Source organism: Arachis hypogaea, chromosome 8 (assembly GCF_003086295.3).
Source record: "Arachis hypogaea cultivar Tifrunner chromosome 8, arahy.Tifrunner.gnm2.J5K5, whole genome shotgun sequence".
Taxonomy (NCBI): domain Eukaryota; kingdom Viridiplantae; phylum Streptophyta; class Magnoliopsida; order Fabales; family Fabaceae; genus Arachis; species Arachis hypogaea.
Genome location: NC_092043.1, coordinates 32,308,169 through 32,380,257, shown reverse-complemented (window position 1 = coordinate 32,380,257; position 72,089 = coordinate 32,308,169). Strand labels below are relative to the sequence as shown.

The window sequence follows — 72,089 nt, the reverse complement described above, 5'->3', positions numbered from 1 at the left end:
GATGCTGATAACTTGATACAGGCCATTGAGCGAGTATTACAGGCTCAGCAGGTTCCGGATGAACAGTGGATTGAGTTTGGAACCTACTAGTTGCATGGTAAAGCTCAGCACTGGTTGCAGGGCATGAGGCGCATTCTGCAGCCTGACGGGGTTGTGATCTCTTGGGAGTTATTCTGAGAGGAATTATATAAGAAATATTTCCCCACCTCAGTTAGAAATGCTAGAGAACTCGAACTGCTTCAGCTTAAACAGGGACAGATGACCATTACTGAGTACACCAGTAAATTTGAGGAATTATGCCGCTTCTTACGTATTTGTCAGGGAGCTCCTGAGGACTTTACTGAGTGGAAGTGTATAAAGTATGAAGGAGGCCTTAAGAGTGACATTCAGAGCTTTGTGGTGTCTATACAAATTCAGGTGTTTTCTGAGCTGGTGAATAGGAGCAGGGTGGCGGAGGATTGTGTCAGAAGGGCTGCAGCAGAAAAAGGGAGTCTGAGGATGCCATTCCAGAGGACCACAGGGAGAAACTTTGCACCCAGAGGCAGACAGTTCAAGCGTGGTAGCTTTGTCCCTCAAAACAATCAGGGGCAAGGCAACTCCAGGAGGCCTAATACCAATGCTAATCAGGGAAGGAGACAGGAAAAGCAGCCACAGCAGGATATGAGTTGCCACAGATGTGGGAAGTATCATTCTGGGCAATGCAGGTTTGGGACCAGAGTCTATTACTCCTGTGGGCAGCCGGGACACTTGGCTAACAATTGCCCAGAGAAGAAGAGGTATGAGACAGGTAGAGTGCAGCAACCAAGCAGAGTATACACTACTTCTTCAGCAGGTGCTGAGGGGTCAGAGACATTGATCAGAGGTAACTGTTAGATGACAGGTAAAACTTTGAATGCTTTGTTTGATTAGGGAGCTTCACATACTTTTATTGCATTTGAGAAGTCTGCTGAGTTAGAATTGAAAATAGTAGTACTGGGGTATGATTTAAAGGTATATAATGCCACCCACGAGGCTATGGTGACTAGGTTAGGGTGCCCCTAAGTTCCTTTTCGAATACAAGGGCGTGATTTCATGCATAACTTAATTTGTTTGTCGATTACTGGTCTTGATCTCATTTTGGGATTGTGCTTTAACATTAAATTTTTTAAAAAAATTTGGTAAGTCAATAAAATCAAATCATATTTCTATAACATATATAAGAATGTATATTACACATAAATAAAAATGTTAGGTGTAATAAGAACAAATACATAAATTAAAGTAAAATTTAGAAAAATAAGAACCAATAAAATATTGAAGGAAAGAAATATAAATAAAAGAGAAACAAAATTATTAGACGGAAGAAAAATAATTTAATAAATTTTATGTATATATAAAAGAGGAATAAAAAAAATATTCATTACCTTGTTTAATTTAGGAAAATTTATGAGAATAAACACATAGACTAAAAGAATAAAAAATAATAATAATAAAAAGAAATTAAATATCTGAATTAATATAAAAACTAAAAAATAATAAAATAATAATAATCCATCATAATCTTAATATTTTAATATAATTAATTAACAACAATATAATTAGTCTACCATAATCTTAATCTAATCTTTTAATATAATTAATTCTAATTAAGTAATTAAATAAATTGAATATAAATATGTCTAATCTAATCGTATAAAGAAATAATAGATTTTCTATAATTAGATATTATATATATATATATATATATATATATATATATATAGATAAAACATCACTTTAAAATGAGATTATTATTGTTAATGACATATAAATATTAAAATTGTAAGAATTAAAATAACTGAATTTGATTAACTTTAATTAGTTAAATTAGCATAAAATAAAAAATGATTAATCAGATTAAATAAATTAAAAAATATTATTGAGTAAAGCAAATGTCACAATAATTATATTACTAATTGAAAAAAAATCAATTCAATTAATTCAAATTTTTATTTAAAATAGACAATTAAAGATCACTAATGAATAAAAATGAATGAGATATAATAAAGAATAATTTTGGTAGTATAAATAATTAAATTAAATTATTATGTATAATTTTTAATTTTTATCTTATTATAGTTTAACTGAACATTAATGATAAAAAAATTTTAAATAGCCCCAATTTATATTTTACAACATAATTAAAACACACTTTATAATTTTTTATTTTGTGATTAATCAATATTTTTTAATTTTTTGGTTAAGTCTTCTATATTTTATGATTGATAAATTTTCTCTACAAAATACAAATTTGTGTTAAATTATTACAATCATAATTAATTAAGAAAATCAAGAAAAATTATAAAAAATCAAATAAAAGGTAAAAAAATAGAGTAAAAATTTATTTTGAAACAAAAAATTCGTTAATTGTGCTAGAAATTATAAAAATTTGTATCTTATTATATAATCAATTTTGTTACTCACTTCAACTTCATTATCCTTTTGTATCTAAAAAAGTATATAATGTCACACTTATTTCAAAAAAGATGAAACTCTTCAAATACACAATATAATGTATAATTTAAGAACAATAAAATAAAAAAAATATCTAAAGTTTTATAATAGTATATGAAATTTTCAATGATGATAATACAAAGAGTTTAAATCTACCAAATGAATTCAATATATAGTTACCCTTTGCACATCTTATTTAAATTTGAATTTTAAAATCTAATTTATATCTTCTTTTTTTCTCCTAATATAAATTATTTTTGACAAAAAATAAGAAAAAAATCTATTAGACAAAAAAATACTCTATCAAAGAATTATTATAAGAAAATTTATAATTAGAAAAGAAAATAATAAAAGCATTAATAATAATAAAAAAAATGAAGCTCATATTAAAGAATGTTAGAAAAGAAATAATAAAGTTCATATTAATAATAATAATGCTGAAAAATGATATGGTTTTTTATTTTAATAAATAAAATAAATGTAATATTTACAAAAATAAATATTTTTTTAGAGAATTTATCGTTTTAAATTTCCTTGTCATATCTCGTTTACAGTGTAAACAAGATGACAATGCGTATATCTCGTTTACATTGTAAACGAGATATGACACATCAGCGTGACACGTGTATATCTCATTTACAGTGTAAAGAAAATATACGCATTGTCATCTCATTTACACTGTAAACGAGATATGGCCCGTAAGCGCCTATATATAGAAGTCGTTTACAGCTGACTTCCGGGCCCGAGTTTGACTTTGTCAATATCTTTCTCCCCTCTTTTAACCCTTTCTGACTATACGTTTGACCCAAGGCGGTGATAGCGCGCCAAGTGGAGAATGACGGGGACATAAACAGGCTGAACGAGACGACACATTACGTCGGGGCGGCCGACTTCGAGGTTAGTTTCGTTATGGTTGTTAAATTTAATGATGTTACCATTGTTAGGGTAGTGATGAAGTTCTGGAACGTTGCTATATAAGTTAGGAGTTAGGTCTGTAGGCTTAATTTAGAACTCTATCCGCTTGTGCTAGATTGGTATGACATAAATATAATTAGTTTGGAACCATGTTATTCCTATGCTATGTTGTTAGTATTTATAAGTTTGATGCCATTATAGTATAACACTATTTATATTAATAAATTTTGATATTTTTATTTTATTAGAAATTTAAAACTTTATTTTGTTATATTATATTATTTAATTTGTAATAAAAGTAATAATAAAAATAATTAATCATGAGACTTTTGAGAGATAAATATTATCGAAAGTAAAATTATTTTTTTAAAATGTTAAAAATAATTTATAAGTTATATTTGATTTTATATAATTAAGATATTATTTTTGTTTGTCATTATTCAGAGGCCTCGCCTCCTGCTGCCCCATCGAGTGAGCCATACTTTACCTCCACCAGACGCCATCGTCCAGTATCTGGCTGAGGCCAGATTCGGCGACATCGTGCCCCTCAGGAACTTTACTTTTGATAATTCCCTGATTTCGGCACTGGTGGAGCAATGGTGTCAAGAGACACACACGTTTCATCTCTCGTGGGGTGAGGTCACTATCACCCTGCAGGACGTGGCATACCCCCTGGGCCTATGCACATACTGTAACCTTGTTGGGGGCTGTCTCCGTGACTTTGGTAGGTGGTACCATACGGAGATGTGGGCGTTGGTGGAGCAGCTCCTCAATGTCAGGCCTCTCGTGGTAGCACAGCAGGCGGCACATAGGAAGGAGTCGTTCACACTGAAGCTTGTGTGGCTATGGGATCGTGTCCGCCAGATGCCCCAAACAGCCAATCCCGAGACCCTCCGATAGTACGCTAGGTGTTATATCATATTACTGGTCGGACGGTATCTGATGACCAACAAGTCTAACAATCTGGTGCACCTTCATTGGCTACCGTTGCTCCAGGACTTTGCGGAGTGTAGAGCATTTTCCTGGGGCCCGGATGTGCTAGCCTGGACGTATCAGTCCTTTTCTTTGGCGGCTCAGCGGGGCATCAAGGATATCGCTGGCTGCACTCCGTTGTTGATGTCTTAGATCTATAAGAGATTTCCCTTGTTGTATGACTCTTCCCAATCACCGTAAATCCATGCAATTGCCATCTGTTTTGCCATCTACACCTTTTTGTATGACAGCTTGATGTGATAGCTGGCCTGGACCGCACCTTGCAAGACCGGGATACTCACAGATGGGTTGGACTAAATCAAAGGCAATATGACTCTGCAGATGAGACTGCTATCTAACTGACGATGGTCTTGAGACATGGTGGGTGCTAAATAGCTTTGTGGTCCACCAAACCTCTGAACCTCCCTAATCATAACAAAAAATTTATTCTTACACAACATCTATAACCAAAATAAAATATCATACAAAAGTACTCAAATTCACAATTAAACTTGAATTTACCAGTATTCGAGATCCTGACGAAGGGCCACATGAAGGCTCCATTGACACCCACCGTCAGCTTGATGGCACTACACATGGTACTTTAACCGGTCGGACTCGATCACCCGGTACTCAGCACTCCGGTGGATACGGTAGTTCTTCACACCTTGAAGCACCACCTCTCGGCTTTTGAACCTGTGTCCGACCCGAAACTCCACTCCATCGTCTAGGTTGTAATCCACTCCACAGGTGTCAGAAATCGGGATCCTCTCATGCATGGCATCCAGATCTAGACTGTGATAGTGACTTGGCACAGCCGATAGCGCTGGAATTGGGTGAGGTGGAGGCAGTACATGGTGCGGCAAAGCCCCTACAGGTCTCTCCGGCACAAACTCATCCTAATCACCACCATCAGAAGTCTCACTATCTCCAATATCCGCCACGTAATTCTCGTTCGACTCCTCCTCACCCTCCTCTGCCTCACACATGATCCTCCCATGAATGTCAAATATCAGTTGCACATGCTCGTCCCCGTGAAGTCGGAATAGTCAAAACCGGAAGACTCCATTTCCCATGGTGCCAGTAACCTATACGCCACCCTTCCGATTTCTCTCGCTTGTGTCCCACCAAGCTTACTCAATATCAAACTCTTCAAATCCGACAACGTCTCCACACGTTGAGTGCGAAATAATATTGGATATTGACAGTCAAATGTCACCCCATTGTCGCCATTTCTCATACGACAATTCGGATAAAGAAGCACAACTATGAATGGATTGTTACTGGCCATTCAGCTTTATTTTTTGAGAAAAAGAGAAGACAGAGAAAGGATATGAAATGTGTGTGAAGAATACCAAGGGTTACACATCCTTTTATAGATACTGAAAATGTCCTATATATACATCATCTCGTTTACAGTGTAAATGAGATATGTATATCTCGTTTATGGTGTAAACAAGTTATACACGTGTCAGCCTGACTTGCCATATCTCGTTTACACTATAAACGAGATACATAAAAAATTATCTCTTTTACAGTGTAAAAAAGATATGGCAAGGGAATTTAAAACGGTAAATTCTCTGAAAAATATTTATTTTCGTAAATATTATATTTATTTTATTTATTAAATAAAAAATCCGAAATGATGTTGCTATTTTAGGCTTCTAGCCTCCACCTTTGGTTATTGTTTTTTTTTTTCTTTCTTTATTTTTTTATTTAAATTATCAAGTCATAATAAAATAAAGAACAATTCAAGAAAATAAAAACAGCAAAATCAATAGTAACTATACAAATCAAAATATATAAGAGAAAAGTAAACTATTATATAATAAAATAACATGAGTATATTTCATCATTAAATAAACAATGTTAACGTAGAACAAAATTACACGTAAAGAGAAAAAAAAGAAAAAAGAGTTAAAATATACAAAGTGATAAAAAGATTATTTTTACAATTTTATTTTGTCATGTTTATATATATATAGAAGACTATAAAATAATGAACTTCTAACTAAATTAAATTGTATTTATTATTATTAAAAAGGGTAAGAGAGAGCAGTAGAAAAAAAGTTTGTGTATATTCAAGTTGTGTAGAATGATACAATATAGAAGGGTATTTATAGGTACTAAGAGAATCGAAATAATAAAGACGTAACATCCTATAATAAATATTCATATATGTTAAATAATGCTAATTGATCCTAATTATACTATAACATCCTCCCTCAAACTCAAGGGACAACTTGAGTTTGAAACTTACTTGAAATAACTAAATAAAAAAAGTACATAAACTGATATAATGGGTGCAGACGGAACTGCCTGAAGAAAGCGCAGACGGAACTGTCAGAAAGAAGCGCAGACGAAATTGCCGGAAGGAAGCACAAACGGAACTGCCGGAAGGAAGCGCAGACGAAACTGTCGGAAGAGAAGGCAGACGGAACGTCTGGAGCAGAACGTAGACGAAACTGCCATAGGAGTGGCTAACTGCCAAAAAACTGTTGAAAAGATGGCGAACTGCTGAAAAGTGACAAAGTACGAAGAGATGACAAACTATTGAAAGGTGATGAAAAGCATATGGTTTCTCTATGAGAATAAGTAAGTAGTGGATGAGCTAATCGGTGATGTCAGAAAAACATCAAAGCATTGACCAAAGAGAAGGAAAAGAATGACACGAAAAAAAAGTATGAAAAGTACAATAATTTCACTAGAAGAAAATTAACTTATCTTTCTCAAGGAAAATACCATGGCTTTGATACCATGTTAGAAACAGGGGAGGGAGCAATCGAAAAAAAGTTTGTGAGTATTGAAGTTGTATAGAATAATACAATATAGAAGGGTATTTATAGGTGATAAGAGAATCGAAATAATATAGACGTAATATCCTATAATAAATATTCAGATATGTTGAATAATACTAATTGATCTAATTGATCCTAATTATATTCTAATATTTATATTCAATTAATTGATATACATAATATTAAATTGTGTGATACTTAAATATATAATCAAATCAATTAGTTGATATAATTAATCTACGTAATAAATTGTATTTAATAAATTAAAAAAATAAATTAAAAAATATTCTAAAAAATATATCATGTCAATTTTATTATTAAATACAAAATTTAATTTTTATATAATAGAATAGATAACATATAACATAGTTTTTTCTTCATAACTAATTAACTAAGGCCATGGCCCAAGGCCCCAACCTGACACTTGAGTGGGGGAGGCATACATTTTAAAATTGGCGGGCCACTCATATATATAGAATTTTTTTTATTGGGGGCATTGCCTCCCCTCTGCATTACTAAACTTTGCCCCTGCTGATATTAAAGTTGTGTATGGAGGAGAGATTAAAATTAAAAAATTGAGATTGAAAGATCAAAATTAAAAGATAAAAATTAAAATAATTTAAATAAATTTTAGTATTATATTTAATATAAAAGTAAATAAGATTATTGAATTATGTTTCAATATTTTATTTAGTTTGATATAAAAATTGAAACTAAAAATGTAAAATTATAAAATTATTCCTAATTTAAAAATTAAATCTTAAATCCTAAACCCCTAATTTGATAAGAGCACCAATTGAGAAGGATTCTTAATTAGTAAGTAGACTTGAACAGAGAGTAAAAATTGAAATTATAAATTTAGAGTGAGGGTATTTTCGCAAAAAATTATTAGTTAAATTTTAATTTCGTCTTTAAAAATTTCAGTTCTCTGTGTCTTCATTTTTTGGAAATACTAAAATACTGAAATTTTAGAGACGGAGATTGAAATTTTAATATCAGTTTCTGGACCAACAAACATGATACTAACTCTTAGTTTTTCCATCTCTGTCTCAATACCTCAAAATAAACGATACCTAAGAGACTGAGATGGTAAGACAGAGACTCGAAAATAGAGATTGAAATAAATTCCAATATTGTATTTGGTGTAAAGTGTACAGATTAAATTTATATCTCAGTATTCTATTTGATTTGAGATTAAACTAGAGACTAAAATTTTAAAATTACTAAAATACCCCAAAATTTAAAATTATATTCTAACCCCCTCTTATTTCAATTTTAAATTTCAGTTTCCCCTTTCTCTTTTATCCTTAACTTGAGTAGTGAAGAATCCTCCGGTCAACCCCACCACCAACAACACGACCAAGGATCATCCTATCGAGCAAGGCACGCCATAGTGTTTCCAACGCTTCTCAATTGTGCCACCAGCTACTTCCGAAAAGGTCATGTTGTTGGTGTCGTTTGCCGCCTTTGTGTTTGCTTTGCCACTGCTGCCGCAGTTCCTTATATTGATGTTTTTGGAACCTGGCACATCATCAAGATAATATAAAACAAGAACTCAACTTAAAAACAAGATAACAAAATAAAAAATATTGTACAAGATGACATAGCCAGCTACCTTCCTATGATTTGCTTTTTCAGGGAATTAATAAAATTGTTGGTTTGTTTTGGAGAAGAAAAGTTTGAGTATGATTTGGATAAAGAATCAACTTGGAATTAAAGATTTGAAATGCGGGTAGTTTAGACAGAAATTGTTATTTAAATTTTAGTTTTTGTTTTAAAAAATTTTAGTCTTTTGTGTCTCTATTTTTTGAAGGTATTAGAAGGATTAAATTTTTTTTTCCACGAAATAGAAATTCTTATTTCAATCTCAGACTAATAAAATATGATATTACATCTCAGTCACACAATCTTAATATTTCAAAACAAACATTATTTAGATAACTAAAATTTTTCTATCCGATTGCCAATAGAATAAGATTCAAAGTCCATAATGATGGAACCTTGATTCCTTGATAGGGACGAGGAATCTATATAGCATTTTGGATTTCGCAATTTCTATTAAGGAAATATTTGGTAACTTAAAAATATTAATAAAAAATTATTAAATTTTATTATTTTTTATTTTATTAAATATATTTTATAATAAATAAATATTAAATAAGATAAATTTAAACAAATTGTTTTTTTCTTTTTAGTATTACCGTTTCTATTATTAGCCACAAATTAAAATTGAAGTCGTAAATATTTTCAATAAATTGCAAAGGCTAGAGTCATTATAACATTTTTTTGTCGGAGACAATATTTAAAAAGTATTGCTTAAAGATTAAAAAAAATTGTCTTTAATCTAAAACAATACTGTTGGACTTGAAGCAACGCTTTGGGAGGATTTTGTAGATGCAGCTGTTGTATTAGAATAAAGTAACGTTTTTTTGTTTCAAAAGTAACGCTTTTAAAAACAACTCTTTAAAAGCGTTGTCTGTTCTTAAACAAAAATAACATTTTTAGTCAAACTCTAATGTAACACTTGCTAAGTGTTCTCTTTTTTATTAATTTTTCAACTAGTGAAAAAACGTTGCCTATTCTATTAGTATAACAACTCTTGACTGCGTTGCATATTGCACGAACTATGGCATCACTTCAGAAGCATTGCCATTTCTATTATTACTAAGGCATCAATTCAGAGGCATTGCCTCCTCTATTATTATTATTATTATAGAAAATATTTTTAAAACAATTGCTTTTTCTTGTGATAGTACTAGGTACACTTCGCCACTATTCTTGTATTAGAGTGAAATACTAGGATACATCATAGGCCAAAACAACAATAAAAGAAAGCACTTAATATTACAATAACTTTTAGACAGAGCATAGTTATAGAATAATGAAGATTCTTAATTAACTACCTATTTTTTCTTACATTTGCAAAAAAAAATTGATCAAATAACTAGAAAATCAGTTATAAAGCAAAATTTCTTTGTTAATGAAGCACTCAATATACCAAAAATTATCAAGTGAAAATCTTCAAAGCTAGCTAAATATATGCCACCAAATCCCGATAAACTATTATCACATATAAGCAACTATGAACAAATTAAAGGTAATCAACCAACATAATTTTTAATTACCACAATGGCATCAGCCCAGCGAACTCAATATAACTCTAGTTTTGCCTCGTCAGCCATTTATTTAACACTGTTGATCTTTTCCCTCTCTATCAAAATATTTTCAACCTGAGCTACTAAAGCACTATGTGCAGCAACAGCATTATTTTTAGCCATAGATTATACTTCAATGCGTGCAAGCTCTTCATTGAATACGTCAGAAGCATCTTCGATAGCAAGGGCAATAGCCGCCTGGGCATTGGTTACTGATTTCTCTGGCTGGAACAATCGTGTATAACTTTGAGTACCCCCACCCCGCCCTAAAAAATGAAAAAACAAATGAAAATTAGAAACCAAAAGTAATTAAGAAACAACTAGGGGGAGGAATAACAAGTAGGCAAAATCAAATTTAGTTTGAAATATGACATACCAAATGCAAGAGCTATTATACCCTGTTCACCAGCAGAGAAGTCAGCTACTAGTGCAGGACAAGCATTAGAGTGTATATTTTCAGTGTCGATAAACCCAAAAATTTTGTACAGTGTCAGTTCAATGTAACTTGAATCAAGAGTATAGTTGAGCATATCAAATTAACAAGTTAAGAAACCTTTTTATCAGCTTCAGGAAGCTGTCTCTTCTCCATGGCTATTTTTTAACTAACAAGATCTTGGCGTGATAAAGGGCTGTATAAATGAATGTATGAGAAAAGGAAGATCATCATTATATCCAATGCTATAGAAAATTTCAGACAGAGGGCAATAAATAAGATGAATATTGTAAGTCTTAAAAGAAAAAAAATATATTTTAGGGTATTGTAATAACTCTGATTTTGGAATGGTAATGCATTACCAAAGACAGATAGGAAGTCACAAATGCATACCTTTCAGGAAAGAAGTAAAATGGGTCACTGTTTTCATCTGTAAATAACTGTATATCACGTCTTGAAAGCTTGCTTTCAATAAGCCCAGCTTCTGCAAAACTTGTGACATCAATATTGTTTAGACATGACACTCTTATACAATAGGTGAGTTGTTAAATATACGTATTAAAATGTCCTATTTTAACCTTGAATAGAAGAAAAATCAGGGTCTTCTGGGTTGATATCATCAAAAGAATAATATACATACAAAAAAAGTGCAAAAGAATTAACGTACACATATAAAAGCAAATAAGTATGAGATAGAAATATCTTACGAGGTCATGACGCAATAATTTGTTATATATGACAAAGATTTATAAATATTGTTTATCAATATTCTTCAAGAGAAAAATAAATACCAAACACCAATATTAACAATTAACCATTTAAAATCAAATAAAAACTATTCAAGAGCACAAACCAAAGCATTAGAAAGAAAATGAAGGATTTTTTAATTAGTATGAGATAGTTACTTCAAATACAAGCACGGATCCAAGTGACAATTAACTCTTTTCTAAAAATAAAAGAGTTTTTAGAATTGTTGTGAGAAAGACAGAATTTGATTGTAGTATTAATTATTATATTAGATATATGACATATGTATATACTTACATCATTCCTTAGTTCTGAGCACATGAAACTTGCTACAGATATATATTTATTTATTGGAAAATATAACAAGAAAGAATAGGCTAATTAATTAATAAGAATAATATATAATTAATTTTAAAGCGATCAAAATTCATCATGCATGTAGCATCATATTAACAATAAATTCCCAATAAAAATTCATGGTACTTAAAAGATGTACTCTGTTTTATACATTTTTAAAACATCATCTCCCTTAATAGTCAAACATGATCTCTATTAAAGATCTATCTTATCTACAAGTTTAGCAGCATCGTATATATGATATATATTGTGTGTTAAAATTTCACTTAATCCTCGTTTCAGTATAGATCCTCAGCTATTCATTTCACAGTAGCTTAAGTAGCAAATGGATTATTATATATGAATTGTTAACTCTCTAATACAATTTTTTCAGAGACATTCAGAGAAATTCAAAACTTTCATCTTCTATTTTTTCCTTTGCCTGGATTTAGTCACGACCACTATGCTTCAAAGTTAAAACATTTCAAAATAATAAATAAATAGCATTAATGACAATTATGATAACTAATAAATAATAGTAATTACTAAAACAAGAAGCACATTGTTAGTGACAGAACAAAGTAAAATAGATTTCATTAGTAGTAAAGACCGCATAGAAGCACACACCTTGTTAAAGAAACACATCTCTTCTGCTACCATTTTTGTTCTTCTACAAACAGACCAGCATGAATTTCATAACTTCCGTTGTCTATAAATTTTATGTATTGCAAAATAAAGAAGGTCAGAGAGCTGAAGGTAGGAGAAAGGCTTGTACGAAGAGTAAAGACTTGTGAAAGAAAATACAAAAATACAAGATCAGTAAGAAAATTGGAAGTGGTCCTTCCATTATTTTTCTCAAATAAGTTAAACTCATTATAACAAGTCATCAAAATCTTCTACTCCATTATATAATCACAATCATCAGTAAGTGCAAAAACACAAAGAAAGCATCACGAGCTTTAAAAATGAGACAGTCATCATTGCAAATAGTAACAGCAATAGTATCACCAGTAGTAGAATTAGGGATCAAATCACCAAAAACATTAAAACAAAAAAGGAAAAGGAAAGAGGCCGCATCATACCAATTGTGATGGCGGTATAGATGAACACAAAAAGAGAGGAACACGATTTTTGCCGTCTCCATACCACTTTTTCAGCCGCTTATCCGACGTCTCCCATTCCAATAGCCAAGGTTTCCATAATTCCGTGGCCTTAGAAATGATGCCGATTGTGAAGCTGGTGTTGCCTTCGAGCTATACAACGATGACGGTGACGGAAGCGATTTACAGCCTCTGCTGTCAGCTATTGTGGAGTTTCTGTTAGCTTCATGATTTGATCGGCTTTTGGAGTAGTGAGAATAGAGCAGAACAAGTTTAAAATTAATGCACACATCAACAAGTTTAACCAAAAATTAGGATTCAAAACACAAAAAGGTGCTAAAATAGAATAGAGAAAGAACGGTAGAATCATCAGTACCTGCAGAAGAATGCCAAAAACGAGAATCTTACAAAAAAATGCGAGCAGTGATAATCGAACAGTGACTGGCAGTGATGAACACAAGCAGAGAGGATCGAAGCTCAACGAGAAGAGGAGTAGAGGATCGAAGCTCAACAAGTAGAGAATCGAAGCTCAACAAGAAGAGGAGGAGAGGATCGAAGCTCAACGAGCAGTGAATCAAAGCTCATTCGCGAGCAGAGAAGATTGAAGCTCAACGATCGAAACTCATTCGCGATCAAAGATTGAGATCGAAGCTCAATAAAGGAACGCGCGTTATCATCGAATGGATTGAAGAACCAGAGAGGAATGAATCATTTGGAATCGATTGGGGTTAGGGATTTCGTTAGGGTTGGGGTTTCGCTAGGAACGAGAGACTCTTTTTTCTTTTTTTTTTTCTCCCCTTTTTTTCCGCACAATAGTTAGCCTTGCCGTTTGTGTTATTTTTATTTGTTTAAAAAACATTAAAAATTTTAGGAAACACTTGAGAAGTGAAGTTTAAAATAAATTCAAAGACAACTCTTAAAAAGAGTAATGTATTATTTTTATAATAGTTGTTTTTGTATATTTAATAGAGTAACGCTTGATAAGTGTCTTCTAATTTATCAACACTCATTGTGTGTTGATTAAAAATTCGTTGTTATAATTCTATTTTATTGTTACTAATATAAAAAGTTGCCTATATATACGTTAGGCAACCTTTGTTAAGTGTCATCTTAAACATTTGTTGCAATAGCCAATAAATATTGTAGTGAGTTATGAGATAATGATGCAATCCGAATGTTTGGTGAAAAAATTGTGCAATACATGCAATATGCATAAATAATATACCTTACCTTATTAAGATAGGTAGTTTGATGAAGCCATGTTAAATGGTTGCTCATCAATGGCAAATAACACCCACAAAATTCTTCTGAGGACCACATATGAAATAAATCTTCTTGTCGGTTGGATATGTTGTTTTTTTCTATTTCCATCCCATTTGATTTTTTGATGGTAAATTGTGGCATGCCACCTCAACTTGTTGCCTTCCTTTGCTGCTCTAACTAAACCTTAAAATTTAGGGTTTTGTTATTAATTTTTAATATTTAAAAATCTAATTTTCTATGTCTCTTTATTTACTTCAATACATAATTAATAAATCGCAATAATTAATTTGTAAAGTTCTAACATGATCTTTATATATATGTTAATGCTACTTGATCTTTTGATAATTAAGTTTAAACAAGTTGATCATTCAATAGTTTAAAGATCGATAACCACAAATTTCAGTTGAAAAAAAAAAAAGAAAAAAAAAGAAAAGTCATAAGAAAAAGAAAGACTAAAATTAATTGAACTTAATTATAAAAATAATTTATTCACCTAATATTATATATAATGTGCGCACTTTTGTAAATATTATTTATTCTCATTTCTAGAAAACAATTAGTTTGAATGTATTTAATATATTGAAATATAAAATATAAAAATATATAAAACTAATTTTTAAGTAGCCAATATTAGTTAATTTTTTATTATAAGATTATATTTTAAATTTTTATTTTTTGGAGTACTTAAAATTTAAGTTTATTTCAGATTTAGAGTTATTAGAATTTAAGATTAAAAAAGTTGACTTCTAGTTAAACTTATAAAATATATATTGAAATAATTAAAAAAAATAAAACGAAGAAGGTAATTTGAAGCTAATGTTGTTGGAGAATATATCATCATTGTTTTTAATTAAGCCAAATTAAAGAAGATGAAAATTAAAAGAAATTAAACTAAAGGACAAATTAACGTTTGGTATCTCACAATTGATTTTGAAGAGGCAAAATAGAAATTTGAGCACTTAATATAAAGGTATTTGTTATATATATATATATGGTGTCTAAAAGTTGGGTGTTTAATTACTAAAAAAAGAAATTCATTTAAAAATATAAACATTAATAGATTTTATTCCCGAAAGATCGAAAGACCTTGTTGTTTTCGATCTAACTTTTTTCTTGAGTTGATGGATGAATGAGGCCTATAAATAATGGAGTAGGCTCACCTCACAAATTACAAACATATATAAAACGTTTTATTAACTTATATAATATTAGAGTGTCAGAGAGAACGTGATATGTAGCAGTTGATAACTCGATAACAATGGCAAGTGAGTTGATATCTGTGCCCTACGCCCTATCAACCACACAAAGAGTAGTAGTAGCAAAACATAGGAACCACTTTGGACGCAAAACAGTTACTCATGCCACTGCAAAAATTCATGTCATCTGTGGTTATTCCACCAAAGAGGAGGATGCCCAGTTAATTGGGAGGCGTTCAGCTAATTACCAGCCCAATCTATGGACTTATGAATTTCTTCATCAGTCTCACCACAATCATCACGTGGTAGGTAACTAACTAACTAGCGAATTCTGAAATGGAGGAATAAATCACCTTGAAGTTAGGGCTCCCTTGTATCTTCGTATTCAATTCATACTCCTGCTTTCTTTCTTTCTTTTGAATAGTTAAGGAAAAGTCTCATCATCAATACCATAATCATATTTTTGCTTCATGTGATCATGTCACTCTTATTTATATATATATGCTCCATTCTATTCCTTATTAGTAGGGATATACATGGTTCGGTCCAGTTTGAAAATTCGATCCGGACGCGAATATTTTAGGAGATAATTTTGTGTTATTTTATCGGGTCTAAATCTGAATAAGAGTCTTAAAAATAGATTCAGTCATTAGTTAGGGTTGGGTCCAAATCAAAACGAATCCGATTTCACCCGATTCATATGCACCCTAAGAAAACTATAAAAAATATATATGTTTTAAATTAATGATATGTTGTATTGATTATAAGTTTATTAGTTGATTTTTAATCACATTTGTTGAATTAAAAAATAAATTAAAGAAGCATGAAATTAGAATTTATGAACAAATTCACATTTAAATATGAATATCAATTTCTCAATAATAAGTATTTTTTTATAAATAAGTGTATCATAATTTTTTGACATAAAATTTATCAAGACCAAATTTTATCGATTTAAACTTAATTTTAATGTGATTCAAAAATAGTAAGATTTTACTGAATCTAAAATCGAATAATGATCTCAAAAATAAACCCAATCATTATTTAAAATAATGTGGGACTCAAAACAAACCCAATTTTATTCAATCTTATACACCACTACTTATTAGGAGCTCTAATAAATGTTATTCCAGACACCCCAGGCCAGTTGTATGAGACATCAATTTGTTTGTGAAAATTATTATTCAATTAAAAAATCTTGATGAAATTTTTTTTAATAACCAAGTTTTATATTCGTGTTTTTTTTAGCAGAAATTACGATATTTTTCCTTTTTTTTGTGTCTTTTTCGTTTTTTTTATTATGTTTCTATTTCCAATGTAAATATACAGAAATTTTTTTATATAAATATATAAATATTTAAAAAGAAACATACAAAATTACATAATTTTTTTTATTAAAACACATAAATCTTTTGACAATAAATAAATTTTTTTAAAAAAAGAAAGAAAACATTTTTTACCTAAACATATAAATTATTTAAATACAAAAAAATGTTTGAAAAAAGAATATATGAATAAATTATAAACTCTTTGACATAAACATAACATTTTTCACTTAAATACATAAATTTTTTTTATCCAAAATAAAAATTTTTGAAAAAAAAATATAAGAAGAGATCAGTTTTTATTTTATACCAAAAGTCCAAAACACACATAAATAACAAATACGTGAAATTTTTTTTCTAATATTAGATTATTAAAAATAATTTTTTAAAAATGACCCAAAATTATGTAATATTGACTTTTTGTCTTTTTATAATTAAAAAATATTTTTACTAGAAAATGTCACGTTTTGTCTTTTATAATTAAAAAAATTATTACAAAATATTTGTTGTGCTGCTATTATAACAATATAAAACACTAAAATATTCTCATAATTCACGTTATAAGTGTCATAAATATACATATGTAAAAAAAGAGGAATGTTAGGGGCGGCAATTTTGGTGTTTTGTAACCATCAATTGGCCATTAATAATATTTTTAATGGTGTGAGATTACATGATGAGAGATTATTTACTTTTGTTTTAATGATTAAGTGCTGGCTAAAATATACAAAAGTTGCTGGCCCTAAATTTTTCCGTAAAAAAATTAGCCGAAATAAGTTGACATAAAAAATAAGGTGATTTTGACACTTTGCAGGTTGATAAAGTTGAAGAGAGAGCAAGAAAGTTAGAAGAGAAGGTGCGATACAGGATGATGAATAGTTCAGACATGGAGCCACTGAACTTGCTTGAACTCATTGACGATCTTCACCGGTTGGGCCTCTCTTACAAGTTCCAAAACCACATCAACTCTGCTCTTTCCCGCATTCATTCTTCACAATATATGCACCTTCACACGCACAAAACTCTACATGCTACTGCTATCCTCTTCAGAATTCTTAGACAACATGCTTTTCACGTCTCTCAAGGTCTATAAAACTAAACACATCATTATCACAACTCTTTAGAAATAATTAAGTAACCTCCATCATCTCAGGTTATTTAAGTAATTTCACTGATTTTGTGAGGTGCAGATGTATTTGAGAGTTTTACGGATGATGAGAAAAACTTTAAGCCTGAAATTGGCAATGATGTGCAAGGAATGCTAAGTTTGTACGAGGCATCACACCTTAGCTTTGAGAAAGAAAATTTATGTGAGAAGGCAAAGACAATTTCAGCAACAAATTTGATGAACATAATATCAAAAGATGAGACAGAGAATAAAGTAAAAGAAAGCACTAGGAGTGTGTTGGAGGGTCTTCCGTACCACCATAGTCCTTACAGAGTAGAGGCACGACGCTATATTGACACATACCATAAAAAGGAACCACATAATCAGTTGCTATTAGAGCTTGCCAAGCTTGATTTCAACATGGTTCAGTCATTATATCAACAAGAGCTTCAACAAATGAAAAGGTCAGATTTGTTAACTTTAGCATGTAAGTTAAATATTTAAAAAAAAAGAATTTATTAGAATAATGTTACATGGCTGGACCAACTCAATTTTACACATTTATAGGTGGTGGAGGGACATGGGGCTGGCTATCAAGCTGAGCTTTGCCCGGGATAGGTTAATGGAATCTTTCTTTTGGTCACTGGGAATAGTCTCACATCCAAATTTGTCTTATTGTCGTAAAGAACTTACTAAGGTGGCAACTTTAGTTACCGTTCTTGATGATGTCTACGATGTCTATGGTACTTTGGATGAACTGGAGCTCTTCACGGATGCTGTTGAGAGGTTACTTCATTATATTATTTAGTAAATATTTCTAACCATAACTTAATGCAGCAAAAATTAATTATAATTATATGCATGCTTTCATATCAGATGGGATGTAAATGCTATTAATAATCTTCCAGACTACATGATATTGTGCTTCCTAGCGCTTTACAACACTATCAATGAAATGGCTTTTGATATCTTCAAAGATTATGCAGTCAAGTGTCTTCCCTATCTCAAAAAAGCTGTATGTACTATAAGTTTAATCAAGCCTTATTAACTCAATTAGATGCCTAAATTAATGATTGATATGTCTATACTATGATATCAGTGGTGTGATTTGTGCAAATCGTTTCTGCAAGAAGCAAAATGGTCCAACAACAAAGTTGTACCAAGATTGAAGGAGTACTTAGAAAATGGTTCAGTCTCATGCTCAGGCGGGGTTTTTCTTACTCACTCCTTCTTCTTACTCAATCAAGAAATAACAGAGCCAGCACTTCATTCGTTAATTAACTACCACGATCTCTTGCGCTCTTCATCCACCGTTTTCAGGATTAGCAACGATTTGGCCACCTCAACGGTAACAATTATATGAATTCATATTTATTTCTTGCACATTTTCTATACTAAAAAAAAAATCCTTACATTATTATCAAAATGCAGGATGAGATGGAGTGCGGCGAAACCGCGAATTCAATAACGTGCTATATGAATGAAACGGGTGGCTCCGAAGAGGATGCACGAAGGAACTTGAGAAGTCTTATTGACGAAGCATGGAAGAATATGAACAGATGCCTTGTGATGGATTCTACATTCGACAAATCCTTCATAGAAGTAGCCATGAACCTTGCCCGTATTGCCCAATTCACATACCAACATGGAGATGGACATGGACGACCAGACAACAGATCAAAGACCAGAATAAAGTCCTTGCTTGTTGATCCAATTCCTGTGAATGTGCCAACATGAAATAGAAGATTGCTAGGATCGGATTAGCAGATTTTTTTATTTGTATCATCAACTACTCATTATTAATATTTTTAATAGTATAAAATTATTTAATTTTTTTTTGTTGGTTAAGTGTTGTTTCTAGACTTTTTCTTTAATAAAAATTACAAATTTATTTAAGAGTAATACTACATATACACCAAAATCAGTCATCAATATAAAATACATATTAAAATATATTTACACATTGAAAATAAATTAAACTATATATGTATTTACACACAAGGAAGCTACTCAGAAAAAGACACCTAAAACGTCTTTTTTAAAAGATGTTTCTATGTTATGTTTTAATTAGTTTCTATATAATTTATTCGTGTTCTTCATCACATATTATTAAATTTTTCAAAAGATTTTCTTTCCAAAAACAATAAAAAACATTTAATTTGGTCTAAAATGAAAAAGGTAATATATTAATTATTAGATTTTTTTAAAAGATTATTTACATAAAAAAATATATCACATTCATCAATATATATATAAAACAATATATAAAACAAGCTCTTAAAATTTTTATAAATAAAAAAACAATTAATTTTTATTCGTATAATATATAAAATAATTACTATATTATTATTATATTATAGATTAAAATTTACTAATTTAAATTTTGCTTTTATTTTTAATATAAGCATTAGAAATAAATAAATTTTTTATAACAAGATGTAATGTAACAAAATATATGTAATATTAATTAGTTTTTAAAAAATTTTGAAAAGATGGTTTTTTCTAATAAAGTGTTATTAAAAAATTAACATTATAAAAACTAATTTCAACCAATATGATATAATAGGTTATTAAATATATTTAATACAAAACACATTGAATATAAATTTTTATTGAGTTTAAATTTTAAATAATTTTTAATTGAATTTCGAATATTTTTATTTTAAAGAGTTAGAATATTTTAACATCATTTTTTTTGTATCTTTTTAATTGAGTCTTTAATTTTTTAAATTATAAACCTCATTTATAATTAAGAGTAATATTTTAACACCATCAATTAGTCACACATATAAAAATACAAGAACAATTCTATTGTCATAATTATAATCTAACTTTATAAGCAATACAATACAATGAAACTATATATAAGTAATATAACTAAATTTTATCTACATCTATAGCCACATTTCATAAATAATATAATTAAATTATATTTATGTTTATGATTAAAATATAAATAAAAATACAAAAAATTATCAGGATGGTTAATTTTTTTCGTTCATAACTTTTTTATTATTTTTGTTGTGAAAAGTTTAATTATTTTAATAATTAATTATTTTTAAAAAAGATAATTGAATAACACAAAAAATCTTATTAAGAGTAATTTATTTATATATGATTAAAAAATAATTGAATAATTATATACAGTAAAAAAATTAATATTATTAAAAAATAAAATTAAAATTTATTTTAAAATTAAAAATAAAGTTTATTTAAAAATAAAATTAAAAATCATGGTTTTTTTCTTTTTTTTCAAAATTTATCTACGAGTAATTCTATAAATATTTTATGATAAATAAAAATATTAAACTTGTACTAAAATTTATTCTAATAAATTTTATTTTTATTCTACTAAACGTTAAATAAACTATTGAAAAGAATTTTGTTTCCTCCATTAGAGAAGAATGATAAACTTTCATACTTCTATTATGTTATGGTAATAATTTAGCCTGTTATTTTTTAATGTACATAATAATAATAATAATAATAATAATAATAATAATAATAATAATAATAATAATAATAATAAACAAGTATATCACAGTAAAAAAGAAAGCACGTCACCAAATAATTTATCATCCGAAATATATATGAATCAAATTGATAATATGAGGGCTAACACTACAAAAATCAATAACAAGGTTCGGAACTTACAAAACTTTTCTTAAGATCACATAAAAAAAATGTTTATATTTATGTGATATATAAAACAATTATCATAATAATAATAATATTATTATTATTATTATTATTATTATTATTATTATATATATATATATATGAGCAAAAAAAGTCCAACTGTTTTAAAGTAAAAAATTTTTTTAATATTTGATTAAATGTTCTTGTATTTAGTACTTTTTTTGCACTTCCTCTTAGTTAAAAATATAATCATTATAATTTTTTAGTTATTATTGTTAGGGATGTTTACAGATGGGATATGACTGAAATTTCGATCCAATCCGCACTAAACTTATTAGATCAAATTCGATATTTGCACTTTTTATGTTTGGATCAGATATTAAATATATCCATAAAATAAAAAATATTAAAAAATCTTATTTTTATAAAAAAGTCAATAATTTTTTTTGTTTAATTTTTTAAACATATTTACTTCTATCTAATTAGAGTGTGGATCCGATTCGATCCAATCCGATCATCTTATATGGATATGATCTAATCTATGAACACCCCTAACTACTACTATAGGTTTATTGTTGCAAAAGAATGCTTCTTTTATTATAAACCATTATTAGATCTTAATTACCATTAAAACAACTTAATTGTTAACAAAGAGATAATACTTATTGGTCTCTGAAATTATGTTCGTATTTCAATCCATAGTTGTAAAAACCGAACTGGATCGGCTAATTCGACCGGAAAACTAGTGAACCGGTAAGAACCGATGCAAACCAGTCTAACCGAACTGGTCTGCTTGAAAAACTTTTTAAAATGTCTCCACAAGGTCTCGAATCAAGAACCTTGGAGCAAAAATAACTTCTACTTTCCACTTAGCCATTGCACTTCTAAGTATTATATTTGACAAATACTAATTATATAGTATACATAAATATCTAATTTAATTTAATTTTTATTTTTTATTTTTAAAATTAATTATATTTTAATTATATACCATTATTAATATAAATATAAATTTCACTAAAAATTTATTAATTTACTTGATCTATTTTATCGCTAGTATTGTGATTAAGGTTATTTATTTTGATGTTAGCGTTAAAATCTACTGATATTATAGTTAGATGATAGGCTTTATGAATTAATTATTTTTTTATTGTGTCAAAATAAGATACTATTGTAATATTAGAATTTTATGATTTTTTTTATATTAGTTATTTTTAGAAGTTGAGACTTGATTCTTCATAAAATGTTAGTGAAGATACGTATTTCAAATTTTAATTTTAAGTTTTTAACTATTTTATATTTTATATTTACGTGAGACCGATTTTATCGGTTCAACCAGTAATTTATCGGTTGAACCAATAAACCAGTGAACCAGTAGCTTGATCGGTTCGATCACTAGTTCGGTTCTAACAACTATGTTTCAATCTAATTTAAAAAATTTTGATTTACTCAATTTAGTCTCCCAACTTAATAGTTATGACTCACATTGGTTCCTAATCTTATTTTTGTCACTGTCTCACAAAATCGTTAACGACATGCTGAGATGGACTAACGACTATTACATTATACATTCTAGCAATTATTTGATGTGACAATTGAAATTTTTTTTACCTTATTTTTTTCAACTAAACACTTAAAACCCTAATATGAGTCACGGATACTTAAGTTAAAAAATCAAACTAAGTAAATTGAAACTTTAAAAATCAGATTAAAATTCGAATATAACTTCAAAACATAACTTTAATTTATATAGTGATTAATTTAAATGAGAATCAAATAAATCAAAATTCAACATAATTTTTATCAATGTTTTTAAATTTGAAATCTCTATACCAAAATTAACTAGGATTTTTCTTTAAATTAAAAATTTAATGAAATAGTGACTTTAATTATCTTAACCAATGTCCTAATTAATTATTTTTATGTCTTAAAAAAATTGTATACGAAAAGAAAATAATTAATTTGTCTACTTTAATAATGTTATTTTACTAAAATGAAAGAAACTATTTTTTAGAATTTTTTAATTGATATATTTTTTATGTAAATAATCTTTTAAAAAAATCTAATAATTAATTTATTACCTTTTTTGTTTTAGTCTAAATTAAATGTTTTTATTGTTTTTGAGAAAAAAAATTTGAAGAATTTAATAATATGTGATGAGGAACACCGAATAAATTATATAAAAACCAATTAAAACAAAACATGAAAATATCTTTAAAAAAAAACGTTTTAGACGTCTTTATCTGAGTGGCCTCCTATACACAAATACATTGATAGCTGATTTTAGTGGTTGATTTTAGTGTACAAGTAACCATTTTGCATATTTAAACAAGGAATTGAATTGAGAAATCTATAAATCTAGCATCCTTCCTATAGATATATATGGACCCATTTCTCTTGGTACGATCGAGATTAAGGTTTTCTTCAAATATGTATACTTCGTGACAGTTTTCTTCAAATTAAATTTATTTAACATAAACTTTTATTCTGATGATTACTCGCGCAATTAAGGTTTGTCCTTCCGAATGACCAAAGGATAAGATTCAAAGTCCATCATCAAAGGCAAACGCCAAAACTATGAGAACCTGGAATCCTTGACAGGAACAAGGAATCTACATAGCATTTTGGGTTCCGTATTTTCTATTATTAGCCACAAATTACAATTGAAAGTTGCAAGCACTTTCAATAAATTAAATTAATGGCAAGAGTTATGAGATATTGAGATACACATGCAATCCGAACGTTTGGTGAAAAGATCGTGCAATAATACATGCAACATATCTAAAATGTGCAGTAACAAACCCGAATCAAAATGTGATCCTTGGTAGAGTACAAATTCACATTATTTAAGAACTACTAATTATTCTTTTTTATATATTATTTCCCTTTTTGATTATTTTGTGGTGACAAATAAATATAGAAAAAATATATTTCTTTTTCTATAATATATAAAGATTACACCTCACCTTATTTTGGTAGGTAGTTTGATGAAGCTATGTTAATTGTTGCTCAACGCCAAATAGCACCCACAAATTTTTCTGAGGACCACACATTCGATATGTGGTTTTTTCCATTTTCCATTTTCTTTTCTAATGGTATATATAAATCGAAATGTGTAAATTAAATTACATGTGCAATATTTTTAGTTCCGTAGCAATAATGTGCACCTTTTCTAAATATTTTTCTAATTTCTAAAAAAAATATTTGGATGTATTTAATATATTGAGATATAAAATATATTCAAACATTTCAGAATTTGAAAATGAAGATAATTTGAAGTTATTGTTGGTGGAGAATATATCATCATTGTTTTTAGAGTGAACATCTAAATTAGTTTTTAAGTAATTTTAGGAAAGACATTTTGTCTCCAATAAATTTTTATTACTCTAAAAATTTTGAAAAAAAAATCTCGTTAGGCATATTATTTCTCATTCTTTACTTTTAACAAAATTTTTAATTACATGTCAGACAAAGATGTTTCTAACAAATTTTATTACGAGATAATTAAATAGTCTTCATAAAATTTTATTATAAAATATAAATTACCTCTTCTGAAATAAAGAAAAGATCAGTCTAATAAAAATAATTATTAATAACTTTTACATAGTAAAAAATTAAAATTTATTGGGAAAGAATTGTATTTGTGAGATCTAAAATCTTTAAAAGCTAATTTTGGTGTTTACTCTTGTTTTAATGAAACCAAATTAATAAATTAAAAAAGAGATAATTAATATTAAGTGAAAATTTAGGTACAGTTAATTTCATGTGAAGTTGATAACTAGGAGCCGTTAAATAATTTGACTGATTTGACTAAATTTTTATCTAACGACTTTCGACTATCAACTTCACGTGAAGTCGACTGCACCTGAATTTTCACCTCCATATTGATAGTATCTCAAATTCGATTTGGAAAAGGCAAAATAGAGATTTAATCATTTAACATCAAAACTAATGTTTAAAATAACAAAAATGCTCATGTGCACTAAAAATTATTGATCAAATTAATTATTATGTATTTATATATATTTATATGTTTTGATTTATATATTTTTTAATTAAATAATCAGTCATCGCTCATCAAAATATATGACATATAGTAGAAAATTAAACTTGCAATAACAAAATCATTAAACTTGTTTATAGTAATATAGTAAAATAATAAAATTTTAAACTAATGTTGTTGAAGAATATATATCATCATTGTTTTTAATTAAACCAAATTAAAGAAGATGGAAATTAAAAGAAACTAAACGACAAAATTAATATCAATATCTGACAATTGATTTTGAAGCGACAACACTTAATATAAAGGTAGTTGTTATGATTGAGCCTTTAATATAATGGTAGTTGTTGTGATGCCTAAAAGTTGGATGTTTAATTATTATAAAAAAATAATTATTTAATATTTATTTTAAAATATAAAAATGAATAAATTTTATAGTAAATGTTATAGTGTCTAAAAAATTGTGTTTACTTATTAAAAAAATTAAAAATTAAAAATTAATATTTAATTTAAAAAATATAAAAATAAATCATTTTTAAAAAATTAAAATTTACTAAAAAAATAAGTTAAATAAAATTTAGACATCAATTCATAAACATTATAGAATTGATCAAATTCTATTCCCAAAATAATGAAAGACCTTGTTGTTTTTGTACTTTTTCTTGAGTTGATGGATGACTTATGAGGCCTATAAATAAATGGCGGAGTAGGCTCACCTCACACATTGCAAAAATAAAACGTGTTATTAACTTATATAATATCATAGTGTTAGTGAGAACGTGATATATAATAGTTGATAACTCGATAACAATGGCAAGTGAGTTGATATCTCTGCCCTACGCCCTATCAACCACACAAAGGGTAGTAGTAGTAGTAAAACATAGGAACCACTTTGGACGCAAAACAGTTACTCATGCCACTGCAAAAATACATTTCATCTGTGGCTCCACCAAAAAGGATGATGGCCAGTTAATTGGAAGGCGTTCAGCTAATTACCAGCCCAATCTATGGACGTATGAATTTCTTCATCATCAGTCCCACCACAATCATCACGTGGTAGGTAACTAACTAATTAACTAACTACCAAAATTCTGAAATGTGCATATAATTCATCTTCTGGTCGTGTATTTTTTTTCCCATCAACATGGTAACAGAAATGGTCGAATAATCACCTTGAATGATTAGCTCTCCCTTAGCTTGTATCTTCGTATTCAATTCATATTCCTGTTTTCTCTCGTTGTTTCTTTTAAGTAGTTAGAAAAGTCTCAACACCAAAATAATCATATTCTTTTTTTATCTCACTCTCATATATTATTCTACACACAACATTCTGTTCCGTATTATGAGCTCTAATACGGCACTTTTGGACACCACATGCCTGGTAGGAATGTTCATAAGCCGAAAATATACGTCCAGTCTATTTTTTAGATTTTAATTTAATTCTAAACTCAATAAAATTTAAATATTTTTATGCTATAATTATATCCGATCTAAACTCGGTAAAAATTGAATATTTAAAATTTTAATAGTAATTTATAAAAAAATTTATTTAGAAAGAAATTTATCTATAATGCACTTATTTATTTATAAAAAAAAATTTCTTATCAAAAAGTTGATTTGAATTTGTTTTTGTCTATAAATTCTAATTTGATACTTTTTTATCTATTTTCTAATTCAATAAATGTGATTAAAAATAAAATAATAAATTTATAATTAATATAATATAATATATATCAAAATTAATTTAAAACATATATATCTTTTTTAGTTCTCTTAAAATGTACATAGATCGAATCTATTTTTAAAATTTTATCCAATATTAAATTCAATAAAATTATAACAAATTAATCTTTAAAATATTTGACCGGGGCAAGTGGACCATATGCACCCGTACATGCCGGTGGTACATGATACTAGAGATACATAGCAATAATAGATAATATTCCTAAGCATAGGTGTATCATACACGTAGGATGAGAATACGGATAAAAATCATTCTTTGAAGATGAAGAGGGGGGTAGAAAAAGATATCTGTATGTAGGAGAATTTTAAAGTAAGAATGAGACGACTACATAGTTAATTTAATATATATAGTTTAATAATAATAATAATAATAATAATAATAATAATAAGAAGAAGAAGAAGAAGAAGAAGAATCACACCGATATAGGTATTAATATTTAAAAATTAAAAAAATATTTTAAACATAAATCGTTCAGTATTTATGATATATTTTTTATTTTTAAATTTATATTACATGTATTTAATCATGTATTTATTTAGGTGTCATTAAATTATTAAAAAATATTATTTTTATTTTTTTAGTGTATTTAATAAATTTTTAATAATAAAATAAATAAAAACATTAAAAATATAAAAATATCTTTTTTAAAAATTATAATTTATAAATTTTTTAAAAATATTTTTTTTACTTAAAAAATATTTTAACACAATAAGAAAAATAAGTTTTTTTGTATTATTATGCTTAAATATAATTAATAAATAAAAAATATTTTACATAAAATATCTAAATATCAAATTAATTTTACTATTTTGGTAAAAAAACACTTAAAAAAATCTTTTTTAAGAAATCACCCCATATACTCAAATTTTTAACCGTATGGATGAAACCTTTTTTCATTAAATTTTAAAGTAAGAATGAGACGACTACATAGTTAATTTTTAATGTAGTTTTCATTGAACTGACCATCTCTGTGCAAATTCCATATAAAACTATATTTTCTCGTAAAAATCAGAAATGAAGAGGAGTATTTTCCGGTTATAGAAAATGAAGATGGAAATGGAAAAAAAAAATCAGGACGTAGGATTGAGAGTGAAGGATTATCTTCCATACATGCTCCTCTATATTATCATCGCCATATGAGACACAACAATTCGTTTGTGAAAATTATTATTCAATTATAATTAGGAAAATTGATGGAAGGTTCTTTGAAATATAATATTAATAATATATACATTACAAGGAAAATATATTTTTCACAACCTCTAAAAATATTATTTTAATAGAATGCCTTTGACAATCGCTAGTTGTAAAAATTTTATTAGAAAGTATTTTCCACGGTTATTCGTTACCCCCAAAAAAACCATAAATTAATCATGCTTAAACGCATTTTTTTAACCGTATGGATGAAACCTTTTTTCATTAAATTTTTAATGTGGGTTTTAGTTTCTATGTATCTAAAAATATTTTTTTTTTCAAAAGTAGATATATATTATATTAATTTCAAAGAATTAAATTGTTCAAAATAAGAACTACGTAGATATGTAACTAAATTATACTTAAATATTGTATTATTTTTGGAAATATTTACTCCCTAAACCGTTAATCCTAGTGACATTATTATTATTATTATTATTATTATTATTATTATTATTATTATTATTATTATTATTATTATTATTTTAAAAGACAAAACCCTTACTTTTATGTTTTGTCATACTCCCATAATAAATAAATTAAATTTGAAAAAATGTACTATTTATAAGTAACCATTGCAGATAGATTTTTATGTAAGACAAAATATTATTTTTGTCCTAAACATTTAAATAAGTATTAATGTTGTCCTTATTTTTCTTTTCATCATATTTTTGTCCCAAAATTTTCAAAAGTAACCAAAAGTTATTCCCACTCTTAAGTCTTAATTAATCTCATAGAAAAACAAATAGAGGACGTATATTTTTAAAAAAAAAATTTCAATAATGTAGTAACGAAAAACATGATCTTATATATATAGGAGTTTGATGATTTGGAGTGAAGAAGAAAACCATAATATTTTATAAGTTAATTATATTTTTTTTTTGTTTTAAACTTGAATTTGTTACTTTTAACTATTTTTAACATTTATTCACATAATAAGATAGAGAGTTGATATATAATTTTTTAAAAAAATATTTTTGATTATATATAATTTATAAAAAAATTAATTTTAAGAGTTGAACCAATGGTTTTTTTATTTTAATATAATATGCTTTGAAATGTATCATATTATGAGTAAGGTGAAAACTAAGGTGAAGTCGACTTCACGTGAAGTTGATATCTGAGAGCCGTTTATCATTTAATGACTTTCAGATATTAACTTCACGTAAAATTGACTGCATTTGAGTTTTCACCGATTTTGTAAAATGAAGTAAGAGACAATAAAAAAAGTATTTGAAATAACTTCACAGGTCAATTTTAAAATGACAAATAAAAATATCTGTAAAGGATTGTGATACTAAAGTCAATAAGAGTTTTAACAAGTTATATATACAATAGATTAAAAATATCTTAATTTAATGAGATATTTACGGAACAAAAAAAACAATGCTTAATTATCACTTATAAATCTCTTTCTGTAAATAATGAATATTCTTTTTTCTTATTGCATAGATAGTTAATCCATGTTGTGTAGATATTTTCATGTAGATAATACTTAAAAAAGTAGTAGAAAAAATCACTGACTTATTCTTCAAATCGGATCAAACACATCTTGGTTTTTATATTCCGAAAAAATTGAGTAGATTAACTCGTATAACTTGTAAATCTCTTTTAATTTAAACTGACTTTATTGAATCTATATTAAGAATTGACCAACTCATTTTAGATCATGACCTTAATCATTTGGGCTATGACATGAACACTTACCTCTTATCGAATAATTTTAAATTTATTATTATTCATATTTAATTTATAAAAAATAAATTAATGGGCACTTTAATATCTAATATACTAATAATAAATAAAAGAGGTGTTGGAGCTAGATAGAAAAAAAAAATATAAATAATCAATAATATTTTTAAATAATATATAAATAATATAAATTAATAGAATTAAAAAAATAAATTAATTTTAAATTTAATTAGTAACATTAAATTAATAATTATTCATGTTGTTTAAGATAGTCATTGTTTACCTCTCTAAAGTTAAAAAGAACGAGAATAATTGGAAATTTTGACACGGTGCAGGTTGAAAGAATTGAAGAAAGGGCAAAAAAGCTAGAGGAGAAGGTGCGATACATAATGATGAATAGTTCAGACATGGAGCCACTGAGCTTGCTTGAATTCATTGACGACCTTCATCGGTTGGGCCTCTCCTACAAGTTCCCAAACCACATCAACTCTGCTCTTTCCCGCATTCATTCTTCACAACATATGCTTCATCATACACAGAAAACACTACATGCTACTGCTCTCCTCTTCAGAATTCTCAGACAACATTCCTTTCACGTCTCCCAAGGTGTATAAAACTAAACACATCTTCACAACTCCTTTAGAAATTAGCAAACTCTATCAATCATCTCAGTTTATTTTTACTACTACGATGATTTTGTGAGGTGCAGATGTATTTGAAAGTTTCAACGATGATGAGGGAAACTTGAAGGCTGAAATTGGCAATGATGTGCAAGGAATGTTAACTTTGTACGAGGCATCACACCTTAACTTTGACGGAGAAACTCTATGTGAGAAGGCAAGGGCATTTTCGGCAACAAATATGATGAACATAATAACAAATGAGGGGACAGAGAACAAAGTAAAAGAAAGCGTTAGAAGAGTGTTGGAGGGGCTTCCTTCTCACCATAGCCCTTACAGAGTAGAGGCAAGGGGATACATTGACACATATCATAAAAATGAACCACACAATCAATTGCTATTAGAGCTTGCTAAGCTTGACTTTAACATGCTTCAGTCATTACATCAACAAGAGTTACAACAGATGGCAAGGTCAGATGAATAAATTTTTTTTTTTAAAGTTTAAGTCGATAAATAAAAATAAATAATGAAATTATTTGTTTTAGAAATCTAGATTAATAAAAAAATATATATGAATAATTATATTTTTACTATGACCATCGAATAAGATTTTTTTTGGGTTTGTACATTTATCTGTTTTATAGTAAAAGAATTTTTTTTACCTGAATTTACCTGAATGTTACTAGCTAGACCAACTCAATGTTTCACATTTATAGATGGTGGAGGGACATGGGCCTCGCTAGCAAGCTGAGCTTTGCTCGAGATAGGTTAACAGAATCCTTCTTTTGGTCATTGGGAATAGTCTCACATCCCAATTTCTCTTATTGTCGTAAAGAACTTACTAAGGTGGCAGCTTTAGTCACCGTTCTTGATGATGTCTACGATGTTCATGGTACTTTGGATGAATTGGAACTCTTCACGGATGCTGTTGAGAGGTTACTTTATTATATTAATTAGTAGTATATTTTTTCAATAATAACTTAGTGCGGCAAAATTTAATTATAATAATTATATGCATGCTTTTATATCAGATGGGATGTAAATGCAATTAACGATCTCCCAGACTACATGACATTGTGCTTCTTAGCACTCTATAACACTGTCAACGAGATTGCTTTTGACATCTTTAAAGATCATGCCTTCAAGTGTCTTCCCCATCTCAAAAAAGCTGTATGCCTTCAAGTCTTATAAACTCTTAATTAGATGCCTAAATTAATGTTTTCACTATTGTCTACAAAATTATTATGAGGATTCATAAATTGATTGATATGACTATACTCTATACTATGATATCAGTGGTGTGATTTGTGCAAATCGTTTCTACAAGAAGCAAAATGGTCCAACAACAAAGTTGTACCAAGATTGAAGGAGTATTTGGAAAATGGTTTAGTGTCGTGCTCAGGCGGGATTTGTCTTATTCACTCCTTCTTCTTACTCAACCAAGAAACATCAGAGCAAGCACTTCATTCCTTAATCAACTACCACGAACTCTTGCGTTCTTCGTCCACCATTTTCAGGATTAGCAATGATTTGGCCACCTCGGCGGTATTTTAATTATTCCCTGCTAATCAATTAAGAATTATATGAATTCATATTTATTTCTTGCACATTTTCTATATTTAAAAAAAATGCTTACATTATTATCAAAATGCAGGATGAGATGGAGTGCGGTGAAACCGCGAATTCAATGACGTGCTACATGAATGAAACGGGTGACTCCGAAGAGGACGCACGAAGGTACTTGAGAAGTGTGATTGACGAAGCATGGAAGAATATGAACAGATGCCTAGTGATGGATTCTACATTCGACAAATCCTTCATAGAAGTAGCCATGAACCTTGCCCGTATTGCCCAATTCACATACCAACATGGAGATGGACATGGACGACCAGACAACAGATCAAAGACCAGAATAAAGTCCTTGCTTGTTGATCCAATTCCTGTGAATGTGCCAACGTGATATATATATATTATATTATATCATGGGTTCGTGGTAAAGAATCATACAAATACTCAATCATAGCAAAACAACTTATTTATAGGAAAGTGAATAATATCTCTCATTTCCTTTTCTTCCAATTTGCTAGTTGCAACGCGTCTAAGAAGGGAATTTGGATGACAAATCCAGGTCTCGCTTCCTCGTTTAGTTTTCAGTTTCAAAGGCAAATGGCTAGGCTGGTTAAGCATAGGCCTTGCATAATAAGCTATACTAAAAATGTTACAAGATTATCAGAATTTATTATTTTTTTGTCATTAATATTATTCTATATAATCTAACAATATATTTTATTATATATTTTTAAATATTGATGGTCAAAAATAATAAAAATCTAATAGTTTCCTAGCATTTATCAAAGCTATATATAGTTGGTACTTCTTGTTGATCACTCAAATGTAGTTTCTTAATAAAAGATTAACAGGGAGCTAGGAAGAATTTAAAAATAATTTGCACTGTAACATGTGCTTAATACATTATTGGAGGAATTTTCACAAAAGCGTCGATATGTCCGAGTGGTTAAGGAGACAGACTCGAAATCTGTTGGGCTTTGCCTGCGCAGGTTCGAATCCTGCTGTCGACGAATTTTTCCTTCATTTGTAGACTCCAAGAGAAGTAAGGAACATGATCAAATTTATAGCCTTAAAAAAATATTATCCGACCTTAGCTCAGTTGGTAGAGCGGAGGACTGTAGTGGTTCACCCAGTAATCCTTAGGTCGCTGGTTCGAATCCGGCAGGTCGGAATCTATTTTTTTATATTAACTCTTTTTGTGGTCTCACGAAGACATGAACCAAGCAATTTGCTTTCCAGTACTAATAATTAATAAACACAAACAAAATTAACAAAATCACGGTCCCATCTGGACCCATTACTGCCATGGGTTCGTCAATTTGCCTCCATGACTCATCATTATCACCAATACAACTCCGAATATAGTTGTTTGGCCTTAGCCTGTGACTCTTCATACTGAAGAAGACTACTCATAAAATTAAATTTAACTTTCTGTGTGGTCCTTTTTGTACTTATCTATACTCTCATGCACAACACATAACAGCCTAACTAACTACTCATCAAAAATAAAAATGTGTTATATTCATTGATACCTCTTGAAAAATTCTTCTCATTGAGAGGAACTAACAGTAAGTTTTTGAATCAGCCATTAAATGCAACAAAACTATGATATTATATATTGAGGTACGTTACCTTAAATGCTAACACATTTGTTATTTTTTGTTTTGATACAAAGTTTGCTAATCCGAAATGCTTAGTTTATTATTAGAACTGAGTATATAATAAGACAGATTTTTTTTTTTCTCTTCATAGTTCATACAACCTACCCGTACTTAAGGCTGTGATAATAGAAACGAATATTAAAGCTGCATAAAAAAAAAAAACAATAATACAAAGAAGAGACAATTTTTTAATTTGTCTCATACAAAGTACATTGTACACATATCTCCTTTTTGCCTTTCATGTGATCCAATGTATTTGAGCTTCATTACAAATCTAGCCACACGAAAAACAATTCTTAAAATGCAGCCGTTTTTTTCTTTTCTCTTCTTCTTCCTTCTTGTCATAATAATTTCAGTATCAATTTGCAGCCTTTTTTTTTACTTTCACAAAGTGATGAAAAATCGTCTGCCACACTCCATGGACCATTGTGGCATGCATAACCCATATCCCCTCGTAGGCCCAAATTAACTTTGGAATCTTGTGATCATGTGTTATGTATGTTGACGTGTCCAGTATAACACGTAACTCATTTTTCTTGTTACTCATCACATTTGATACCTAAACTAAGACATAAACACAATCATAGAGATGTCAGATGTGTTTGCATGCATGTATATCTGTCAAATATCATATACTCATCACTTTATCGCCACAATTTTGTATATAATTCTAAATTACATTTAATTTTGTGACAATAAAATAATGAATATAAGAAAAATGAGTCATACTATGAGTTGTTTTATGCCATAGTTGCATCGAAACCAATAGGATCCCTGGTTTCACTGGGGACCCAAGCAGTGGCATAGACACAGCTGTTTCCTTTCCATGTGAGAACCAACATTCCTTCTTCCCTCTTCATCCCCCATCCACTAGCATGCTCATCAAGCAAACCCTTAACTTCCATAACCGTTTCATCACAAAATGGGAGGCTCAAGTAACCAGCATTCTTCATTCTCTGGCACATCTGCATCCCTGACTCCAACCTCTCTATCCTATGATGCCCTTCATATCCTATGATGTTCTCAATCTTCTGTCCAATGTCGGATTCGAACTCTGTCCTCTGGCAACTGTCCTTAGGCAAGAAAGTCTCCAATGCATCAAAGGGTATCCAGAGATGGTTGAAACATGTTGCAATTCTTGATGTGAGGCTTGGTGAACTAAGATCACAATCCTCATCCACCAAAACCACAATCTGAGGGTTAAGACCTTTAACTAAACTCAAAAAAGCATCACGGAGAGAAAGGCAACGTTGGTTTCCCTTTCTATCATCAGACAAATAACGAAGCCAATTTTGACAATTTATGACCAAAGCCTCATCATCCCTAAGGTTTAGCACACTAGGATTCAACAGACTCAGCAATGACTCAACATGAAAACTAGTTGATTCATTGCTTAATTCAGAATTATTAGGTGCTAATAAGGGACCTAAATTGTTCCCTATGACATTGAATTCAAAAGGGACATCCTTAAACTTTGCGAAATTCGCCAACCGAAGGCCAACCTCATGAGTTGATACATTCACCAATGGAGGCACCGGTGGCCTAAAAGATGGGACAGTGATTCTAAGTGAAGGAGGACCTTCAGGGCTTTTGGCCAATGCATCAATGAAAGTAGGCCATTGCATACAATGAGTGATGCTAAAGTCTAAGATATGTACCCTTTGGAACCCTAAAATTGCTTTGAAAATCTCATTATTTGAAGCACAAAACCCAAACCTGTGCCATGGAATGAGATCCACGTATCCTGCTAGCTCGGTAACCGTCATCAACCTCCTCTGAATGTTGTTGCTACTCCCCTTGAAACTCAAGGCTGTAGGGCAAATCCTTGAAGCCCTAGAGATCAGTGCCCTGAGGAACCATGATGTGAGCCTTTGATTTGTGTCACCGGTTGGTGAAGCAACGTTGTTGAGGACCCACATCACTTGTTGTGCCAAGGTTACATCGTTGCTCTCCAAGGCGCTTGCGCAGTGGAGAAGAAGCTTCTCGATGCACGCGCCGTCGAGGCTTCCGAGACATCCTTTGAGTGCTCCGGTGAGTGAACTATGTGGTGCTGTGTTGAAGAGGCTGTGGTTTTGGAAGGAGATAGAAGATGCTCCTTTTAGCTCAGCTTTCATGCTATGCATTACGTGCATGAGGATCCTCTTTAATTTCTTCTATATGAAGTAGCTAGATCCAAGAAGAAGATGAAGTTCGATGAAAAAGGTTTAGGCTTTCTAGCTTGAATTGTTTCAACTTTGAAAGCTAATTAGGGTTTGGAATATTTGATGTAACTATTAATTAATGAGTTATGTGTATACTGTAGATAGGTTGAAGGTTTGAGAGATGGTTGTTACTTTTATGTGAATGTATCTTTAAGCATTATATATATAGAGGGAAGAGAAATGGTGTGGTCTAATTATTATTGTGAACCTAAGGGATACACATCTATATATAGAGACAAAAGTTAATTTAGGCTCCAAGAAGGAACCTTCAGGTTTTTTACTCTTTTTTTTTTTTGCATACCCTAATGGATAGAGTACAATAATTTCTATGGCTCTAACTGAAGCCATGTATGTATGATTTTAAAACCATTTCACAGGGATCGAGCTCAAAATTTAAAAAAAATTTGATATTATATTATAATATTATTTTTTTAAAAATTTAAACTAATAAAATAAGACACATAATAATTATATTTTTAATATTAGTTATAAAATAAATACTAGAAAATTATATAAATTTATTATTTTTTATTATTAGTTAGTCATTAATATTTAAAAATATAAAATAAAATATATTATTGAATTACTAGATTAAAGGAATTGAATTGATTACTAAGTCATGGCAAAAAATAATAAATTCTGATAATCTCTATTATTTTTTATAGTTATAATTTAGAACTATAAATTCAACTTATAGTTAAGTTAGTACAAATCCACCAACTAATACTAAGCAAGTTCTAGTTGGTGAAGTGGTGATCATGTAACAAATAGAATTTGGCGGCTTGTTCTGTTGATCGATTTGTTTATATTAGCTTTGAGTTGTTTTGTTGTAATGATTATTTAGATTATGAATTAAATTAAAACCTAAGGGTAGCGAATAGGTTAAAAAAGGTGTACTAGCCGGCCCACTCTTGTCGAATACGTTTTCATGGAATAACTATTTAAAACAAGATCCCAAATATATGTTTACTTGTACAAATCCGATTTTCCTTTGCCTTCACTTCCATGTTCTTACATGATAGCAATATTTTTAAAAATTAAACTGAGTTATTATGTAATGTGAAGCCAAAACTAAAGACAAACCAGAACTCTTCCTACAAGAACATATTATTTCGGTCACTTTTTTGCACAGTTCTTTCTCCTGTTTTTTCCATTTTCAAATAGGCAATTCCCTGTTCAACCCTCTTTCTTCTTGTTTAAATAGACATCCACTTGTGATATTGAGTCAATTAAGAACTCTTAATTAGACATGCACACGTACGTACGTATTCTCTAATTTTGTTGTCTTATATATATAGAATGCATTGATTAATCAATATTTCTATATATGGTCGTTTCACATGACTAATGTCTAATAATATAAAGAAATTAGAGATAACTAATGTCTAATAATATAATCCTGGGAGCGTTGTGGATGGATATTAATTAATATAGAGTTATCATCAGGATTCATAAGATTAAGCTGTTTAGGTGCGTATGATAGCTAGGAATTATCAAGATTGACACGTGGAAAGAAAAAGATGAAGATTGATAAAGCGATCATCAGTATATGATGAAGTTCATTCATATTAGTAACTATATTCTTTATTACTAGTATTTTTTTTTTTTTTGGTGGCATGTATATATATTCAGAGAAAAGGAAATTAAAAGATGTAACGGACGATTACATACACCGCTCGCGTTGGGTTTGATACAACCTATGTTTTTATGAAAGAAACATTTCCCTTGCTGCAATTAAAAGCTGCAGATGAAGAGGCGTCTCCATCACTTTACCATGCATGTGTCTTGAGTGAATTAATTCTTAATATTTCATTGGTTAGTTCCTTTTTTTATTTACCTTTGGTATTTTACTTGTACTATATATACCTTTTTTGTGTTTGGTGAGTATGTAATGTTATTATGTAATACTTTATTATATACTCTTTTATATATGTATATATATAACACCTTAGTTTGCTGTTATGGAAAGTAATTGTTTTACATTTGCTCTACTAAACCTTAGGTTACATCATTGGCGAAGATTAGACTCAATCCCAATTCCTTTCTTCTGTAGTAAGTGAAATATTAGGAACATATAAGAACCACTACGTTTAAAATGTCTTTTTTTTAAATGTTTTTAAATAATTAAAATTTAATACATATAATTAATTGAATTATGTTATTTTTATTAAAATTAAATTAGACAAATTAATTTGGCTGAAAAATTAATAAATTATACTTTTAAACTAATTTAAATTAATATTTTTTTATAAAAAATAATCTCAATATTTTTATTATAAAATACTATTACTATTATTACTACTACTACTATTATTATTATTTTATTATTATTATTTTATTATATAAAAATTTTGAGAATTCCTAAATTTTTATTCTTTTCTTTTTTCATTATAGTGTTAGGATCGAGGGTTTTCAAAAACATATATATAACATGAATATTTTAATTATTTTTTATAATAGAGTTATTATAGTTATTTTTTAAAAAAATTTATTAATTTAGATCAATTCAAGGTTTGGTTTATCGATTTTTCGACTAAGTTAATTTGTATGATAATTTTGACAAAAATAGTACAATTTAATCGATTATATGTATTAAATTTTAATTATTAAAAAATATTTAAAAAAAACGTTTTAAACATCTTTATCTAAGTGGCTCCCATAATGGAATATAATAAGTGTACTAAATAGTAAGTGTTGTGAACTATTTTTCCTTAATGCTAAAAACAGGCTCAAAAGGAAAAAGTTTGGTAACAAAAAAATTTTAGCTATAATTAGCCAAAAAATTTTATAATATACTTCACTTACATCATTTAATAACAGTTTTATTTTTTAGCCCACTCTCTTATCATTATACTTATTATATTTTTATCAACTCCACTTATTAATAATATTAATTATAATATCATATCCCTTACTATTAGACATTCTTGTAATCAATACAATATTTTCTTTTATAATTTAATTTTTATATTTAAGAATAAAATAAAAATGATTATATGACATTAATTGTCCACGTAATAGCATATATAGTTCCTCTGGTATGTTCATATAAAGATTAATAATAATAATTAATAATGGTTATGATTTATCATTGTAATTGATTCTTACTTTATTCTTTGGCCTAATAGAAATACGATAATATCACATAAGTTCAATAATTGTAATTGATTATTATCATATACGTTTTTTTATTTTATTATTATTATCAATATCGTTTTTTATCATAATTAATTTTTTATTTTTGTTAAGTCATTTATCATCATTCAATGGAGAGATACAAAATCTGCTACTCTAATATGATTTTATTTCCGTTAATTCAATTATTTTCATTCAAAATTTACAACTCTAATACCATTGCAAGCACAATTAGAATAGGTCAAGGAATTTTATAAGAAATCATCTTTATCATTACAAATAGTATGACATTTGAATTCGACCTTAATACGGTACCTATGGTAGAAAGTGTTGAAAAATTTGAACAACAAATGGATTCACCCGACGAGATTATTGCCAGTCAATCAATTTTCGAGAATATGAAAAACTACACTAGCTTTGATGAGATATGATAAAAACTGTTTTATTTTTTTATTTTTATGTGCATTTATAATTATATTGTACTAACTAAGTTCATACACATAACATTCATACGTTTATATACATAACATCTATAATTACATACAATTAACATCTATAAATTAAATTCATGTTTATTAGATATTACATCCATACACATATTATTTTCTAGTTATTGCATAAATAACTATAAAATTAACACAGATATTTTTAAATTTTATCATAATTAAATTTTAAAAAATATCAAATTCTTAAATTAATTTATTCAATTGATAAATTTACTCATAACATCTATTATTTCATATTAATAACATCCATAATTTGTACTCATAATATTCATAATTTCATACCTATATGATGTCTATAATTAATAAATTTTCATAATTAATATTATCAAATTTTAAACTATATATCTTATTGTATTTTTCAAATTATCTCATATGTGCACTAATAGGTCATTATTTTAATTATTTTAATATTTTTATTTAATATTCATATGTATACTTATTTATTGATTTTAATATAACAAGTTAATAATTATTTTTAAAAATTTATTTTTTAATTTTTGTTTATATTTTATATTTTATTTTTTAATAGTCTATATGTAAAATATAAGTTGTATAGCAGAAGTTGTTAAAAAAATTTAATTTAATTTTCATAATTTTTACAAAGAATTATTACATTTTAATGGATAATAATATGATTGAGAGATGTTAGAAATTTGATTTGGAAAAAACTGAAATTAATTTTGAAAAGAATACTAATGACTCCAAACATACAACAAAATAGTAAGTGATAAAGAGAATAAATAATAAAAAATATATGTCACTTACTTATTAAAAAAATGAGAATTTTTATGTAATATTTTTATATTGTAATTATTTTTTGGTTACCTATCATCACCCCACTCAAAAATATCTAAAGACTAATAGATCCACTTGATGATCGAAAGATATTTCGAATTTAATTTTAATACAACTAGCTATTATATCGTATGATCTGAAAAGAATTAAACGCTTACGTTATTCGACTTTATTAGTTTAATAGCTTACATTATAAACATTATTCTCTTGTTAAATAGCACGTTATAATATACGTAATTTATAGGTTAGAAAATTGAAATTAAAAAATTTTCATTATTTTAAAATCAATTAAATAAGACAACTCATAAGTTTAGAGTTACATAAATAGTATAAGAATTTATAATTTCAGACAGATGCACTATTTTAAATATATGTATATGTTTATGTTATTATGTATGATTTTTAACTTAATGTTTTTGGTGACCTATAATTTGAACGTCAAATCAGTCTCATAGGTACATTACTCCCATATTTAGAAATAATAAATTTAAAATGGTAAGGTTACATTTAGAAGAAACACTGATATTGAGAGATCGAGATTAAAAAATAAAGAGTAAGAGATAGAAAATGATCTAAACTTAGTTATGTCTCAATATTATTTTTGGTTTAAGCTAAATATATAGAGATTGAAAAGTAAATTTAAAAATTAAAAAGTTAAATAAAGATATTTTTAAAAGAAAATGTTATTAAAGTTTTAGTTTTCGTCTTAAAAAATTTTAGTCTTTTGTGTTTTTATTTTTTAGAGGTACTAAAATAACTGAAATTTTGTGTTTTCAAACTAAAATTTTAATTTCAATCACTAACTACTAAATACAATATTAAATCTCAGCTTTTTAATTTCTTAATTTCTAAAAATAAAGGCAAATTAAAATTTTCCAAATAAAAAAATCAAGACCGATTTCGTGTCTTCAATCTATTTTGTCTATAATTTTGTTTAAATAATATCTCAACTTGAGAAGCTATAAGACACTTTTCAACAATAAGAAAGAGCGACCCACCCTATTTGTTTCCCCTTGCGATGTGAACAAATAAAAGGCATAAATAAAAAGGAAGTGAACGTTGAATAGGATAATAATTATATTCACCTCAACTATATATGGAGGTGATAGTTAATTCAATCTTGCTGTGTAACCAAGAGGGATTTTGTCAACTTTTATTAATTTTTGTTGGGCTAAATTTTAAATTCCATTTAAAAAAAATACATGTTTAATTATTTATGATAAACTTAATTCATCTTCAATTATTACTAGTAAACATAATTAATTCTATCTTTTACTATTTAAGTCCAGTCTCATTTTTCGACTTCGATTGTTCTTTTCTAAACTTCTTCCTCTATTAGAAGAACATCTATTTAAAAGACACATCTACAAAAAATATCTCTATATATTAAAAGATATATGTATAAAAAAACACTTTCTAAAAACACATGTATAAAAAGACACTTCCAATAGAAGAGAACATTCATAATCCACATCAATAAATGATGTATATTTATTCCTTCTTCTCCAAATATGCATTCCATCGACAAAGTCGTCGGAGGATGCGAGATTTTTGTTTGTAACTTTGGGACGACAACGAGAGATACGCGTTTGATGGCAATCGCGTGATGAAACACGCACGAGTTTTCAGGATAACAGGTTTCACCGTCACCAATGAATCGGCAACACAGCGGTTATTCCGACTGGAATGACAGCGCACTGCAACAGTGACGAATCGGTACCTAACGAGGACGATGACCACAACCCACACGATAAAGTTTTTGCCGGAGCAAAACGGCCGCGGACCAAGAAGCTGGTGACATGGTTGGTGGTTGTACAGCTGTAACGGGAGCGCGCTGCAGCGGCAACAAAGCGGCGCTATTAGCAAGAAAGAAAATGCTGCGATGATAGGAGGAAAACTAACACTGATTACGGTGATTTTGTAGGTTACTCAACACAATTCTTATTATTCAAATTTTTTATTAATGTCATTTTTTAAAATTCAAATTTATTAAAATAATTTAAAATTATTAATTATTAATGAAATTGTAAAAAACTGACAGATTGATTTTTGATACCCAATATTTTTCTTAATTAATTTATAAAAATAATTAATAAAAAAATACCATTTTTTTTGGCCATGAAGATTTTAACTATTACAATATAAAATATTTCACCATATAAAGAACTAGGCTAGCTAGCTATAATATATACAAAACAAAGGAACAAACCAATTATAAAAGACATTTTTTATATTAGACTAATTTTACAATTAAAATGTATCACATATTATTTTTTATTATAATTAAAATTAATTTTTTTTTCTAAAATTAAAGAATTCTCTCTTTTCGTCTCTTTTTTTCTTTCTTTATCTCTCTCCTTCTTTCATCAACTCTATCTCTCTTATATATTATAAATGACTAATTATAAATTTAACAATTAAAATATACAACATAATATTCTCTAATTATAACTAAAATTAAATTAAAATTAAAATATAGTTATATTATATTACTAATTTAACAACCAATATATGATGCTCTTTCTTATTAGTCATCATTACAATTAAAATAAAATATTTTTTTCAAAATTATTAAATTCTCTTTTTTCATCTTTTTATTTACTTTTCTCCCCTTTTCTGTTTCTATCTGTCCTTTTCACTACATATAACTTATAATTTATATTTTACATTACTAATTTGACAAACTAAACTGTGTCACGAGATACTCTTTCGTTATAATTAAAGTAAAATTTTTTTCTCCAAAATTAACAAACTTTTTTCTCTTTTTTCTTCTTCTTTATCTTTAATTTCTCTCTCATTCTCTATCTCTCTACCTTTTTATACTACAAAAAATAAAATTAATAAAAATAATATAATTTAAATAAATTCATAAAATTATAAAAAATACAATAAATTTATAATTAAAAACATTCCAATAGTATTTTTCACATAAAAATATATTATTATTGTTATTATTATTATATGAATATTTTTTATTTTTTATTTAGTTTTAGCTTTTTATCTCTTATCTTTTTAATTTATATTTTATTTTTCTTTCTTCAAATATTTATCATATATAATTTAAAAAATTTATTAATATTATGATTAATAATTAGAATCAATATTCAGTTATGAGTTAATCTTATAATTATCAATATAAAATTTTTATATTAATATCTAATTATATTTTTATATTTATAGAGAAAAAATATTATTTTAAAAAAAAGTATAAAAATTAATTATTTTTATTTATGCAACGACTTAACATCTAATCAAATGTAAACATATATGCATTAAAATTTTTCAAGTTTTAGATAATAAAAGCTAAAATTAATTATTAATAAAAAATTAAACTCTTTCATTTAAAAATAATAACTAAAAATTATTATTTAATTTTTTTATTTATAAAAATTTTAGTCTTTTAGTTAATGAAGACTTTTGTCCTCTAAATTTTTGGGCAAATCACTGTATTAAACCAAGGGGAGAAAAAAGTTACAGAAATTTGCCAAACCAAAAAATGGTTCATAAATCAACTAAGAGCCATTTATATATAGTTCGAATCAGCCTAATTCGAACTCTAATTACATGTAATTCGAATTACATTTATTTGAACTACTCACACACGCACACACTCACTAATTCGAATCAACCTGATTCGAATTACACTCACAGTAATTCGAATTAGGGTGATTCAAATTACACTCTCACACTCTGCACATAGTAATTCGAATTGGACAGATTCGAATTACTCATGATTTAATTCTGCTCATTCTTTTATTAAAAAATTAATAATTGATTAAAAATTTAATAATTTAAAAATTAAAAAAATATATATTTTATTTCATGCATTAAAAAAAAGCTAAAAAAATATTTAATTACGAAACTTCTTTAAAATATTAATGAGCTATCAATTCGAATTTCATACAATACTTTTTTGCCCATTTTTAATAGCTCATGAATATTTTTTAGTAAATTTTTTAAATAAAATTATTTAAATTATACCACAAAAAAATATTTTATTTTATACAAAATAATTTAAAACAATGGCTTAAAAGATGTTAGGAGTATTATAAAAATTTGTAAGGTCCTAATGACTTAGGACATTAAAAAAATACTTTACATAGTCAATAATAATTTAAAAATTAAAAAAATATAGTTATAACCAGTATTTACCTAAATTACTAGAATATTACAAACTTTTTTAGTACTCCTAACATTTTTTAATTCGAATTACTGTGGGTGTAATTCGAATCAGGTTGATTCGAATTAGTGGGTGTGTGCGTATGTGAGTAGTTCGAATCAGTGTGATTCGAATTACATGCAATTAGAGTTCGAATTAGGCTAATTCGAACATATAAATGACTCTTGATTGATTCATAAACCAGTTTTTAGTTTGGCAGATTTTTGTAATTTTTTTCTCTCCTTGACTTAATTTTATAATTTTTTTTACCATATAATTTATAATAATAAAATAAAATTAATATAAATTTAAAAAATTTATATTTCTGTGATAATATTATGGACAAAACTACTAGTAATAACCTAATGGGAGTGGCTAGCTAGTCTTTTCTCTTTTTAAAGATCAATTTTCTCAACATTTTTATATCGAGTGAAGTACATGCACGCACATGTATAATCATAAGATGCGAAAAAAGAATTTAAAAGGAGACTCGAAAAGCTAAGCCCCCGAAATTATTAAAGGTGAACTGAAGAAACATAATTATATAGAAATTTTTGAGATCAACAACTTTTAATATTTCTGTTATTATTTGGCCAATATAAAAATTAAATTATTTTTAATAAATAAATTTTATTAATTTATATGTATAAATTTAAAAAAATATGAATACAAATTGTATTAATTTATATAAATATAAATTATATATTTTTTTGTTTATAAAACATTTTATTTATACGACATCTCTTTTTCTTTTTTCTATTATTTTTTCCCAAGGAGTCAAAACCCCCCCTGTTAAGTCACCAAAAAAAAAACCCCCCTGTTCGTGGTCTTTTGAGATCAAGAAGATACCATACAGTCTTGATCACATTATTATTTCGTTCATCGTCCACCCTCCATCGTCCACCATCTATTGTCCTCATTCTTCATCTGTCGTTGCCTCTGCCATTTGCCATTTGCTGTTTACACCGTCCGTCATTTGTGGCCCCTGCACCGTCTCTTCTCTTCTCCTCTTACGAGTGTAAAACTTAATCTTTCTACGACTTCTTCTATGCTTGTATAATTGTACATTTGATAGTATACTCTATTTTTATTCTTTTATTCTATCCTAAACTATGAATTTTCTCTGATTTTGTGCAAATTATTAGTACTCTTCTTTATCCTTAATTTTATTTTGATTTAAAATCATTTTTCTTTCATTTTATTTTAATTTAAAATGATTTGGTACTACTAATGTTGTTTATGATTTTCAATTTTCATTTATTTTTAATATGAGAGCTCATGATTTTTATTTATTATGTGGTGGATTATTTTGTTAGAAACTTTAAATTTTGTTTGTTTTAAAATTTATTTTTATTTTATTAACACACAACCTACTCGATAAAATACCTCAACTAAAATTATAGTTGAGTTGATGCATTTCTAATTAAAAGTATAAATAAGAGTGAAATTGATGAATCAATATACAATTATATTGGTCCAATAGGTATATTCAACTATTCTTGGTTGATGTACATAGAAAGGTGAATAATTGTATAACATTCAAGATGCAAATTATGTCCTGCTTGCTAGGATGAGTGATATAGTGTATGGTGTTTCTCTACATCATAAGTAAAATCTTAACCCAATTCTGTTTATGTTACATCTGTGATGTATAGTCGGTCTCAAATTCGGATAAATGAGGAAGGTTGTATTAGGCCTTTAACAGCCAACATAAAAATTTAGTCAAATCTTTATGACATGGATCAAAAACGTTATTACACTAAAGCTAGATCATTGCCTGGAAGTAACGTGTTGTATGGCTCGCGTACAGTGTCAAATAAGCAAGAGCCGCTGTATCGGTGCCGAATGTAGTATAAAATGAGTAAGGCTTCCCACGTTTTCATGAAAGAACGATAATAAATAAGCTAGTTTACAAAGAAAAAGGTAAAGGTAAAAGTCGGAGCGACAAAAGGTTGAGATTTAGGACATAGAACATAGGCACTCTAACAGAAAAATCTATGGAAGTGGTAGATACCATGACAAGGAGGAAGATTAACATCATGTGCCTACAAAAAACAAAATGGGTCGCGCAAAGGCTAGGAGTTGGATACAGGAAAGATAAAGAATGGGAATGGATAAGGTATTATGGTGTATAAGCAGTAGAAGAAGGACATAGTAGATATCAAGAAGGTGAGTGATCGGATCATCTCTATCAAACTTATGGTGGAAGGAGGTACTTTTCATGTGATTAGCGCCTATGCATCGCAAGTGGGTTCGGACGAGCCACACAAGATAAGGTTTTGGGAGGAACTAGAGAGTTTGGTCCGAGACATACTTTAGGGAGATAAGATTTTCTTAGGAAGAGATTTAAATGGCCATATTGGAAGAGAAGTAACTAGGTATGAAAGTATTCATAGAGGCCATAGTTTCAGGATGGTCAATAGCGAGGGTAAAACTATTTTGGACTTTTCCTCAACTTTTGACCTTTTCATTAGATACATGTTTTAAAAAGAGAGATAAACATCTTATAACGTATAGGAGTGGCATGACAAGCTCTCAAATTGACTTCTTCTTGTTGAGGAGAGTTGACCAGAAATTTTGCATTAATTATAAAATTATTCTGGAAGAGAGTTTAACAACACAACATAGGATGCTCATCATAAATTTTTATGTTGAGCAAAAGTTGAGAAAAAGACATCATATGAAGAACCCAAGGATGAGGTAATAGCAGATAAAAGGTGAGGAACAAAGAAGTTTCTTAAGACGGGTAGGAGAAAAGGAAAAGTGGGAAGGGGATGGAAGCGCAGAGGAGATGTTGAGGGAGATGGCATAAGTTATTAGAAGAACAGTAAAAGAAAGTTTTGGTGAATCTAGAGAGATAGGACCAAGAGACAAGGAGTCCTGGTGGTGGAATGTGAGTGTACAAGAAAAGATAAAAGCAAAAAGAGAGTACTTTAAAGAGTGATCTTTGTGCCACAATGCAAATAATTGAAAAAAATATAAGGCGGCTAAAAAGGAGACAAAAGTGGTTGTAAGTGAAGCAAGAATAAGAGCATATGAGGGTCTCTACCAGTCTTTAGGCATGAAGGAAGGAGAAAAAGATATATATATAGAATTGCAAAGAGCCGTGAAAGAAGAACGAGAGACTTGGATCAGGTTAAGTGCATAAAGGATAAAGACAGAGAAGTTTTGGCTCAATATGAGAAAATCAATAAAAGGTGAAAAAGCTACTTCTACGAATTATTTAATGAATGGCAGAAGACTCTTCCGAGTCTTGGTCGGTTATACACGAGGTAAGAATATCAAAACTTCGATTACTATCGAAGGATTCGAGACTTCGAGGTAAAAGAGACTTTAAAGCGAATGAAAAATGCAGGACAGTATGACTCAATAATATTCCGATTGAAGTTTTGAAGGGCCTTAGAGAGAAAGGCATTAGTTGGTTAACCAAGTTTTTTAATGAGATTTTAAGGTCAAAGAAGATGTGAGATTAGTAGAGAAAGAGCACCCTAGTACCTATCTAGAAGAATAAAGGGGATATACACAGTTGCGAAAACTATAGAGGGATCAACCTCAAGAGTCATACCATGAAGTTATGGAAAAGCGTGATAGAACGGAGGCTGAGACAAGAGACACGAGTATCAGAGAACCAATTTGGTTTTATACCAAGTAGATCTACCACCGAAACTACATACCTATTAAGAAGGATGATGGAGAGGTATCGTAGTAATAAAACAGATCTACATATGGTGTTTATTAACTTGGAAAAAGCGTACAATAGGGTGTCAAGGGAGGTCTTATGGAAGATTTTGGAAAGGAAGAGAGTAAGAATTGCATATATTCGTGCAATTAAAGACATGTATGATGGGGCTACAACTAGTTTGAAGACTCAAGGTGGTGTGACAGAGAAATTTTCTATTGGTATACATAGGATTACACCAGGGATCATTCCTAAGTCCATACCTTTTCACATTAGTCTTGGAAGTACTCACAGAGCATATCTAAGAGCCTGTGTCATGGTGCATGCTTTTTGCTAATAATATCGTCGTTATGGGAGAGTCAAGGAAAAACCTAAATAAGAAGTTGAATTTATAGAGGAAAACTCTAGAAGTGTATGTTCTACGCATAAGCCATAGCACCTATTGTGGAAAAGATGGTAAAATTCTGTCTCAGGTGGTTTGGATATGTGAGAAGAAGGCCGACAGAAAACCTAATCAGGAGGGTGGATGATATGAAAGATGGACAAGAGGTGAAAGGCAGAGGAAGACCTAGAAACACCATTCATGATGTGGTCAAATGAGATCTACATATAAACGATTTTTCTATAGACATAATACATAATAGAACTCAATAGCCTTGTTTGATCCATGTTGTCGACTCCATCTAGTGGGATAAGACTTCGTTGTTGTTGTATAAATAAAGTCTTAACCCTTATTATACTTTTGAATTATAAATAATTTTGGAATTTATCTTGGGTAAAGCTAATTATTTTGTTCTAGCTTCTAAGAATTATATAAGCTTAAAGAATTACCCCTTTCGAACTGTTAAAAATGAAGTAACTTGTAATATCTTAGGCAACCTTTAAGGATTGGATCGGATTTTATATTTTTCTTATATTACGCCCTATGTATCTTTATTTTAGTATGTTTAGGATTTTAGTATTTTTCACTTTGTAATTTATATCATGGTACATCTCTTCATATCATAATGTTTAAGTTGATTAAATGAAGATAATAGTGATGTATATTGTAATGCTATTTTTTTTAGCTATTTTTGTTGTTGTCATTCTTCTCCCTTTTTTGTTGTTGTTGATGTAGCTTGCTTTTTGCATTGCACTTATAAAATTTAATTATTTGTATTTTGGTTCATGAAGATAATCTATTAATTTGTAATTTTCTTTTGAAAGCTCTTAAAAATATGTATTTATAATTAAACTATGGATAATATTTCTCTTTGCTTTCCTTTTTTTACTTTGATATCAAATTGAGATCATTTTTCAAAGCATGCACCATAGTTGTAATCAAGATTTTGAAAACCGGACCAGTTATCGAATCGTTTTTGTTATTGATTCATTGGTTTAGTAGTTTAACTGGTCTAACCGTAGTTCAACCGAAAAAACCATTTTAGAATAAAATAATAAATAAATTATAAATATACATCTTAAGATTATAATTATAGCTTTTGGTGAAGATTTTTCTACCAATCTGGTTCAGCCAACAAACACCAAACTAATATGATGTAAAACTGATTTCACTCTAAAATGGCTTCTTCTAAACTAACATCAAGTACCAAATCCTGCAACAAATAATTGTTCTGGAGAGAAAGAACGAGCAAAGGTTACACTGCAAAAACATAGAGAGTATCCGAGAGTAGTAAAGGAGCAAAAAGACAAGACAATGAAGGAAAAGACAGTGATCAAACTCAAAAAATATCAAAACACATTTGAGATCATGAGAAACAGTTCTTCTAGAGGTGGTAATCTCACTGTACGTGTTGCTTCCTGAAGAAGATTGCCTCATCATCTTCAATCTTGAGCTATTTGATTAAAGCATATTGTAAAATGCTGATTGAAGTAGCAGCAGCATGTTTAGACAGTATTATGCAGAATGCAGATTGAAATAGTAATTGCATATTAGTATTCAGGATATTTAATAGTTGAGGTAATTTAATGAGGGTTACTGATTTTAGTGGTAGCTACACACTTATATAGGCAGCAATAGCATGGCAGAACAACTATCCTATATAAAAATCACAATTCCAGCACGCTTGCAATAGATTCAAAGATCTCAAGCTCTGCAACTATTTTGAACTAACAATTTTTTCAGCTGAACATATATACTGAAGGAGAGTAAACCAACTTAGCTGCAATATCTCCAAGATAAAATGCTACTGACCACATAGTTTTAAAAACAATTTCTTTTTTGGTATTGTAATAATCAATTAATCAATTAATAATCATCCTAATCGATAATCAATTAATTTAGCAGAACAATCATTCTAATCAATAATCAATTAACATTCAATTTAAGCACGATTAAGTCACAAAACACAAAACAACAGCATATCACTATATATAAAAATTACAAAATACAAAATAGCAACACATCAAAACAGCCATAGCTAATCAATAATCAATTAATCATTCAATGTAAGCTCAACTTTAAGTCAGTCACAATCTAAACACAATCGAGTCACGGCACAAAATAGAAGACAACACACAATTTTAATGAAGACTAACAAGATTGACTAGTGAACTAAATCAACTAAATCAGCACAATTTTAACAAAGATTAACCAGAAAAATAAATCAACTAATCATTTAATGAATCAATCCAAAACAAGAAGAAGAACAAGCACTAGCAGTGAGTAGAGAAGCCATTGCCTTCTTCAATCTGAGCAATCTGGGCAGAGTATGAGAGAAAGTGGTTAAACACGATGGATGACGGCGACTAGGCAACAAGCACGACGATGGACGGCAGTAGAAGCGTGGATGAGCATAGGTAGACCAGACGATGAACGCTAAGCTCGACGAAGAAGCTGCGATTGGAGTGAATAGGTGTTGGAGAGCTCAAGAACGACGACGGCGCGACGGAAGGCGACACTGTCTCCCTCCTTGCCGCGGCGGTGGAGGCTACTGTAAGCTAGGGTTTCTTTTCGGGAGAAGAGAGCTTCGTTTGAGAGAGTGAAAGTTAAGAGGAGTTGGAGTAAATAGGAGTTGGAGAGCTCAAGAACGATGACGACAGTGTCTCCCTCCTTGTGGCAGTGGTGGAGGCTACTGCTAGTCTGCTAGGGTTTTTGTTTTGGGGGAAGAGAGCTGCTTAAGAGAGTGAGAGTTGAGGGGAGGCACTGAACGTCTGAAGGCTTCCCATTTTTTCTTTTTATCCAAAACGCAAAACGACACCTTTTTAGGAAAACTGGCCGGCTTCCGGTTCGGTCCAACAGACCGGTTCTCGGTCGGTTTAGCAATTTCTCAACGATTTTATAATTGACGGTTTTATAAGTTAAACCAAATCGTAAAAGTATTTGGTTCGCGGTTAAACCGGTCAGACCAATCGATCCGGTCCGATTTTCAGAACATTGGTTGTAATTGCTAATAGTCTAATAGACTTTATTAATAACCTGCTAAAGCTTTTATAAATTGGTAACATAGGGCACTGACAATGAGAAGTTCAGATTGAAGATTGGCAAAGACCAATCCTTGAAGATAAGAGACTTCCTAAGTGGTAGTGCTCAATTTTTTATTCACTATCTTCTTATACTTTTAAAATTCTGAAGCATTTAAAGTTGTGTAGGTACCTTAAAACTTGGATAGGTATTTCTCTAAATCCTTCTGAATTTCGAAGGTACAATTTGGACAAGTATTTCTCTAAAATTTGGATTTTATACCATAGCTAATTAAGTAAAGTTTATTTTTCGTTTAAACTTTTCAGACTCTGCATAATTATGTGTTATGAGTTATGATTGTCACGGTCATCAATTAAGTTTATTTTCCGAAAATGTGTGAAACCATTTTCACATATTACAAATGATTATGTGTTTTGATTTGTTTTTTATTATTCTATCTACTAATATGTTTTTATCATTAGTGTCAAAATTGTACAGTGCATTATTGCTTGATCCTTACTTCCTTTTTGCCTCAAACATCGCAAAAAAAGTATTCTATGCAGTCTATAAGGTTCAATATGCTGTTAAAAATGACTAGAGTGAAAGTTAATGGATTACATTATATAAAATTTTACCTCCCAAGATTCACTTTGGTGCAATGTTCTGAAAACCGGTTCGAACCGGCCGGTCGAACTGTGAACCGGACGCTGAAGCGGTTCGGATAATAAGGAAAACCGCAGAATTTGAAAACCGGCCTTGAACTGACGAACCGGCCGGTTACCGGTCAGTCGAACCGAACCGGGACCCGGCCAATTTTTTAACCTTGCAGCAAAACGCCGCCGTTTTGTGTTGTGGGAAGTCTGGGAACCCTAATTCCCTTTTCCCCTTCGCAGCCTCCACTTCGTCCAGCCTCCAGCTTCTCAGTTCTCATCACTCCAGCCTCCCACAGAACAGAACAACACCCACGACTCCACGAGGCCCTCAACGCACTCACCACCGTCGCACTCACCTCAACGCACTCACCTCCGTCGCGCCTTCAGCACCGTCACCCCGTCACCAGCGTTGCGCCGTCAGCTCCGTGGCGCCGTTGGGTCCGTCGCGCCCTCAGCCACTTCGCATGTCACCTCCGTCGAGCTCTGCCTCTGAGAAAGCAATAGAGAAGCGTTGAAGCGTTGTCCTTCGAGCTTTGGGAGAAGGCAATAGATTTTCTCATTTCCAGGTAATTTTTAATTTAGTTATGAACATGATTTTGTGATGAAATCTGATTCTGATGAACTGAACTCTGATGAGCTGAACTCGAGTCTCTACTCTCTGAAACTGTTATGAACTGATTTTGTGATTTCATTGATTCTGATGAACTGAACTCTGAGTCTCTACTCTCTGAAACTGTTATGAACTGATATAGTGATATGTGAACTCTGTGAACTGTGATGAAAGTCATGAAACTGTGATGAAATATGAACTGATTTTGTGATGATTCTCAGCAGAGCAAAACCTAGCTCCATCTACAAGGATCGCTGCCACTGCTGGTGGCGCTTGGGATCTGCGTGTGTTCGTTGTGGTGAAGCTCGCTTCCTAGTTCGCAAATCGCCAGTTGCTTCGTTGCAGCGGTGGAGTCGTTGTCCCCCGGCCCTTCACCCTGGTCAGTGGCATTATTCCCGCCGTTGCTTGTCATTTATGTTTAGTTATTTTCCGTAAATTATTAGCAGACGCATCTTCATGAGATCAAAACAATTTTTTCGCTTATGTCATTCTAGGTTTGCTAGAGTAGCAATACATAACAAACATAGTATTTTTTCGAACATAATTAATTTTTTGTTCTTGGTTATGTCATTGTTTATGTGTGAATAAGTAGTTGATGTAAGCTTAGTTAAGAACTTAAGATAACCAATCTTTTATTGTTGAAGTCGTTAATTGTGGGATCAAACTGTAGGAGTAAATTTTTTTTTTTTTTGCAGGAAAAATATGAGTGAAAGGCCAAAGAATGGAAGGAATAAGCACTGTAATTACAACATGGACAACTATAGAGAATTTAATTTTAACATGTGTATGATGATGCTGGGTTTTGAAAGGTCTTATTGCTATGGGTACTGCTAGTAAGGTAGGCATGATAATGAATATATAGTTGTTGAGATGGCACTTTTTGGTATTGCGCATGTAGGCTTTTGTCATCTTTTAGTATGCACTTTGATGGTTCTCATGTTCTCCATGGAAATTAATTTAAGCTGTTAGTTCCGTGTGTTGTATTGTAAATTGCTTGGTTTATTCAGAAAAGAATGTTCTATGCTTGATTGCCTCTGAATATTAGAGTTGTTGTAGAGTTGAAGACTTGTTGCACTCTACTAAGCATGAGTAACTTCAAAAACAGTAGACACATGGACATGGTAATTCCAAAATTTTGTTTCATAGGGGACATGCCATATATGTAAATTATAATGAAGCTTGTGAATGAGTTATAATTAGATATTAATTTGTTGTTGATATTATAATAGGCATAATTTTTTTTTAATTCCTATGATTAGAATCTGGAAAGAGTTTTTACTCTCATGTTAACAATTATGCTGAGAACTTTGTTGTTCTTAATATAATGTATAGGTTGTTAGTTTCTGTTTTTAAATTAGTGAAAAAAAGTTAAAATTGGTGAATTTTGTTAAGGAAAGGAATACATTGGACAACTTTTGTTTTTCACTCAAGGAAGAAACAAGTGAATTAAGTTCAGTCAGCTAAGTAGAAGACGAGATGGCAGAATAAATCTTTATTCAATAAAATCTGTACACTATAATTATCCTTATAACATTTGGTTTATGTAGTACTTTTAATTTGAATGATATTTTAAAGTTTAGATTAGACTATAATTATATTTTCATGTGCTTATTTATATTTTAATTATTATTTTATTATAAAACGGTTTTTACGGTTCAACCACGGTCAAACCGGTTGAACCTATAAACCAGTAAACCAGTGCCTAGAGCGATTCGATGACCAGTTTGGTTTTCAGAACCTTGCTTTGGTGCATTAATGGATTAATTTCTCTTATGATATTGCAGACCTTTACAACTATATATATGGATGGTCTTGTAGATATGAGGGTTCTTGTGTGTATCTCTCTCCTTTTTTTTTGTCTTCTATTATAATCATGTGCATGCATAGTGCTTTCATAATCACATATTTTTAAGCTGTGGGCATTCACAACTTTCTTGAGATAAAATTTTTTCTCTCTTTCTTAATGAAATTCTCATTCTCCTTCTCTAACTGCTGTGTTAGTTTTTCTTATACGCATTCATAAAGCTACTACTACTTTTTCTTTCTTTCCTCATCAACTTTGATCGAGTTTGCATTGTTTCTTATTCTTATTAATTTCAAGTTCAATTCTTTCTTCTTGTCAACGGGAGAAAAATATGTATATTTGTTGACTAATTAGAATAATAATAAAGGAAGATAATTACTTTGACAAGAAAGACTAATTGGTTCAAGATATTTTTATCCTTATTAATTTTGTAGGATATTTTAGGAGGCAGCAGAAGTGAAGCATGAATTAATTGAGCTGCAAAAGCATATCTCAGCTCAATCTTATACAGGACTTAATGATCGGTGCCTGCCGTGAATTGAAAAGTGGAATAAGTCAAGTTGCAATCCTGCTTAAATTCAATCATTGCCACAAGCATGTGCTGTTAGGAAACTATAATGTTGAGAAAATTTAGATTTATGTTTTAAGTGATCAACCTTTGAATCCAGGTGCTATAATATGTGATTAAGTGATAAATTAACTCTTACATATTTCTTGGATAGATTCAAATTGTTGAGATAAAAGTCTAAATATATTACTTGAATAATGATAAATACATGCTAATTAATTTTCTCTGAGAAATATTATCTGAAAATGAATTAATATCATTGTTGACTTTTTTATTGTGTTGTTGACTTTTTTATTGGACTAGTTTTGGAACTTTCAATAGAGGCGTGAGTTATTTCAATGGGAGTTGGAACTTGTAAGTGAATTACATGACACTTTGAGGCTGGTTAATCTAGCAGTTGACAGAGAGGATAGGATTGTGTGGAAGTTTGACAGATAGAATGTATTTTCTACTAACTCATTTGTGCAAGTGTTGCAGGAGGAAACGCTTTCGGAGGATGTTATAAGTTATAGTTTCACTAAGACTATTTGGAAAGGCTTAGTTCCTCCAAGAGTGGAGCTATTTGTGTGGTTCGTCTTGATAGGCAGGGTGAATACAAAAGAAAGATTATGTCGGCTTGGGATAATTAGCCATGAAGATAATTTGTGTGTACTATGTAATAAGGATGTGGAATATATTCATTACTTGTTTCTTGGATGTGAATTTACTTGACAGGTGTGGTGTGTATGACTAGCTCATCTTAACAGACAGTGGTCCCTACCCGGTACTTTGAAGGAACATGTTCAAAGCTGGACAGAAGCAACGTAGAAAGGAGCGAGGACCGCAAGAAATGGCTCATATGTTAGTTTGGAACGTCTGGATCGAAAGAAATAGGAAGATATTTCAAAATAAAAAAAACAGGGGTAGAATATATCATTCATTTGTCTAGTCTTAGTTACCAAAAGCGGAGGCGTGATGATCCCTTTTGTTGTTGATGGCTTTGCCGAAGATGACAAGGGGGTATATTTTAGCTTGATAGGTGTTATGTGGTTACGATTTCTGTTATCTAGTTTTTTCTTTACTTTTCGCTCCACTTTGTGTGTTGAGCTTTTTTGTTTAAAACAAAAAGTGTTTTGAAAATGTTGTCGGAGTTTTAAACTACCACAATCATTTAAAATAATACTTACATAAACTAGTAATTTAGTGATGATTTTAAACTGTCGCTAAAAATATTGTGATGGTTTTAAAAAGTCAGAAAATATAAGAAAAATTGGCACAAAATTTACTAACTTGGTGATGGTTACAAATCGTCATAAAATACAACATAAAAAACACAGTAACAAGTGTTACAAAACTTACAAATTAATAATGATTTTATATTTCAAAAACTGTCACAAATAATTTGGTGACACTTCTTACCAACAGTGGTCCAAAACTATTGCTATGTCATCTGTTAATGTTTAAATCCGTGACTTTGTTTAGCAGTTGCAAAAAAATCTAACACAATAAAAACCGTCACTAAACATTAAAAAAAGTTACAAAAATACTATTTTATTATAATGTAGCTACAAATGATTGTTAGTCAAATATTGGTCAAAAGTAATAATATTTATTGCTAATATAATATTGCTCATTATATTTTATAAATAGACCTACATAAACGCAGGTATATATCACCACAAATCATATGTCACATAACATAACCAATGCCACTTTTATGATTTCCTAAATTTCAAGCAAGATCTTAATTAATTAACTTTTCGTTTTCTTTTTCATGGTAACTTCATTGACAAACTAATTTTAACCTTTGATAGTTTCATTAATTCCACATTCCTTTTTTTTTGCTGAATAATTAAATTTTTTGTTAGTTAGTACCTATATATAGAATTTTATTATTAGATACAAAAATAAAACTTTTAATTTAAAATAAAATTAAGCCAATTTGAAGCGTATACATAATGGAAATCATTATATCATCATAAGACATTGATATTTTTACTTTTTTTTTTGTTTGCATTAGGATATTCATTAGGCCAAAAACTCAATAACTAATTCTTCGAATACTGTAGAGACAAAATGGACGATCTTTCTAAACAAACAAGTTCCATTTTCATTTTTCATGAATATCGAACCCGATAGAGATAGTTAAAGGACAAAGATCCTCATCCATCTATCAACTTGCGTTGGTTAGATACTTTCAATTTGACTTTGCTTCATCTGTGGTTTTCTCGTAGTTAAGTCATAACCTGCTTTTTTTATTATTTAGAAAAATACTAAAGTATGGGATATTTATTAATGTTTTTGTAATCCGACGGGCCTAAGCCCAAAAACAAAATTACTGGCTCACTCTCCGATACTTATTTTTGGAATCTTCGTTATGCATTGTTGTTCCTCCTTAACTTTCCATGATGGTTCCACTTTTAGGCTCATGACTCATGAGTCGTGCCAAGATATATTTCTGGTCGTGGAGTCATGCCTTGATTTATATCCACCAGAGATCCCAAATGAGTTTATTTCTAGGCACGGAACATTAAAATAAAAATATAGAAATATAACATTATATTTAATAAATAAAATAAATATAAAAATATAAAAATATTAATGATAGACACATTTTATCTTTTATTATTTTTATCAATTTTTTATAATTATATTTTTTATTATTATATTTTTTCTTAAATTTTATGTATAAAAAATAGAATAAATTAAACTTTTATAATTTGTTTTAATTTGTCACCAAACATAATACAAGAATATTAATTTTGGTTTAATTACTTTGCAGGTTTCTATAATTTCACTAAATTTTCAATTAGGTCTATATACTTTTTTTTAATTGGGTTTCTAGACGTTATTTTTTTTTATAATTTAGTATCTATTAACGTTAAACGTCAAAAAAACGTTAGTGAATTGTGAAATTACTTGTATACTCCTGTCTTCCACCAATAAGCACTTTATATTTCTAATTTCTCTGAGATTTCTCTTCTTTCCTATTTTTTATTCTTTTCAGATTTCATCTTCCACAAACTTATGGATCAAAGTTAAGGAACCTCTTTTATTCTCTCTTCAAAAAGTTGTATTTCGAGGAGCTCTAACCCGAAGAAAAAAAGACACCTATATTTTTGTGAGGAGGCAGTAACTGTGCGCCTTTTATCGGTTGTTTCTGACCATGGCAGAAGATATGTTACTTGTGGAAAGATTCTAAAATATAACTTTTTTTAGTGAATTGGTGATGATGACTATTTGAAGAATGGGTGACCAAAGGAAAAGAAAAGGAGGATTCACTGTTTTTATGGTGACATTCTAATTCTTTAAATTTCTGGAACAATAAGAAATTCTAATAGAAGTTTTATTTCTTGTCCTAACAGAAGATGTAAATTTTTTGAGTAGGTTGTTAAAGGTGGTACAACAAGAAGCGTATCTGTCGATGTTGTTGCTATTGGAATTGTTGAAACACAAAATTATGGTAAGTTGGAGGCTGAAATGAGGAAATTAGATGCATAAGAAAGGAAGATAGAGAGATTAAGCGTGAAGATAGAGAGATTAATTGTTGAAGCTGGACAAATAGATGCTTGTGTGGGTAGATTATATGATGAGTTTAATATTGTCCAAAAATAAGTTGGGAGATTGGAAGACAATATAAAAAATCAATGTAAAATGCAATATATATTGTTTATGTTTTTGATAGTCTTAGTAATTGCAATGTGATTTATAAGGGTTTAAAGTTAACTGTATTGTAAAATTCTAATGTAAGAGATTCTACAACTTCAATTCAATTATTGTTAATTATATTTAGTTTGATTATATTTTGTATTAATATATTTTGTGTATGTATAACAATAAAACACAGTTGATTGAAATTTTAAAATTCAATATTTGAAGTAAATAAGTGGCCATATAACATGCCACATACCTAGAAGTTCATTAAATAAATGTTTCTTTATACCATATGTCTGCAATATATCACAAAATAACTGGTCATATAGTATGCCATATACCTAATCCAAAATTAAGGTCCAAGAAGTACAATAATCAAAAGTGGTCCAACCTTATAACAAAATATCAAAATAGTGGTCCTACCTACATAATAAACATTGGCCACAAAGACACAGCACTAACAATAAATTCTACACAATTCATCACAACATATATTATTTAATAGCAACTCCAACAACTCTAACTCTAAATGTAATCATGCTTCAGTCTTTAATTATGTCTATTTGTAGACTTGCTTGCCCTGTTGGCTTCCTCACTCCTAACTTGAGCCGCCCACTTTTTCTCACACCAAATACCTTTATCTTTGGTAAAGTTTGAGAGATGTTATAGGTGGTTGCCGAAAATCTACAGCTGCAACAGGTAGGAGAGGCTGAAACAGCAACAACAAGCTCTGAAACCAGGTATAACACAACTAATTTGTAACATAAACCAATGGCAAGTTAACAGAAACTAAAGCAAGTTAAAACAGTAAAATAGCAGCATGTATTTTCAGAAAATGAATCACATTGACTAGCTTAAATGCCATCTATGATAACCTATTCCACTAAACACATCAAACACAAAATATTTCAACAAAAAATAGTAAAATAGCAGCATATATATCCCCAAAATATATCACATTGACTAGCTTAAATGCCATCTATGACAAACCTATTCCACTAAACACATCAAACACAAAATATTTCAACTAAAAAAATAGTAAAACAACAGCATATATGTCTCCAAAATATATCACATTCACTAGCTTAAATGCCATTTATGACAATCTATTCTACTAAACACATCAAACACAAATTATTTCAACCAAAAAACAGTAAAACAACAGCATGTATTCTAATTTGTTTGATACCTGAAACTATTGGATTGAGACAATGCCTTTTATTATGTCCATATTGCCTACAGTTGCTGCATGTCACAGATGTACCCGTCCTTTTAAGCTTTGTCTGATAATGGTTCTCATCAGGTTCTTTGATCCTCACCATCCTTGGTCTTCCTGGCTTCACTCTAAAGATAGGAGGTATAATAGTATCACACTCCACTTTTGGCTACATATTTTTTCCGTTGGTTGGGGAAACTAACTTACCATAAGTTGTAAGATAGGCTGCTGGCCTATAGAAGTCGTTGCAGTAATCTTCTGCATTGCTCCTTTATAGAATATGGCACAACAATCATACGGGCAGGACATTTCACATAGTCTCCAAAATTTGCAGCTACATATTCCAGCCAATAAGTCAACGACGAACCTCTCTACAAACATCCGGTTCTTATGAGAAACTTCGTATTTCAATCCTCTAGCCCATCTTGCTTGCCACTCCATAGCTCATATTGCAATGACATCAAGCCTCTTTTTTTGTTTTTGGCAAGATTGTACCGCCAAATTTTTTGGCCTTCTTCTTCATTTTAGCAAATCGAGACATCTAATAGCACCGAATTTATTCGAACATTGTAAGAATAGACTTCTCTCTTGCCTCCAAAATTCTCCCATTGAAAGCTTTAGAAATTATTCATTAATATATCACTCTTAGCAAGAAAAGTGAAGTGACTCTTGCACCAGAGCTTTGGATCCAATGCTGCCAATTTTTTTTATAGCATTGTTGGTTGATGTGCATCAGCTGAGTCATTCTTCTCTCCCATTCCTCCACATATGTAGCTTTAGCTATTGATAGAATTAAGTCCCTCAAAATAGTCCCAGCACCATATGCTTTCTTACAATTGGCATACAAATGCCTCAAGCATAGTCTATACTCTAAAGATGGCATCATCTCTTGAGAAACTTGCATCAAACCCTGAAATACATAATATAAACCAAAAACATAAAAGAACTTAGATATAATGAACTCTTAAAAGATAAACAAATTATATTAATAAGTTTATTATGAAGTCATAAGTTAATTAATACCCAAGTATTTTACCAAGTAATTCAGTTGTTTAAAATAAATACATAATGACAACTTAATATGAATACCCAAGATGTTAAATACATAGTGCAACGTTACCTAAGTAGTAAAGACATAATAACAACTTAAAAGTGCTAACCTTTTGTTGGTCAGACATGAATATCCAATTCCATCTACTGACATGTCCAATATCATCCAATAGCAGGTTAACAAATCAACCCCAACTGTCTCTAATCTCAGGCTCTACAACAGCAATAATAATTGAAAAATAATTATCGTTCGGATATCTTCCAACAGCCACCAAAAGTTGTTGACCATGATCACCCTTTAGGTGGTAGCATCTACCCCTATGATAGGCTGCAACCAGCCAAGAATCCTTACTTATCAGAATTAAGACACATGTATATCCTCGTATACCTTGGCTGGTGGGTAATTGAAGGCCTGTCAACCAAAATCTGAGTAGTAGACCCAGGATTTGTCCTCATAATCTCTACACAGTAATCTCTTAGCTTGCTATATTGCAGAATAGCCTTGCCATGTACTTCATCCCTCGCTTTTTCCCTCACCGAATAAGCCTTTGTAGCTGAAATATTAGCCATGTATTTGTCCTGAATGGTCTGAACTTCTGTTGCAATCTTCATCTCCTCTCCTATACTAATGTTGGTAACGATCTTCTGTGACACTCAAGTACTTGATGCAAGCCTACCACTGTAATTTTGTCCACAAGTGTGCTTTTCATTCAGGGTTTTCAGCCAAAAGTAATTGGAACTACCAACTTTGAATGTAAATTCCATTCACCTACACTTCCCTCTACAATGCACTCTACATCTAACCTTATCATTTTTGATATACCTAATATCCCTTCCATTCAACAAAGCATGCTCTCTAATAGCATCTTTAAACTGAGTGAGTAACTTGAACTCCAACCCTACCTTATACTCATAGTCCCTGCTCATCTCAGTCTCAATATATTTGGGGTATCTTTTCTTCTTAATCATATCATCCGAATCTCCCTCATAGCTATCAATATCTTTAGTTTCGTAACTCTCAGAAATTTTTTCAACTTCAACATCCTCACCAACAACAACATCATGAACAACAGTATTAACACCAGCAGCTTGACTATTGCCATCTTGATTTAATAGGCCATGGAACCCCCCCCCCCAAAAGCATTTGAAGCTTCTCCATCATTTTCATCTTCAACATCAAAACTAAAATGATCCTCGTGATCTCTATCATCAGCACTATCATCAATTCTATCATTCTCACTAGATGGCTCTGATTCACCTTCAACTTTTGCTTCTATTAAACCACTGCCACTGTACTCAGCATCAGTTGGTACATTATCCTTATCATTTGAAGATCTCAATACCATTACCTTTTTTGTAGCCATCAACAACATACACCAAGCAATGCTTAACAGTCTATAACACTAATGACCTATCCATTCTCATGGCATCTCCATCACTCATCAACTCTCTAAGACCTGAGTTCAATTGACATCCTGGTTCACAGTACCATATCTTAGTATACCCTTTGTACCCTAACTTCTTTATCTCACTAACTATTTCTTGCAAACTCCATTCATCGAACTCAAAAAGCAGGTCTCCCAACACCCTTTTCCCCAAATATTCTAGCCCATGTTCTGTATCATGAAACTTGTTATCATGATATATGTCAATAGTAAAATCCAAATCCCCCATCATTACATAAAAAAAGAGAAACAGAACCCTAATAAACCATCATAATCACAGCAACAATAATTAACAATAAACAAAAATCATAATCAGCAAAACCAATTCATATGTCAATTCATTAATTAACAAAACCTACACACACACACATTAAACCTTAAACCATTATATAAAAAAATAAAAAATTAATTCAAGAAATAGGTATTCAACCAGTGCTATATTTTTTTCCTAATCATCTCATAAACCATTATATCAAGAAAATTATCATATCCTTAAATCTATTTCATCAACTTTGAAAAACTTGAAAAAAATTTTTTAACTCATCACCTGTTTTGGTAGATTGACTTCAACCAGCAAGGCGAGGTGTGGAACGGCGAGGCGAGGCGCGATGCAGTTAGGTGTGGCACGGTGAGGCAAGGCACGGTGAGCGAAGCGACAGACGAACAGCGTAGAGCAGAGTAGAGCAAGAAAAGCGATGAATGGACGACCTGTAAGAACCGAGCTTAATTAATAGTTTAATTAAGTAATTAATATTGCCCAAATTATGTTCCAAAATATTAGAGTGATAATTTGAGAATTTAAATATGATTTTTTGGACTCAGTAGATTTTCTTGAGTCGAAAAATGTATTTTCTGTGAAAAATCGTGAAAAACTGTGAACCGACAGTTGAACCGGTTCAAGTCTGCCCGGTGTTGCGTGAGAAAAAGTAAAAATAGTCAAAAACCTTAGAAAATATTAGAAATGGAAAATCGAACGTTAATTTTAAAGGTTTGGCACGAAGTTAGGCCGAACAGGTTAAAAATGCTAACGGGTTGGGCTGGGCCCAAGTTGGGTCCAAGCCCAACATATAAAAGGTTCATTAATGAACCAATTTCAGCACAAACCACACTCAAACACACACACTTCAGCTGAGAAGGAGAAGAAGAGAAACTCCATTGTCACTATTCACATAGAGCTTCCCAAGCTCATATCTTGAGCTATAGAGCTCTGATCGCCGCACCATTTACGAGTAAGCTCTGATGCGTTCCTTGTGAAGAGCTTTACAAGTCCCACCTAAGAAACTGGTAAGGAAACTCGAATCCCTCTCAGTTCTTCTCTCCAAAATTTTGAATCCTAGGGTTTTTGGCTAAGTAAAATTTTGTGATTTGGGGTGTTTAGGTTCACTCTAACTCTTGCTTAGCCTTGGATTTTGGCTACCAAAACTGTTGGACAAGGTAAGAGGCATTAAACTCTTGTGAAGTTTTATTTATGATGAGTCCTAGGTTGATTTGTGATGAATTATGTATATATAGCTTGATTATTGTGAGTTTGGGAGATATTGGAACTTGTTGGTGCTTGTTGAAGTGGAATTGAAAGCTTGGAGTGTGGTTGAGAGCTTGCTTGTGCTCACTTTTGAGTTTTGGCATATAGGGAATCGGCCAAGGTATGGTTTCGGTTTCCTCTATGTAGTATATAATATTCATGGACATTTAGGCTAGTGACCCATAGGATAGGTTTGAATTAAAATGGTTGTTGAGTTGTTGAATGATGATATGTGATGATTTATGATGGATTGATGATTTTTGAGTTTGTTCATGATGATTGATAACGATATGATGAGGATGAATGATTATGTGAAGTTGAGAAGTGATTTGTGTTGATATATGTGATATTGATGTTGATGATTTGGTAATGTGGTTGGAAAAGTTGAATGGGGATTGATTGTGGCATTGCACTCTTGATGTTGATGGGTGAGAATAGTGAATTGAGATGGAAAGATTATATAAATGATGAATTTTGACCCAAGAATGTATTGTAAATGGGAGTTTGGTATTATTTTGGTTGGATGTGGTTTGAGAATTTGGAAAATTTGAGTACTTGTGGTTTTTGGTGAAAAGGAAATTTTGGTGAACTTTGTCTGATAATAACTTTTGCCTCAGTTTTCAAAATTTGTTGAAATTGGTTTAGAATTAAAGTTTATTGAAAACTCTTCAAATTGATATAAATTTGTAAAATTTGGATTTTTGTAGAGAAAGTTATGATCATTCAAAGATTGGTGTAAAAATCTGAAATTCTGCAAAGTTGCAGAATTTTGTGATTTATGGTATGTGTGTAAGCACATCCTTGTGCACACGCACACTTCTGCAAAAAATTTCAACCTGTGCGCACGCACAGACCGGTGCGTACGCACACGCAGAGGCAGACAATCTGTTTACAGCGTTAATATAGCTTGTGAGCGCATATACCCAATGAGGATTTGCAACCTGTGCGTACGCACAGCCCTGTGCGCACACACACGTTGGGAAGATCAGTTTGTTAAGGGCGCTAGCACAGCTTGTGTGAGCGAAACAAAATTGTGAAAAATTTTACCTGTGCGTACGCACACGTTTTGAAACTTCTCCTGGGCGTGCGCGCGCACACCCCTGTGCATACTCACACGCCCTGTTTCTCAAATTTAAATTTTGTTTTCATCTATTTCACCTTCCCTACAAGATTGTAAGCTTCTATGACACTATTTTAATACTTTTGGGCTTAATTTTGAGTATGAGAACATGGGAAATAACCTAAGGGTTTTAGTTGATATTCTTATGAAAAATTCAAAAAATGGAGGATTAGGTTTCGGGTGTACTGAGGATGGTTTGATGGTATGTGAAGAATGATTGCTAGATGAGATGAGAACTGATGTGTTCGGAACTGAAATGTTGATTTAACAGTAGTTGAGATGAGTCTAGGACTCGGAATAGAAATGTTGATTTGACAGTAGTTGAGACGAGTCGAGGACTTGAATGTGCAATGATGAGTCATTGATGAATTGAAAATATTTTCTGAAAAATCATTGAACTACTGTTTATATTGAGATTATGAGACACTATGCGCCCGGCAGGGACGGCGGTTGGATCCTGCAGTTGAGGTAGCGGCGGCGGCGGTGTAAGGGTAGTGGTTCATCCCGTTTGCATTGAGATGTGAGGTCCGTGGCAAGAGTATCCCGCTCGCATCCCTTCAGATCAATAGAGCGTGCAGGTGCAAAACCCTGGGCAGTGATCCAAGCACTATATCTCGGGGGTTTCCAATGATGATTTCGAAGGACGACGTCTCCATGGAGATGTGTCGGGTTGGCAGTTGAACCGATAATGTGATATCATAGCCAAATAGGACAAGCACTCATCATGTGCATTTTCTATCTGCTTGTTTGCTTTGCCGACTTGTAATTGTATGCCTAATTGAATAACATGCCTATTTGCTTACTTGAACTACTTGTGTTATATGATTCTACTTGTGTTTTACTTGCATTGCTATTAATTGTTCTTTCTACTGGGATTAAGGAGGATCGGAAGGCGGTGGCGATGGGATCACATGGAGAATAGGTCGGTGAAGGCTGTGGGACAGCGGAGATTGGTTAGAATAGAGAATCCCTTAAGATAGATTACCTTTAGATTGTATTATGGTTTAAAATTATGCTTTATTGTTTTAGTACGTTTTAAGATGAATCTTATGATGGATATGAAGTCTAAGATTTCCTTTGGCATCCCGGGGTCTTATATCCTATATCACTGGGCACTATTACCATACTGAGAACCTCCAGTTCTCATACCATATTTCTGTTGTATTTTTCAGATGCAGGTCGCAACTCACCTCGGTGAGTTGCTTTGGATGGTGACAGAAGCAGATGATCATGATACTTTTGGAGCCCTTTTGATTTGTTTTGTAGATATCTCTCACTTTTGTATTTTTGCTTTTGCCTAGAGGCTTGTATTTGAGAGAGAAAACTTGTATAAGCTGTTTTAAACTTCAGGTTTATTTTGTTTGTATATATGGCTAGCCGGCTTAAACTCCGCAAGCCGTGGCTAGATTCCTTATGTTATCATACTATTATCTTTTGTTATATTATCTCTATACCTTGTGCTTTAAGTTAGAAGCTTCGCGAGTATGTTTTACGCTTTTAAATCCTGTTTTTTAGCTATATTCTTCATTGAGCTTCTAGATTATATTAATTCTTTCTATATATTATATGTATGAGCTTAGAACTGTCGCAATCTCTGATTAACCTTTGCTTTACGATGCGAGGTAAAGATTAGGCTAATTAGGGCGTTACATTTAGTGGTATCAGAGCGGTTTGTCCTCGTGAGGCTGAGGGATGGACCGATTGTGCTTCATTACATACTCTGTGTGTCTTTTTCTTTGATGCTATTAGATTATCTAATTGGTATTGCATAGTATGCTTGTTTGTGAGTGCCTGTTTGGGATAATTGAAGTACTAGGCTTTTGATATTGAGACTAATCACCTTGATATCGATTGTTTGGTGTACACAGGAACCCTAATGGCCACTCGCAGACGAGGTTGAGCACGTTCACGAGAAAGTAGGAACGAGCAACCGGCTGACAACCACGCCGAATTCATGGCGGCAATGGCGAATCTTGCTAATACCATGGAAGCTAATGCTGTTGCGACTCTGCAAGCAGTGCAGAGGTTAGGCCAACCGGCTGGGAATGGAAACGAGAATGGTGAAGGGAATGCTAATGATAATGTTGAAGGGAACGACGATAATACGGGTGGTGCTCCGATGACCTCGGTAACTTTTCTCAAGGTTCATCCACCAACTTTCCGAGGATCAACTAATCCTACAGAAGCGGACAACTGGTTTCAAGCCATGGAGCATGCTTTACAGGTGCAACACATTCCGAATAATCAATATGTCGAGTTTGCCGCTTATCAACTTGTGGGAGAGGCCCAACATCGGTGGCAAGGCGAGTGCCGCTCGCTACAGCTCCAGAACGCTGATGTTCTTTGGGATGTATTTCAGACGGCCATTTATAAGAAATACTTCCCTGAGTCTGCAAGGGAAGTAAAGGAGATGGAACTGATGCAGCTGAAGTAAGGTTTCCTATATGTGGCGAACTACACAAGTAAGTTTGAGGAGCTTTGTAGGTTTTCTAGGGTGTGTCAGGGTGCCCCGGAAACCTATGAAAGTTGGAAATGTATTAAATACCAAAGGGGGTTGAAGGAAAACATAATAACCACTGTGGCTCCTATGGAGATTCGTACCTTTTCCGACTTGGTGAACAAAGCACGGGTGGTTGAGGAATATGCCAAGACAGTAGCGGCGTCCAAGGATACTCATGGAGGGAATACTAGTAATGGACGTGGCAAGTATTTCCATCCGAGGGGTCAAAGTTTCAAGAGAAGAGGATACGCACCTCAAGGTTAATGAGGCTTCAGAAAGAACACTCAGGATCAGTTTCAGCGTGACAAAGGGAGAGGAAATCAGAGTAAGATTTCTCCGGATTTGACTTATGTGCGTTGTGGATATTTTTTCCCATATGACTCTTGCAAGATTGGTTTAGGTGGGTGCTTCAATTGTGGATTACCTGGTCATATGGCGAGGGATTGTACTCGGGGGAAGAACCCGAATGCAGGTCAAAAATAGCACCAGGGGCGAGTCTTTGCTGTGAACGCCAATGATGCTTCTAAGGCGGATCCATTGATGAGAGGTATATGTTTAATTGGTGATAAAAGATTAATTGATTTGTATGATACTGGAGCTTCGCATTCATTTATTTCATTTGCAAAAGTTGAAGAACTAGGCTTGAAAGTGTCAGAGTTAGCGTTTGATTTGCATGTACATACTCCGCATCAGACAGGGTATAGGCAAGTAGGTTTCAAGTTTGAGGGTAGAGACTTCGTGCATGACTTGATTTGTTTACCTATGGTTGGGTTGGAAATAATTTTGGGGTTTGATTGGTTGTCGAAGAATCAGGTTTTGTTAGATTGCTTTGAGCGGTCAATTCGATTTATGCCGGAAGGAGAAAAAAGAGCATCGATAGCTAAGGGTTACTACGTGAACTCTGTCATAGTGCACTGTAGTGGGAAAGAGTGTCAGAGTTACATCCTGTTGGCTACTAATACTTTGGGAGATGCCCTGAACTTAGATCGGATTCCGGTGGTTAGAGACTTTTCGGAGGTGTTCCCGGAAGATATCTGGTGCACGAAATTGTGATCAATACTTTTCACAACTCAAATAATCCCCAGTAATGAATCCAAAAAACTTGGTGTTCAATACCATGGCATAAACACAACTTCACACAACTAACCAGCAAGTGTACTGGGTCGTCCAAGTAATAAACCTTACGCGAGTAAGGGTCGATCCCATAGAGATTGTTGGTATGAAGCAAGTTATGGTCATCTTGTAAATCTTAGTCAGGCAAACTCAAATGGATATGGTGATGAACGCATAAAAACATAAAGATAAAGATAGAGGTACTTATGTAATTCATTGGTAGGAACTTCAGATAAGCGCATGAAGATGCCTTCCCTTCCGTCTCTCTGCTTTCCTACTGTCTTCATCCAATCCTTCTTACTCCTTTCCATGGCAAGCTTATGCAAGGGTTTCACCGTTGTCAGTGGCTACCTCCCATCCTCTCAGTGAAAATGTTCCTATACTCTGTCACAGCATATGGCTAATCAGCTGTCGGTTCTCGGTCAGGCCGGAATAGAATCCAGCGATTCTTTTGCGTCTGTCACTAACGCCCCACCTGCTAGGAGTTTGAAGCATGTCACAGTCATTCAATCATTGAATCCTACTCAGAATACCACAGACAAGGTTAGACCTTCCAGATTCTCTTGAATGCCGCCATCAGTTCTCGCCTATACCACGAAGATTCCGGTTAAAGAATCCAAGAGATAAACACTAGAGCCTTGGTTGCTTGTAGAACAGAAGTGGTTGTCAGTCACTTTGTTCATAAGTGAGAATGATGATGAGTGTCACGGATCATCACATTCATCAAGTTGAAGAACAAGTGATATCTTGGACAAAGAACAAGCGGAATTGAATGGAAGAACAATAGTAATTGCATTAATACTCGAGGTACAGCAGAGCTCCACACCTTAATCTATGGTGTGTAGAAACTCCACCGTTGAAAATACATAAGAACAAGGTCTAGGCATGGCCGTGAGGCCAGCCTCCCAATGATCTAAGAACTAGACGTCCAAAGATGATCTAGAGATCTAAAGTGATCAAAAGATTCCCAATACAATAGTAAAAGGTTCTACTTATAGAAAACTAGTAGCCTAAGGTTTACAGAAATGAGTAAATGACATAAAAATCCACTTCCGGGCCCACTTGGTGTGTGCTTGGGCTGAGCAATGAAGCATTTTTGTGTAGAGACTCCTCTTGGAGTTAAACGCCAGCTTTAGTGCTAGTTTGGGCGTTTAACTCCCATTTGGGTGCCAGTTCCGGCGTTTAACGCTGGAAATCTTGAAGGTGACTTTGAACGCCGGTTTGGGCCATCAAATCTTGGGCAAAGTATGGACTATCATATATTTCTGGAAAGCCCAGAATGTCTACTTTCCAACGCCGTTGAGAGCGCGCCAATTGGGCTTCTGTAGCTCCAGAAAATCCACTTTGAGTGCAGGGAGGTCAGAATCCAACAGCATCTGCAGTCCTTTTTAGTCTCTGAATCAGATTTTTGCTCAGGTCCCTCAATTTCAGTCAGAAAATACCTGAAATCACAGAAAAACACACAAACTCATAGTAAAGTCCAGAAAAGTGAATTTTAACTAAAAACTAATGAGAATATACTAAAAACTAACTAGATCATACTAAAAACATACTAAAAATAATGCCAAAAAGCGTACAAATTATCCGCTCATCACAACACCAAACTTAAATTGTTGCTTGTCCTCAAGCAACTGAAAATCAAATAAGATAAAAAAAAGAAGAGAATATGCAATGAATTCCAAAAACATCTATGAAGATCAGTATTAATTAGATGAGCGGGGCTTTTAGCTTTTTGCCTCTGAATAGTTTTGGCATCTCACTCTATCCTTTGAAATTCAGAATGATTGGCTTCTTTAGGAACTCAGAATCCAGATAGTGTTATTGATTCTCCTAGTTAAGTATGATGATTCTTGAACATAGCTACTTATTGAGTCTTGGCCGTGGCCCAAAGCACTCTGTCTTCCAGTATTACCACCGGATACATACATGCCACAGACACATAATTGGGTGAACCTTTTCAGATTGTGACTCAGCTTTGCTAGAGTCCCCAATTAGAGGTGTCCAGGGTTCTTAAGCACACTCTTTTTGCCTTGGATCACAACTTTATTTCTTTCTTTTCTCTCTTTTTTTCGTTTTCTTTTCTTTTTCTCTTTTTTTTCGATTTTTTTTTGCTTTTTCTTGCTTCAAGAATCATTGTAATGATTTTTCAGATCCTCAGTAACATGTCTCCTTTTTCATCATTCTTTCAAGAGCCAACATTCATGAACCACAAATTCAAGATACATATGCACTGTTTAAGCATACATTCAGAAAACAAAAATATTGCCACCACATCAAAATAATTAAACTGTTATAAAATTCAAAATTCATGCAATTCTTTTTCTTTTTCAATTAAGCACGTTTTTATTTAAGAGAGGTGATGGATTCATAGGACATTCATAACTTTAAGGCATAGACACTAAGACACTAATGATCACAAGACACAAACATAGATAAACATAAGCATAAAATTCGAAAAACAGAAGAATAAAGAACAAGGAAATCAAGGAACGGGTCCACCTTAGTGATGGCGGCTCTTTCTTCCTCTTGAAGATCCTATGGAGTGCTTGAGCTCCTCAATGTCTCTTTCTTGTCTTTGTTGCTCCTCTCTCATGATTCTTTGATCTTCTCTAATTTCATGGAGGATGATGGAGTGTTCTTGATGCTCCACCCTTAGTTGTCCCATGTTGGAACTCAATTCTCCTAGGGAGGTGTTTAGTTGCTCCCAATAGTTTTGTGGAGGAAAGTGCATCCCTTGAGGTATCTCAGGGATCTCATGATGAGTGGGGTCTCTTGTGTGCTCCATCCTCTTCTTAGTGATGGGCTTGTCCTCATCAATAGGGGTGTCTCCCTCTATGTCAACTCCAACTGAATAACAGAGGTGACAAATGAGATGAGGGAAGGCTAACCTTGCCAAGGTAGAGGACTTGTCCGCCACCTTATAGAGTTCTTGGGCTATAACCTCATGAACTTCTATTTCTTCTCCAATCATGATGCTATGAATCATGATAGCCCAGTCTATGGTAACTTCGGACCGGTTGCTAGTGGGAATGATT

At 30.9% G+C, this 72,089-nt stretch overlaps 3 protein-coding genes and 2 non-coding genes across 6 annotated transcripts; 4 read left to right on the top strand and 1 right to left on the bottom strand.

Moving 5' to 3' along the window:
- Positions 1-15,361: 15,361 nt before the first annotated feature.
- LOC112707040 (isoprene synthase, chloroplastic) lies at positions 15,362-19,668 on the top strand. The gene is made up of 7 exons (XM_025758595.3): positions 15,362-15,692; positions 17,527-17,797; positions 17,903-18,284; positions 18,388-18,606; positions 18,697-18,835; positions 18,920-19,168; positions 19,252-19,668. Exons 1-7 carry the CDS (start codon positions 15,450-15,452, stop codon positions 19,555-19,557), a joined length of 1,809 nt encoding a protein of 602 aa, XP_025614380.1. The 5' UTR covers positions 15,362-15,449; the 3' UTR covers positions 19,558-19,668.
- Positions 19,669-26,181: 6,513 nt separating this feature from the next.
- Positions 26,182-32,954, top strand: LOC112707039 (isoprene synthase, chloroplastic). The gene is made up of 7 exons (XM_025758594.2): positions 26,182-26,518; positions 30,428-30,698; positions 30,802-31,183; positions 31,429-31,647; positions 31,744-31,882; positions 32,009-32,257; positions 32,367-32,954. The coding sequence occupies exons 1-7, from the start codon at positions 26,273-26,275 to the stop codon at positions 32,670-32,672; spliced, it is 1,812 nt and encodes a 603-aa protein (XP_025614379.1). The 5' UTR covers positions 26,182-26,272; the 3' UTR covers positions 32,673-32,954.
- A 255-nt stretch (positions 32,955-33,209) lies between these two features.
- TRNAS-CGA (transfer RNA serine (anticodon CGA)) lies at positions 33,210-33,291 on the top strand. The gene has a single exon. It is a non-coding gene; the product is annotated as a tRNA-Ser (tRNA).
- Positions 33,292-33,365: 74 nt separating this feature from the next.
- On the top strand, positions 33,366-33,452 carry TRNAY-GUA (transfer RNA tyrosine (anticodon GUA)). The gene is given in 2 exon segments: positions 33,366-33,402; positions 33,417-33,452. It is a non-coding gene; the product is annotated as a tRNA-Tyr (tRNA).
- Positions 33,453-33,956: 504 nt separating this feature from the next.
- On the bottom strand, positions 33,957-36,514 carry LOC112707038 (scarecrow-like protein 32). 2 transcript variants are annotated; one of them, XM_025758591.3, is made up of 2 exons: positions 34,672-36,514; positions 33,957-34,506 (listed from the first exon to the last, which is right to left on the bottom strand). In XM_025758591.3, the coding sequence occupies exon 1, from the start codon at positions 36,072-36,074 to the stop codon at positions 34,683-34,685; it is 1,392 nt and encodes a 463-aa protein (XP_025614376.1). In that variant the 5' UTR covers positions 36,075-36,514; the 3' UTR covers positions 33,957-34,506; positions 34,672-34,682. The 2 variants fall into 2 exon arrangements, with proteins under 2 accessions (XP_025614376.1, XP_025614377.1); XM_025758592.3 differs by having other exon boundaries at positions 33,957-34,501.
- Between the last annotated feature and the right edge of the window lie 35,575 nt (positions 36,515-72,089).

What these genes read in the sequence shown, in the direction of transcription:
- LOC112707040 (XM_025758595.3), top strand. Translation starts at nt 15,450, where the DNA reads ATGGCAAGTGAGTTGATATCTGTGCCCTACGCCCTATCAACCACACAA. An exon ending in TTCACGGATGCTGTTGAGAG is followed by an intron (nt 18,607 to 18,696) that starts GTTACTTCATTA and finishes CTTTCATATCAG; the next exon opens with ATGGGATGTAAATGCTATTA. An exon ending in TTCCCTATCTCAAAAAAGCT is followed by an intron (nt 18,836 to 18,919) that starts GTATGTACTATA and finishes CTATGATATCAG; the next exon opens with TGGTGTGATTTGTGCAAATC.
- LOC112707039 (XM_025758594.2), top strand. Translation starts at nt 26,273, where the DNA reads ATGGCAAGTGAGTTGATATCTCTGCCCTACGCCCTATCAACCACACAA. An exon ending in GAGTTACAACAGATGGCAAG is followed by an intron (nt 31,184 to 31,428) that starts GTCAGATGAATA and finishes TCACATTTATAG; the next exon opens with ATGGTGGAGGGACATGGGCC. An exon ending in ATGATTTGGCCACCTCGGCG is followed by an intron (nt 32,258 to 32,366) that starts GTATTTTAATTA and finishes ATCAAAATGCAG; the next exon opens with GATGAGATGGAGTGCGGTGA.
- LOC112707038 (XM_025758591.3), bottom strand. Translation starts at nt 36,074, where the DNA reads ATGCACGTAATGCATAGCATGAAAGCTGAGCTAAAAGGAGCATCTTCT.